Source organism: Heliconius melpomene, chromosome 17, assembly GCF_056956725.1.
Source record: "Heliconius melpomene rosina isolate 202511_hmr_F chromosome 17, ASM5695672v1, whole genome shotgun sequence".
NCBI lineage: Eukaryota > Metazoa > Arthropoda > Insecta > Lepidoptera > Nymphalidae > Heliconius > Heliconius melpomene.
Genome location: NC_140405.1, coordinates 4,946,514 through 5,018,602, shown reverse-complemented (window position 1 = coordinate 5,018,602; position 72,089 = coordinate 4,946,514). Strand labels below are relative to the sequence as shown.

Below are 72,089 nucleotides of genomic sequence, written 5' to 3'. Positions count from 1 at the left end.
TTATCATAAACAAAAAAGAACTCTTTCACACTATTAAAATATTTTTCTGGTAAATTAATTTTAAATAAATAAAATCAGCTCCACGCTGTATCCTGCACACAGCGGGGTAGGCAAGAGAAACCTAGTGTTAAGACACTCCGTTCCCCACTTTCTACCGAATTCTGGACGCATTGCGTGTTGAGTGACAGAACTGAACGATGCGCTTTGCCTCGACATCGGAACGAAGAAATGGAAATATAAACGTAAGTAAATATTTCACTTCCTCGAGTAGGGATCGAACCCACAACCGTCGCGTTACAGTCACACCCTAAGCCTCAAATTAATTTTAAATATCAATAAGTCCTAAAGAAGCGAAGAAGAAGTTTTAATAATTTAATGTACAACAAGAGCTTATCTCGGTTATGTACTTACGGAAGCCATATTACGTTAATATTACATAATGACAAGTAGAAAAAAAACGTTCATGGCCAGAAATCAATTCATGTGATCAGCTGGGAAGAATGTCTCTTTACAAAAAGTAATTCCCCATGCACCGGCACCGCCCAGTAATGACTCCCGTTGGATACACGTGAGATGGAGACTATAATGGACGAGAATCTGCAACGTGGGTGTCCGGCGTGCGCATCCAGGAACGTTTTTTATATGATACGTAAGCTTAAACCCATCGATGCATTATAATTCATGTTTTGTGAATGGACAAAACATCACAAACACGGCCAGTTCTGTAAGCATTTTTTGTTTATTGATTGTATTTATATAATTTTGTATTCTATTTGAATAATACCACAAATAACTCTATAATTAAGTCATGCGAGCAAGTATATTTGACGTGTGCCTAGAAAATCAGAAGGCACAAATTTGTCACAATTGCTAAAAGAAATTTTAATATGAAAGTAAAATTGACTCGGATTGAGTCAGGCAGACAAGGCAAGGCAAAGGAAAACTAGTGTTAAGACACTTCGTTCTCTACTTTTTGCCGAATTAAGGAAGCATTGAATATTGAGTATTGGAACAACACCAGAGCGAAGAAATAAAAATATACATTTAAATAAATAATTTCATTTCATCAAGTGGGGATCGAACCCACAAGCACAACAGTCACTCTTTATGCCCCTACGCCATGACTGGCCTTACTCAACTTAAATTGAAAATTAGGTGTTATTTTAATGATAAATAGTGAATTACCTAACTCACACCAGATTTCAGTCGCAATGATAGTACAAGTAAAGCAGTGTGCCGTGAGACCCGTCACAAAAGTGACACGGAAGTCAAATGTTAATGTACACCTACTTACAATCTACCCGCCTAGTTCTGCGGTGACTTGCGTCACTGCTGCAATGCACTATACGTAGACTATAGGTTAGTGGTATAGGTATATATAAGTTTTATTTATTAGACTACAGTATAAGATGGAAGATTTTTGTTATGTGAATATTTTTTGGTAATATTATCTACTGAAAAAAAGAAATTAGTGACAAATTATGTCAATAATTACATTTAAATGTTAGGTAGGAATATGGGAAACTCGTACACTAAAGATGAATTATTTTCTGAAGGTAACATATATATAAGTATGTCTGTTTAACAACACTGAATCACAAAGAAACAATGTCTGTCTGTATTGTATTTCTGTTTATCTAAGCTAATCTAGGGAATTTAATTCTGGGAAGGGAAAAATTATGGCGCCACCTATAAGCTACTTTTTATCCTGGTATTTGTGCAGGATCGGGATGTGCGCAGGAAATACCGCGATTACCTACATACTTCTATACAGATAGATATGAAATATTTTTTTTTCTAATAATCAATTGTACCTATAACAAATTTATCTATAACAAACAGTGTAGATAACTAAAATAGTCAATAATTTTTCCCCAAATAGGCTAATAATAATTACAAAATGTTAATTTATTATGGCGTTCTAAATATCCTTAATAAACAATATTTGTATATCATTAGAGTGATAAATACGGAAATAACTAGTTGACATCGAAGTTTAGGTCAAGAACAACTGGCTAACATCCTTCACTTAATAACGGAAACCCTTAAAGGTTTCATAAATTACTTAAAAAGCATTTTGTATAAAGTCTTATTCAAATGCGTGATTGTAATAGCATATTTATAGTTCCAGTAAGGTTAACAACTTAACTACCTCATACCTGACATAAGCATTATTCGCTCAAGAGTACAAATCCAATCCAATAGCTTTTTTAGCTACCGGCTGTATCTCGCACATAGCAGGGTAGGCAGAGGGAACCTGGGAATCTAGTGTGAAGTCACTCCGTTCTCATTAAGAAACTTCTGTTTCCTGCTTTTGAGTTGTTGAGTGGCTGAACTCTACGCTGCACTTTGCCTCGTAACTAGAGCGAGAAAATGAAAACATTAAACATTAAATTTGCTCGAATGGGGATCGAACTCACAGCCTGTGGCGTTTACAGTCGCACGCTTGTGCCTCTGCACCAAGACTGGCTTCAAGTAGCTATAATCCCAGAATAGCTTATTGTACCGTTATGTTCTTTAAACAATTTAAATTTTTACTTGTTTTAAGCTAGCACGAAGGGATCATACGTAAGCTGCTTAATCCTATTTTTTCTTAGTAAATTCTTCAATAATTATAATAAGCTAGAAGAGCTATTATAATATTTATTTGTTTTACTGTTATTTACTATAGTAATCGTCGAGTAATATCGGATTTGTAGTTATATAAGTATACGTAACAGTGTATCGAGAGAAAGCATGGCCTTGGCAGTGAAGCATGCGCAACGGCTCGTCACGCCGACCGCGTAGTTGCTGCTACCGAGCTCGGTTTAATATCAACATAAATAATATTAAGACGACGCTAGTCGGCGCAGGGGCACTAGCGCTTGACTGTGGTGGGTTTGATTCTCAGTCGTGGAAATTAAGTATTTTATATTTTTAATTTTAATTTCTTCGCTCTGATGTCAAGGCAAAACGCGGGGTTGAGTTCTGACACTCAATACGCAATGTCTCCAGAATTCGGCGGAAAATGGGGTACACAATGGCTTAAAACTAGGTTCCCATTGTCTACTCTGCTTTTTGCGGGATTTAAAGTGAAGTTAAAAAAATATTTTAATATTTTCACTTATTTTAATTTGTTTTTTATTTAGCCAAATATATTATAATCGTATAAGTACATATTTAAATTTTATATGGTAAAAGTGTTGATATTATCACTGAGATTAATATAACACTTGTCACTTTTTATATAAATGATTTCTTTCTACGTTTACATTTAATAGATAATAAGTAAAATAAAAAAAAACGAGACAGTGGATAAAAATATAAGTGCATTATTTATTCATAATACATATTTATATAAAAATAAATAGAATATTTATAAATAATAGATAATAATAATAATTTAAAATAATTCCACAAAACGATATTGTAATCAATCTCTGTACATTGTTCTTACAACTCGCGAGTTTTCACGCATACAATACTTTCATTGTCATTGAACTTGGAAAGCGGGGATGCTCATTGTCATTAGATAGCTGAGAATGCACTCTCGCTGCGTAACCCGCTGGTGCTATAATCATTATATTTATAATTAACACGCAATCTACATCATCTGAGACAATACTTGCGTGCATCTTGAATTGAAGCAACTTGTGAGGAGGAATGTCTTTTTTAACTTCACCGTCCCGCCATATAGCAAGGTAGACGAAGGGAATCTAGTGTTAGGACACTCTGTTCCCAATTTTACTGTCGTGTTTACAATCACACCCTTACATATACAGACACCTTAAATTAGGATTTACATATTATGTAGATTCATTTTTTTTTCACAAAGAGTTGATTTCTTCAACCTATTCTAGTTATTAGGAACAATGTCATATAGTGATTTAATGAGAAGAAAAATTATAAAAAGTCACTGCATTTAAATTTATCGTTTTTTTAGGGACAGAGTACCCTCTTCCCTTTCTTGTCGCTGTAAAAGTCACTAGGGGTAACATCATTAACCTCAATTTCACAAAAAATACTGCTACTAATAAAAATTATAATACATATACATACATAAGTATGTAATAAAAGCGCCAGATTGAATATATTTTACTGGTAAATTAATATTACATATAAAAAGCGCTGCTAAATACTTAATTGGCGTTGTCTACATCCTAAGGCTTCGGGTGACAGAACGGCGCGCCCTTTCGGTGGGAACGAGTAAACGTTTGGGCGCATTTGACGCTTCAACGGTTACGAAAACTGATGCTTCGGATTAAAAAAATTGGTGGAGTCGTCGTGATTTTAGAAGGATATTACTAAAGAAATCTTAGCGACATCGATTGTATTATTAAATTATGTATGGTACGAAATTCCTTTGTATAGAATGAACTGATATTAGTATTTCTTTACTATAATGTTAATTAATTTACTTTAGAACAAATCTGTCTCATTAAGTCTATTATATGTAGGTATACCTTTTTTCATTTTCCTCAATATCTTGTCTACTCTTAGTCACTTGCTTGGTGCTTCACGGGGTCGTGGGCGGCAATGATCATCATCGGGTGACTCGAACGCTCGTTTGCCTTGTCCTTTTTCCATAAAAAAAAAGTCTTATTAGTTAGTAAATAAAGGGTCTCTTTACTTATGAAATATGGCATATTTCCAATTATCAAAGCGGAGAAATAAAAGTAACTTTGATATGATAGCTATTCCAAGTGAAAATCAAACCCACAAACATTACTCTTAAGTCTTACAGTCAGATGCTGTCTTTCGATGGACTAAAATACATTTAACCATTTTTTTTTCATCATGTTCGTAAAATAATATGAATTCTCCATGGATTTCCGTATTCTGAAATCAGTGCCTACCATAAGAAAGGCTCAGGAACCGCGCTCCATTGGGTGTAGTTACGCCATCCCTTCTACAACCGACCAGAACATTGTCTGAGTGTCATGTATAACAATATACTAAATATTATTTATCTTTTTTAATAACATAGTTATTTAAGTCATAAAATTATTTATTTTACCTTTTTATTAACAATGAAAACAAAATGCTTACTAACATATTTCTATAAACAAATGCATTTAAATAAGTACCTACATACAACAATTTTGACAAAAAGGTGAATCTTAAAAATAAGCACAAAATTTGTTTAAACTTTACAGGCTTCAGCTTCTTTAGATAAGTAAAAAGTTTAGCCTTGGTTATTTGACAGGAGGATTACGTTACAGGTATGTAAATGTACTGGGAGAAGTTAAGGACATTATCATGTTTTAATCTTTTTAAACCAACGGCGTTTGCTTATTATCTTACAAAATATTTTTTTTAATATCTGTTAATACGAATTTTCTAACTTTAAAACATCCGAGAGGTAGTCGAATATTTGCCACAGTAACAGACGTTGTATCTTTAAATATACATACTCATATCAGGAAGAAAAATATATTTTTATTAAATATATGTACACTTTCAGTCTATTTCAAAATACAACAGTGATTTCCGCACAAGGCGAGATTAACGCAGCGCTAAGGTAATTAATCATCAACCTTGACAATCTCTTATCATTCAGGAAAATACTCAGGAAATTACTCAATATCTACTTACTTATAAGAAATTTGAATATACACAACAATGACGTTTCCTTTTCCAGACTATTTTTTTTATAATTCATAATAATTAACAGTACAAAAAAGTAAAATAAAAATTTAAACGACAAAACTTAATCTCAAAAAAGATTTTACTAGTTGGGTCAGCCTACATACAGATATGTGACGTGTAAACAAGACGCCGTTCCTAGAATTGAATACATAGATTACACTACGAATAGCTGTAGGTATAACATTTTATAGGAACACAGACTATCACACTCAGCTAGCGCAGTCAGCGGTAAATTCCATTCCATTTTTCCGCAATAGTTAAATTATTGCTTGTATTTCTTATATATTTTATATATGTAAGACGGTAATCACAATCACTGGCAGTATCAAAGGAAGTGAGCGGACGCGGCCTTGACATTTCCCGCCACGCAATGTAGACGTACGAGGAAGTGGGAGGCACTCAACCTCCTTACCCTCTTTGTGCACAGGGTTGACTGACCACAGAATTTAGGATGTGAGCTGATGTAGAGCACTATTCACGACGTTTAATGTTAATATATTACTGAATACTACCTGTATATTTTACGAAAAAAAAAAAAGTTTCACATAAAATATTATAATCTGTATTTTATTTGAGCTGTCAAGATTATAAGAATAATGACATAATAATCAGTGATCGTCCAAAACAGATATAACAAAATTTAAAATAAAAAAAATATCAAACGTCACTACGTGTAAAGGAAACAGCCAAATCATTGCAGTGAAGTAATCACTACAATACGCTAAGGAAGGGTAATACCATCCGTCCAATAACGTCTCAATAACAAAATAAAAAGTCAACATGCATACGATCAGAGTGCACTGAGCGCACAATGTGCCCGCAGACCGCTGCTACTTGAACGCAGTGGTTAACGACAAAAATCTTTTGAAAGGCTTTTATTTTGGTCCAACCGCACAATCATGTAATAAAAAACAAAGATCCGGCTTCCTAATATTTACCTACCTATGCAAAGTTTTGTTTTGGAAAATTGGTTATTTATAAATTCAATTAATCTATATTAATGGCTTATATATTAATTTAAGTAAAATGTTTAATACGATATCGCGTAACGAATTTATTGTTTCTTTATAATTGATGATAATTATTAGTAGTATAAACTATGTTTAAAGACTTATTCAATCTTATTAAACATGTAAGTAGCTCCATCTTGTGGCGAATAGTGTCATTACCTTTTCGAGCTTTTTAAATATAGAGGACTCTTATCTAAATAAAAAAAACCATTGTAATTTTAGTTGCAGCTTGCAGGAGGTGAAGGACATATAGGTTAATTTGTTTACTATGATTGAACATTAAATATTTTATATTATCATTTTTAGAATTATATTATTTACATAATTTATATACGAACACACAAAGTTAGTTTACCTTTCTTATTTCTACATACATATCTAAACATTAATTTTTTCTTTCTTTTAATTTAAGAAAGAATACTAGCCAGTCCCACCTTGTAATTGGTTAAAGCTGGATATTCGGTATTTCAGCTAAAAAGGTGACCAAAAGCTCAATATTTGATGTTCAGTTAAATCTATTATGTAATCCTATAATTTATAAAATTAATTTATTTTACAAGTCAAGAAAATTCAAATACTAAATTCTTCAAGTAATTTAAATAATATATACTTGACAGAACATATAAGTTAGCAACATACGCTAATTTCTTATTCCAAAAAAAAGGATGTTATAATTTTCTTTAAAATTTTTGTCAAATACTTACGACTATTATCGACAAACAACTAGTAAAATATTCAATATTTGGAGTTTTCCTTGAAATTATGTGACCGGAAGCAATTATAATAGTGTTCCAAGTATTAATTCCCATAAACCGATTTTCTCATACTGCATACGTGCTACACGATAGCGTCACCATATACAGTACGTACTCGTACGTAGCTAAGTAATAAATTAACTTTAGTACTTCTCCTGGTTTGACCGCCAAATACAATCATTTATATTCTATGTACAATGCTGGACGACAATATGGCATGGTAAGTTGCTACTTACATTTACTTTTGTGTCATTTAGACCATTTTATTTTTATTCAAATGTCTCTGATCACAGGTGAACTGTTGAAGTACCTAGTAAGCTTTTATTATTGTTTTCACCTTCACACTACAGAAGGGTAGACAAAGGCATTGCGTGTTCAGTGGCGGAACTCAACGCCGCGCTTTGCATAAAATTAATAGTTTTTTTTTGTAACAATATTTACAGACTAAATAGACTTCCTCAAAAAAAAAACAAAAAAAAAATAAAGGACTATCCAACATTAACACTTTAAACAGGTATTTCCTTAGATTATTTACTCTTTCTTGTTTGGTTAACTTTAACTTCTACTCTTTACTCTTATACAGCTTTATAACATTAATATAGTTAGGTACTACAATCCTGAAATTGTTACGGAAGCCTCTAAGGGCGAGTCCGACTTGAAGAGAACCGTTTAGTTCATGTAGCCAGAACTATTCCGGAAAAGTACCCTAAAGTATTACGTTCCCAGAACATGTTCCGACCGGAAAGAAATATCACTAGTACAGTATTCTACATTGGAACTTAGTTGCTCAATAAAAACATTATTTACAATTACATACTTTTATTTTATTTATATAAAAAAAAATATTGTCTAAATCGAATATTGAAAATGAACTACGCATAATACTGTGCCTAAATAAAAATAGGTAGCAATATTAAGGGAAGACTTCGACTTTGAAATTTTTTCGTTTATTAGTATTGTATATTTACTTGTTAGGTGATAAATATAATTCTTAATTCAATATAACTTCTTATTTACTCTAGATAGGTAATAAACGGTAAATGATTTATTATTCAGCAATTCTTAATATAATTCTACGTAGCCTTATATTATTTTGTATTACTATGAAATTTAGGAAGTGTGGTATAAGCTAAACTAGCATAGCTTTTATAATCTATTGTTTCTCTTTATATAACGCTCAATTTAAGTGTTGACATAGTATAGACTTCATTATCAAATTATATATTTGATAAAACAATCGGATAATTTAAATAAAATTTTAGATCTCTTAACTAAAACTCTACTATACAAAAAGGACTACAAATTCATTTGTAATTTGTGGGAAAAGTTCAGTGAACTTCAATTTAATATATCTAAGCATAAATTAAGTAAGGTTAGTGAATAATAGTTATTGACAGCCTGTATATTAAATAGAGTATAGAAAAAAAAACTTAAATATAAAAGAGCTGGACTCGATCTTAAAAGAGTTAAGTATTTAATATTATTTAATAATTTATTAATAAAAATAAAAGCTCACCAAAGATGAAGTAAAACAAAAATACTTAAATATGGAACAAAGTATTAAATAAACAAAGATCCTATAAGATTCATTCATATATCATTATAAGCTTACAATTTTTTAAATGTCGTTTCAACATTATGATTTGATAAAAACTTCATATTTCAACGGTCATAATTGACATTCCATGGACAAACAAGGATCTGAGTGTACCTGATAGCGCTACGAGGAGGTCGTCCTCTACATAGTTATTATTCACATTTGGCACATAGTCTGGTGTCATCGCCCTCACCTAGGGCTTAAGTAGGTATATTATATAAACGGGAAAACGTAACTTAGTTCAAATGTTAAGCATATTAGATTTGTGCTTGCCTAGAACGTGATTTATACATTATAATAAATATGAGGAAGTTCCAAGAAAAAAACCAATATGTAATGATTGTTTTACAGCCAACGTTAGCGATAAACCAAAGTATATAATTATGATAAAATGTGGATTTATCGAATGTTTTGATTAATAGAATTATTATGTGGAAATTTATATTACTTGTTTCTGATTTAATAAATACACTAAATATGTGTTAAGTATTATGAACATGAGAACAATTTCTAAAGACTCTAATATTGAATTCGAACGGAATAAAGGTGAACGGAGAATTATGCTATACATGAAAAAACGTAAAACTGCATTTATTATACTAGAATTTATACCTATATGCGTCATTTAGGAATGAATGCTAGATATAAGCATAAAGGTAGTATCTACGTATATTTTACAAAATTAATATACCAAACTGTGAACTCAAATCTTATAATAGGTACTACTGATTCTCATAGTCTAGTCTAGAATCTAGTAGTCTAGAATCCTGTAACATATTCTAAGCAATAATCGAACTGGTCATATGAATTTTCCTTGTTTTATTCCGATTTGCGTCCGATAACAGTTGGCAACGTCAAGTCAAATTATACAATTAAATTACCATAACCGTCGGGAACGCGGCCAGCAGGAAGCATGCCTCGACCGCATACAGATTTCGTAACTTTGTAGCTGCAATCGTGGCAGACATCATCTCTTTACTCAGACCCTAATTGCCATGATAGCGACTTAGCCGCGCTTGCATAAATTACACTTCCTGTTCCTCTGGATCTATTACGACTCTTTCAAAGTGTAATATTCAATTACAAGGCAAGAACTGTTACGGTTGTTTTAGATATTGTCTCCAACGGGATATTAAAGTGGAAAGTCGTCCATTTATAAAATAAACTGTATCTAGTACCTACGTACCAATAAATGTGTTGCATATTCTATAGCTATTTAATAATTTTAATAAATCAGCCTCACGTTGTATCCCGCACACAGCAGGGTAGGCAGAGTGAACCTAGTGTTAAGACGCTCCGTTTCTCACTATATCTACTTATTTGAACCTTTTCTAGAAAATCTGAATTTTCCTACTTTTGTGCCACATTTCTATGTTGCTATAATAAAAAAAAGTATTACCGCACCATTTGTGCTGACAAATCCTACAGGCACATTATCTTACTTGAAAGGATCTAAAAATTATAATAACTTCTTGTTGTCAACTCATTATAATGATTATTATACATTCATGACCATAGCTAAGTTTATTCTAATGTATCGGGTACCCCTTATTAATATACCGTATGCACAAAAAATGACAATGGTTAACAGGTACCCGAAGAGTGTTAACGTCAATAGTTTTGTGCCATTCTCGCTAGTTGGGCGTCCACGACCTTACTAGAATACAAAGACGGGCTGGCGGCGGCTCCTTGGTCCTTATGCAAGCCAGCACTCGCGGTCACCGACTCTGACTCCCTCTCCTCCCACTCCCCCCTTCTCACCACGTGCTCTTTATAACCAGTAAAGCATAATATGTACCGCGAAAATGACCATTTCCACGAAATCACCGGAAATCGTAGCGCCCATGAAAATGATATTGAGTAATGTGCGTTGAATCTATTAATTAATTTACTGGCCGATTATTATTATATACTATATATTATTTTGATGTTATTATATACTTGTAAAATATAACATATTATGTATGTATGTTTATATAATATGTTATGGTATTTAATTACGTTTGAAATTTCATATTTAAAAAAATATGGTTATATTATAAAATTGTTAAGAATAATTAAATTAGTAATAGTATCTATTTAAAAAAATATAAAATAAATAAACCAAAATAACGCTGTATCCAGCACACAGCAGGGAGGCAGAGTGAACAAGACTAAGACACTCCGTTCCCTACTTTCTGTCGATTTGTCGAGACAGTGCGAGTTGAGTGGCGGAACTCAACGCCGGACTTGAGCCTTGGTGTTATAGCGAAGACATGATAATAAAATTCTGAAATTATTTTAATTCATTATTTACTATACAGGTATTTACTAAGTAAACAGTAAACGATTTTATAAGCAAAATGTTATATAATAACCAGCAAATGCTAACAATGAGGTCACAAACATTACATTGACGGAAGCCTAAAGCACTTCCACGGCTTCCTGCATCAGAGCAAGGGAACTTAGGATGGCTGGCTTATCTCTATCCGTATTGAGTAACAGAGGGAGTCGTAAGCAACTTGATGTAACCACAAGTGCCGCAACCTTTCCGCTGACGCAATCCCCAGCTGGTCCTACAGACGTATTAAATAGTGTCAGTTGTACCGATGCGGAAATAATTAGACTATTGCGTCATCTCCGAACAAGTTTCGTAAAGCTGGATTGTGTTTATATTGGTGATATGAAGAATATGGTTGTTTAAACAACACTACGCATATTTTTAGATAAGAAGACGCTAGTATAAAAAAATATATATATAGCTGTATATATTTTATATTTCTAGTATGATGTAGATGTTTACTTTATATAAACACCTCGACTGTAAAAATATAATATGCCACATAATAAACTACTTAAAATGCATAAAACACACCGTCGCCCTCTACGATTCTTGATATGCGACATTGGTCATTATTTAAAAACAGAACACACCCGTTGACATAATCGCGCCTCCATATTGGGCAAAAATACATTGTTTAGTGTATGTTCCCGAACAATAGAGTTAACAGTAAGACTGCTTCTTATTCCGCTCGGATACGGACACAGAGGGACCGGTTGAAGTCTGTAAATTCCGTACATTGTAATTCAGATTGGATGTCGAAACGCACGAGTCGGCATGCGGCTATGCGGATGCCTCGGTCCCCACCGAGGGTTTAACGCACTGTCTTGTGTTATGTTGTAAAATGTTAATAGTTTATGAAAACTATCCTTGTGAAATAGACAATTTATAAATACATAAAATAAAAAACCCTATAATGATTGATATTCTAGGAATCCGTATAATTAGATTCTTCCGCATCGTCCGTCCACTTTATTAATCAGTAAATGTCTCGCGGCTAATAAAAACGCGGCATTTATAGACTTGCCATATAATTGTCATAAATCTTGAGTAAAAGAATGGTGGATCCCGTGAACTGAACCCAACATCACAGAAACGGATTTCAAAGCCACGTCGTTTTTCATTGAGTCTTTAAAGTCAGGTGTTTATAACATTATGTCATTTTTAAAACCTTGGTAGAGTCGAGATATTTTATTTGTAGTTAATGATTTCAATAAAATTCTGTAACATTTCTTTGTAGTTAAAAAAAATGTTATTATCTTTTAAATCTTCTTTTGAAATTTGCGTAATTTAATACCTTAGTAAGCTTCTGATTAAAAATTGTGTTAAAAAAAAACCTACGTACCATAATAAAACCTTGGTAGAGTCGAGATATTGTATTGAAAATGTATATAATATGTATTATATACATTTTGTACACTATATTTCTATTAATAATATATTATATTTCAATTGATGATGATTTTAATTTTTTAATATACTTCGATGCTTAATGAAATTAAATTTGTTCCTATTATTGTGTAAGAGAACACTCAATATTAACTTTTCCATTACTTTTACAAAATAACACTGAATTGTGTGACAAGTGCCGCAATATTATGGACAACAAAGATTTTTTGTTATTTTTTGTTCTCTTTAAAATTGTATTTGAAAAAAAAAAACGTCGGTACATATGAACTTTTCTCCAAAAAAAATTATCGCCTTACGATGTCTTTTATCAAAATACAGGTGCGATTTTTAAGCGCGAAAATCACATGAATTTAACACACCTACCATATTGTTTGTCCACATATCATATTAATGTATTGTTCCATGAATCGACAGTTCTACACAAGTACCTACCGTATCTTTAGTTTCATATCAAACTATCAAAATAGAACCTTTTAGTTCCTTTGCAAATGGCTGCCGAACTTTTAACAAAGCTCTCGTCAAAGTGCCGCATGCCGACAAAGATAAAAAAGCGGGGACAATGATTGTTATAAGTTGACACAACATTTATTGTGAGTTGCCGCCTTTTATTCTGCTTCGCATACATTCGTCAGCTTTTTTTCTCGTTATTGAATAAAATGGCATGTTTCTATTTTTGGAAATCATTATATATTATAGTGAATTATAATAAAAAGAATATAATATGATTATTTCATTGCGTACCATTTTTTTAACTTTGTGTGAGTGTAAGTACTTATATGTTTATTTTATACTTCACAATATAGATTTCTGAATATCTAGACGTGACATAAATAGCATAATATTCTATATTTTTTAATCAATAATAAGAATACATTACATAAAGAATGGTGGCTATAGTAACGTAACAATCTCTGTCTACTAGTGGTATAAATAACTATAGTGCTACTTTTTTGATATAATATATTAAATTATAAGTTATTTAAGTTTATTTAGATATAACGAAGGCCACCTAATGTATATTTTTGCAATCTACAAACATTTTTTATGTTCTTCATTGCAGTTGCATTGCAGTGGTATCGATAAAAATAATAGTGAAGTACAAATTACAATAATTGCTGACTATAAAATAGATCCCTAGTTTATATAATCCATCAGAAGCAAATTTTCCGAACATCCAGGGCCCAGCATGGGACACTTTAGGCATGGCTCTGAACAATTTAATAACACCTTTATATATCACGATAAAGATAATTCTAGGAGTTACCAATTTAATGCTATGCCTGATAAAAAAATATCGTGTGTTATTCCAATTGTAAAGTTGAAAATAACTGTGTGGGTGTCAAGGATTACATTTAAATTGTAAGTTTTTTAACTATTTTATAATTATAATAAATACTTAGGTCATTTCTAATCATTGGAGGTATTTGATATTTGTACACGCATCCCCTATTTTTGGTCTACACAAAAATGTTCTATAGTGGAAAAAGTGATATAGTTATATATATTTAAACAATATATTCAGAATGGATTGACATATTTTAAAGAAATATTTAAAATTGAAATAATATATAATAGTAAATTGAACGAAATTTAACTGATTTACATAGTAAATTACCACAATTAATCGAGAATGGTAAGATTGTTGGTTCTCTTTTTGTACTCATCACATGGAATATAATATAATTATTAATTAACAAAAACAATATTTAGTCCAAACTTTTAAAATTTTCAAAAGCCAACGTATAGCTTAAAAAATAATTACAATTAAATATTAAATAATAATGGACTTTTTTATTTAATTATTTATCGAAAATATAACAAGTACCTACAAGTAACTTAAGTATAAAAAGTTATATTTAGTTATATGTACATAATACGAATACGCTAATGAAAACTTATCCAATCTCTGTAACACCTTAGTGCCATCTCTCGGAGCTGCCTAAAAGTATATAATTCCTTTAGATTCTCTGTGATTATGAAGCTGGTCCTTTAGGTTGGTACTGAGAATATTTAGCTATTAATTTATTTATAAACTTATACTTTAAATTTTGTATATTTATTATTTTAAAATATTTATAATTTACCAGATAATTATGAGTGACATATTCAAAACGTTTTCTTTAAAATGTAGTAACTGTCATAAGTTCACAACTGTCATTTTAGTCTGTCAAACAAAACAAATGTAGCGAAGGGCTTTTATTTGCACTAAATGTTTCAAAATTGTATTCTACCTAAGATTAAAATGCAAAGCACCATTAAGGAGCTCCTAGATGCCTTAGGGTAATTTTAAAATAGTTTTGACATCATTGCCTTGGTGTAATTAGATGCGATTATCATGCTCAATTATTTTAATTCCAGATGTAATTTAGAAGCAGATACGGTATTAGACTACATTCAGAACGATCCCAATTATGGCAATAGTAATCTCTCTTCTAAACAAGTAAATGAATACGCACAAAGATTGGCGCTTAGAGCTTCTAATTCAAAAGTATTTTTGAAAAAATATGAAGAACTAAAGAACCGCAAGTAAGTTACTCGGTAAAGCTAAATCTCATAATGAATAATATGAATCTATACTAATATAATAAAGCGGAAGAGTTTGTTTGTTTGTTTGTTTGTTTGTTTGTTTGAACGCTAAGATCTCTGGATCTACTGGTCCGATTTACATTGTTTTTGTTTTGTATGAAAGCTGCATTCTTCAGAAGTGCTATAGGCTATATAACATTACATTATACATATAAACTAATATATTTTAAAGTACTTTCTAATTTGACATGCAATTTATTCTGCCATGTTAATAACAACCGTCGCGTCGCTACGCAACCGTTACCGCGACATTTTGATATTCATCCTTATGAAAATAAATATAATAGTCACTTTTAGCATTTTATTAGATTGAAATTATAGTTTGCTGTATAACATTCTAATAAATAATTAAGGAGATGTCACTGATTCGGAATGACCTAGCCTACGGGCAGCACAGTATGACCGACGCGAAAATATTCTTATAGTTCAAGCAGGCGTAGCCGCGTCCGGGTCCACTAGTACTAATATAATAAAGCGGAAGAGTTTGTTTGTTTGTTTGTTTGTTTGTTTGAACGCTAAGATCTCTGGATCTACTGATCCGATTTAGTTTGTTTTTGTTTTGTATGAAAGCTGCATTCTTCAGAAGTGCTATAGGCTATATAACATTACATTACACATATATACTAATATATTTTAAAATACTTTCTAATTTGACATGCAATTTATTCTGCCATGTTAATAACAACCGTCGCGTCGCTACGCGACCGTTACCGTGACATTTTGATATTCACTGATTCAAAATGACCTAGCCTACAGGCGGTATAGTATGAATATGACCGACGCGAAAATATTCTTATAGTTCAAGCAGGCGTAGCCGCGTCCGGGTCCACTAGTATTATATATTAAGTGAAAATGAAAAAAATAGAATTAATATTATTCTAATTTAATCCAATGTTTTTTATTTCTTTTATAGAACGGACAACCTGTCTGATATTATAGTTTTATTTTATAAATTAGTCTGTGAAGAAAAGAAATCAAGAATTTCTAAACCCAAAGTGGCTCCTAAACCTATTTTAGGTGACAATAAACACCAGATCACCAAAGAAGATTTGCCACAGGTATAATTATAAACATTTTAATTATTAGTAACAATGCAAATGCACATTTTGACCCTGTTTTCTGAAATAAGTAAATATTTTTATTTACTTCTAAATAATAATAAATTGTGTTTACATTTGTGAATATTATGATTAATTACGTTACATCTCATATTTCTCAGATTAAAGATAAGTTATTGAAAGCTGTTGATGAAAGTAAAAAATTTGTTATGAAGTCAATTGAAGAGAAAGAAACTAAGTCACGTCCACAGTGGTACAACAGCTTAGATTTACCTAATTGGCAAAAGGAACATCAGGCAATGTCATGGGATTTTCCTAAGGATCCTCTGCCTATTACAGCATCTCTTTGTAAGTATTCTAATTTACAACAATATATTTACAATATTTTTTTTTGTGAAATTATGCTTCCCCACGTAACACCCAAGTTTAGAGACACTTTAGACGGTTTTGTCTTGTTAATAGAGACATTGATTCCACAACTGTCACTATTAAAGTCAGACACTCACTGCTCAACTGTGCACAACAAGCTCCTTATAAATAATATTGAAGTATCTAGAGGCCGCTATGTTGCAGCGGCACTTGAGTGTGGTTCGATCACTACTCGAGGAAATGAAATATTTATTTACATTTATATTTTCATTTCTTTGCTCTGATGTCGAGGCAAAGAGTGGTGTTGAGTTCTACCACTCAACATGTAAAGCGTCTAGAATTCGGTGGAACATGGGGAAAAACGTTATTGTGTTCAATTCATTTTTTTACATAATAAATATTTTTTTGGCTTTGCAGCTGGTATACCCATTGCTTCACAAGAGAATATAATTATAGACGAATTGCTCTACCTTTTCTCCGGTATACCTGGCAATTTCATTGTTCATCAACCAGTAAAAGACACATATGATCCAAGAACATTCATAATTTCCGACAACTTAGATGATGCATTAAAACAAATAGTTCAACAAATGTTGCCATTGGCCTCAAATTATTCTATTGTGAGAAGATTTATAGAGCAATGTAACATGTGGTCAGGTCAAATTTTACATGCATTGGTGGCCGCTATTGAGATACTGTTAAGAGATTATTATGTGAGTTTACAATTCTTCATTATTTATTGTAAAAAAATTTACAATACAAAAGCAAGTAATTATTTTAACCTAAGAAACTTAGAGTGCTAAAGAGTTCTTAATTGGCTATAACTATAACTAAATATGGTTTAATTGTAGTAGAACTTAATAAGTTAGAGTATACTCTATCTTAATAGTTAAGTTATAAATTTAACAGGCTATACTATGAATTATTGTTAAAGTGAAAATAAAATTTTAGATAACATGATTCAATAAGTAGACTAGTTGTCGCCGCCCTGAAGCTACTTCATTGACTAGCATTTTTCTTCTTTTGGGTACTATCTTCACCAGTCTTCTTTCAGGGTGGCCACGACTTCTCAACCGTACTGTATGTTTATATCTAATTCATACATTCACATACAATATAACTTATTTACATATTTAATTTTTCCAGACTATGATAGCTCAATTGGAAACAGAGCACATGTGCACAAATTTGACGTTGCAAAAGTTATGGTGTTTTGTTTTGCCTACAATGCATACTATGCAAGTTCTTGCCGCCATTGTTACTAGTATTGGAAAGGTAATATATACTTGTGTTTATATAATTATTGCTTTAAGGTTTGCTATTTTACCGAAATTTGTCAACCTATTCGTTATGTAAATTTTTTTCGTCGATTCAACTATGGATTCAGAATTATCGCCATTTATAATCCAGAAGCTTTAATATTAGAATCCCTCGTGGCGCAGCGTCACAGCGTAATCAGACGATTGTGGGTTCTGTCGAATTTTGGAGGCATTGTGTGTTGAGTGGCAGCACTAATATTTAATATTATTATTCTTTATCATTATTTTTAGAGTGATTTAAGAGGCGGTGCAGTATTAACGGTGTTACATGAAAAAACAAACACACTAATGGGGGATGCGCGCGCGCAGGAGATATCTCTATTCCTTACAGAGCGCGCTTGTCGACCGTACCTGAGTATATTGGACCAGTGGATACACAAGGGGACCATTGTTGATCCATTTGAAGTAAAGTATTTTTATTGTATTTAACTTGTTATTGCATACTTATAGAAAAACAATTTCTTTCGTATTGAGCAGCAGACCTTAACGCCCCGGCTTACGGCCCCGAGGAAATGAAAATGATTAAAACCCCCGAGTAGAAATTCATCAGATTCATCATCGTTGTGCTTACTTAGTCAGATTGACTAAGTAAGCACAACTTGATTGATCCTTTTCATTTCCTTCATATATTATGTTAACTTTGACTTCTAATTTTCTAGGAATTCATGATAGAAGACAATGAGCTAATAAATAAAGAAGAACTGCCTGGCGATTATTCAGCAGATTACTGGGAAAAACGTTATTGTGTCCAAAGGGATAGGGTACCCAAGTTTTTGGACAAATTCACGGATATTATACTCAGAACTGGCAAATATTTGAATGTCATTAGTCAATGCGGTATGCTTTGTTTACATTTTTTTTAAATATGTGCAGTATGGTCAACGAATCGTGACTGCTCTGAAGTTAGATGTGATTTAATTTTCGCATTTTTCTTACATTTGATTATTTTCGTCCCAACTAAAGTATGCGCAAAAGTTCAAAAGCTACACATAACTTTTAATGACATAGATATGATATAAATATTTCAGGCAAGGCTATAACCAAATCCAACTATGAAGAGATTAAATATTCACTCAGAGAACAAAACTATGGTGCCATAATACAAAAGGCGTACTCATTTGCAAGTAAATCGTTGCTTGAGTTATTATTAAAGGAATATGATTTAATGGGTCGATTGAAATCTGTTAAAAATTATTTCTTAATGAGCCAAGGCGATTTTATAGTGCAATTCATGGATGCGACTGAACAAGAACTGTCAAAGAAAATTGATGATATAATACCGTCCAAACTTGAATCGTTGTTGGGGCTTTGTTTAAGGTATTTTTTTTAACTCCTTTCCCCAATTTTCGCTCCAGTTTGGAGATGTTGTGTGTTAAGTGGCTAGACTCAATTTGTCTTGTTATTAGAGAGATAAATGGAAATCTGCCTTTTAAATTATGTTTACAAAAAAGTTAACTTACAAGAGTTGCGACTTGGAAATGTGTGTAAGTTAATGGATAATGAAATATTCATAACATTTTTTAAATGGTCTAATATATTCTGAACTTCGTAACAACAGTGTAACATTTTTATAGTACAGTTTTAATATATAAGTAAATAGAACTTTGTATTCTACTACACCAGATATTGCATCCTCATAATTTTCTCTCCACCAGCTCAGCTTGGACCTCGCGGACTGCACTTATTTTTATTATTATTTTATTTTTTCCAGATTATCGGCAGCAAGTCATGATCCATACAATGAAGACATGAGAGTGGAGTTACTTCCATACGATTTACAATTCCAAATGTTCAAAATATTGTCTATTGAGACTGAAGATGAGAAAGGTTTCTATGTTTATTTAGTTTCCAATATTTGTTTTATTTTTATATTTTAACAGTCAGTCAATTTAGATATTATTCACCTCTGCTGCTCCCCTAAAAAGAGCTCAGACACTTCCACCATAGATAAGAAAAAAAAACGACGTGGTAACCAAATTTCATGTAAGAAATTACTATTAATTTATATTTTTTAACATTGCAGACTATAAGCAAAACAAAGATTGTCTACCGTTAACCGGTATAGAGACATTTTCATTTGGCATGGAAGTAAAATGGCCGGTGTCACTAATAATTAACCATAAAGCTATTGCGTGCTATCAAATGATATTCAGACACCTATTTTACTGTAAACATGTTGAGAGACTATTGTGCAGGTTTGTGTACTTAAATTATTCTAAATATTCTCTTTTTTGGGTTCCGTACCTCACATGAAAAAAGGAACCTTTATAGGAACATTGTTTTTAGTCCGACTGTCTGTATGTTTGTCCCTCTGTCAAGGTCGTTTATTTCAAGATCGCTTGGAGGGTAGACAGAGGGAACTTAGTGTTAAGATACTCTGTTCCTTACTCCGAATTTTCGAAATAATGCGTGTTAAATGGCGAAACTCAACGTCGCACTTTATCTCGTTACCACAGCGAAGAAATTAAAACATAAAATATTTCGTTACGCTGAGTTTGAATCGACCCACAATCGCGTTTACAGTCACACGCTGAGTCACTGTGCAACAATGGCCTCAATTTTTTTAGGGTTTCTTGTTTGTATTTATAAATATTTTTTCCAGAGTATGGCTGTATAATAAAGTAGTGAAGCGTTTCTCCGAGGGGCGCCTGTACGCGGACGCGTTTGCCTTGCGCCAGCGCATGCTCAGCTGCGTGCAACACTTGCAGTACTATATGTGCGTAGAGGTCATCGAACCTTCCTGGTGTCAACTTATACAGAGTTTGGATAAGGTGCGTTTTTTTAGCTTCACGCTATATCCTGCATACAGCAGATTAGGTAGAGGGAATCGAGTGTTGTTAATACACTATATTCTCCGCTTCCCGTATACTTTTTGAGACTTGCTCTTTCAGTGGCGTAACACGCTGCCGAGTATTGTCTAGCTATCAGAACAAATAATTCATTCGGAATGAAAATGCATTAATTCTCCTAACTGGGAATCCAACACAACGGGAACGTTTAAAGGGCGGCCTCAATTATAACTTATATTTTGTATACATATATTTTCATATAAATCCATCGTGGTGCAGTGGGGTGGGTGTGAACATGACAATAAAAATATTTCCGCTACTCAAAACGTAATGTCTCGAATTGGGGCGGAAAGTAGAGAAATTTTTTTTGACGCTAGGTTTTCTCTACCAACTAATTTGAATAATTCACACTGTCATAGCATTTTGTTTCTTTTTTGTTTTTTTTATTATTATTTTAGTAGACAAAGCGAACCTGAGAGTCTAGTGTTAAGACACTCCGAACTCCACTTTCCTCCGAATTATTGAGGCATAGCGTGATGAGTGGCGAAACTTATATTACGATATTTTAAAATTGTTGCAGGTGAACAACGTAGACGAAGTGCTAGAACGCCACAACGATTTCCTTGAGGCCTGTCTCGGCGACTGCATGCTGACGTCACCACAACTTTTGAAAGCGGTTACAACACTTTGCTTAGTTTGTGTGCAATTCTGCACTTTTATACAGGTATGATTTTTAGGAAGAATCATTTCAATTATTTAAAAATGTCTATATGTTTAGTTATATTTAATTATTTTTATTAGCTTCTTTGATCTCTTGCATATTATTAGACATATATTTGTCTGTATATTACGTTTACTTTATTTGAAATGCATGTTTTGTATTCATTATATCTGACAATTTTACAAGGCATATGTCGAATTCGGTAATAAGTGATAGATTGCTTTGTACATACACACGTCTCTACATGTCCAGAAAGTAGGGACAAATATTAAAATTATATTCCCTATTCGAACCAAGGACCATTGATGGTTTCGATTATGCGTTTACGCTGATTGGCAGGACCCTTTAAATTTCTTTCTTCGATTTATATATTGCTTTGGATTTGTTCATGTACACTATTGACTTCACAAATCCCCTCAAAAAAGCCACAAGGTGTTATATTAATCTCGCAAGCTAGTTCACGTAAAGAGATATTTTTATGAGGAAACTTTTCGTTCTTTCGTTATAACGAATGTCATATATGACATGTGGCAGTATCTTGTTGAAACTAATAGCGTTTTAAAACACAACTCGGATAAAACAATCAAAAATCTTGCTTCTGTAACTGTCACCCTTTAAGATAATTCTTATACCTTCTGTATATATCGCTCAGTTGTCTAAGACTTATGGAAAGGTTATCGGATGAGAAATATAAAAAAAACAGGGCTGCCAACCGTCACCAAATTCAAATTACTCCCTACTTCTTGGACACGCTCGATTAATAAAAAAATATAATTATTAGCATCCTTAGAAAATTATATTAATGTTATCTGTCCCGCTTTTGCAAAGATTATATATGATTTTGTAATTAATTTAATTTGTCTTATTTAACGCAACCATTACACGATAAATTGGCAAGGAGATGCACAAGTACTTCGTGGACGCAGAACTAAACAGTATGCTCGGATCAACGTATGACAATAATGATTATATAGAGGTATAAAATATTAATTGCGCACTAAGTAATTAATCATTAATTGTTATTATCACTACATCATTGTTTTGTGAACATGCGCCTGTTGATTATTATAATTTTATATGTTTATTTGTAGGCATATTTTTAGCATTATTCGATGTAGAGTTCGAATTAGCGTTGAATCATTTCAATTAAATGCTATAATTATTCTATATTAGGACAACAAGAACTGTTATTATAAATATGACATTTGAACCCGCAACCATTCTGTTTAGTTAGAAATATCTAAGTAACATGGAGCAATCATCATTGTATTGAGTAAAACAAATTATATTATACATTTTACTTACAAATTAATTTCATTTTAGCATTTTCAGTCATAATAAATAATTCACTTCAGCAACTTACATTATGTAAATAAAAAATGCACGTAGAAAAATCAAGCATAATATTATATTCTAGTATTTAATTACTTTAAATGACTATTATTAAACAAGGCCATGTTCAAAATTATACCGATTGTATTATTATGTATTTTGTGAATCGTGTGACAAATCAAAATTATGACGAACGTAACTGTTGCTTTTTTCATGACTTTTCTGTTTTAGACATTTACGGTAAGTTTGTTATTTTTAATCTGTGTGGCTTTATTAGTTCTTATTATATATTGAATAAGATAAATAGTACTAGGTAAATGAGATATAACAGAGAAAAGAGTGGTATATAACATTGTACAGCCCGCGAGGTCTAAGCTGTTCTTTGCATTTGTGTGAATGTTCATATTATGTAGTAAATCGGTATAATAAGGTTTTTTGATAACCGACCTTTACATCTCTTGTACTGATAGCAGTGTCAATTATTTAATTCTCAATATATTATTTTTATCTTCGATTCCTTCAATTTGAAAAATTAAGTTGGCACTATCATTACACTAGTATGGAAAATGTACGTGACCAACGAATAAAAAGAAATTTGGAATGTCTGTGACACTAGACTATCTGTCTATCCAGGTGGGTGAAGAAAAACGTGTCATCATTTTAAACATGTTTTTTATTAGCCTTACCTGCATTTATTAATCAATTCTTTTATCTGATTGTATAACTGAATTATTTTTATTTTGCTCGCTCTAATAACACGACTTCTGAGTTTCGCCAATCATCACGCAATGTCTCGAAAATTGGAGGAAAAGTAGGGAACGGAGTGTCTTGCCTACCCCGCCACGCATGAAATAGTGTGAAGCTAAAAAGATAATCGAATGATTGTGCCAGAAGGATTTTAAGCGTATATTTTTTAATTTTTTAGGTTCTTATGATAATTTTAACTAAATATGATTGTTTTTCAATAATCAGGGCGCAAATTGTGGTACAACGACAAGCGGTTCAGCGGATTCGTTCTCACGTTCAGTGTCGCGCTACGGCCTGCGTTTCACGGCAGCTCTGCTTTCCGTATTGGCTATTATAGAAAGAATGGCGAGAGATAATAACACTAATAAACTTCTTAATATATCTGCCAGGTTAGTATTCGTATTACATTATATTAATTTATTATTACTTATAGAATTTTATATACTGAACTTGAAATCTGCATGTTTCATCTCATTGTTTAGTAACTTGCCCATTTTATAATTAATAAAATAATCATAAACAATCTGTATTCCAGAATAATTTTTATTCTTTAATTTTTTAACGATTTTTCAGGATCATTATAATAATATCGTTATGTTGAAATTATATTTGTTATTCCGACCAATAAAACAATTTATATCTTCTTACAGATTAAACTTCAACACTTATTACATGAAGCAATTAGAAAAGTTCTGCACCGAGGATAAACTAATGGAAGAAAACAAGAAATCCTAGCGTCCATTACCGCGAACCACCGCGGTCTAAATAAAATTAACAACTACACACGTTTTATAACAATTCTAATCATATCTATTCATGCCTAAAGATCTGAATGACTTCATATAGGATCTTTTTGTACAATAATGTAGTTTTAGGTAACAGCGTAAATATTTGTAACAAATTTTAAGGAAACGGTAGAAATGAGTTGAAAAATTATTGTATGTGTTAATATAGGTGTAGGAATTTGGCCCGTGCCCACCCTAGTATAGTCTGGGGCCCCAAAATTTTTACCAACAAATAATAATTAAACCTGAAAAAATAAAACTTTTCACTTAAAAAATGAATTGAAAACTAAAGTCAAGTCCGTTTAGCAAAAATCTCTAGAGATGAAAAAAATGTCGCAACTATTATTACTGCTCTTGTCTCTCATGTGCACCGTAACGATAACTGTTTATATAGGTATGCAAAGAAAGTTTTTCATAAAATTTATAGGCGTTCGAACAAATATTGTATTAATTTTTAATGTAATTGAATATTTTTTTTTATGTATGTCAGAATTTTTAACAAAACAAATTGAAACCTAGGTAGTGACAATATTCTAGAGTTGTTTAAAACATTAGGCTTGTTGCTAAAATTTTCAGTTTTTAAATTAATATCTATAATTTAGTAAGTAATTAAAACAAACAACACATTAATAGCTAAATAAATTAATTAAAATATCATAAAAGTTCTAGTATAAAATTTTACATATAGAAGTAGTGGAAGTCCATAAAAAGTACAAACAAAGCTTTCTATTTTTTCTACTCAAAATAAAAAAAAATTCAACATAATAATTTTGAAGGTGTTATGATCACACTAAGTATAGATATTTTAGAAAATATATAAAAATTAAAAATGTTCTAAAATATCACTGAATTACTTCAATCCATATCTCGATTTTAATACTTTATTTTTTTGCATTATTTTAAAGTATTTCATACTTATATCTTAATAAAACTTCAGTTTAAAAAAATAATTTAATTTATTATCTAACATAAAGTAGTATTATTACCAAATTATAATAACATATTAACATTATATTCCATTCCTTCTATCGGAAATTACATAAATTTTACAAATTTCAGTAGTTTTCACGATTAGGCGAAACAGTGGAGCACGTTTTCGTGTATTGCGCTATCTATATTTCTTTATATTATAATACATAAGACATTTAACTTGCATAAAAAGCTGTTTCCGTATATTATAATTGAGAAACAGTAAAAAATCAAATATAATAAGGCTGTTAAGAAATGCACATCTCATTAACGTAAGAATAGTGGATATTATTATATATATATATAATTATTTTATAAGGCCTACGAAATCTCCATTTATATAAATCTGAAAGTTTTAAATAAAATAAATAAATATCATATTTTTTAAACAGTAATTTTAATAATCTAGTAAAAAATATTTTGTAATACGTAATATAACTACAGTGTTTTCATAATAAATACTAATCAAAACCTTTTAAAGATTTTTAACATTATAGCAATTTAAAATTACTTTTGTCTTGATTTCGTTGTTATCGCATAGAGAAGTAAAAATAAATGTTGTAATTAGCAACTATTCGATTATTTATTATCGACAATACAGATTGAAGACTTTCAAACAAAAAGACATCGTTGTAATACAATAATCTTTATTGTATTTTAACAATTTCAGATTTGTGGACTTTAAGACGAAATATAGAAAATTCTGTAGATATTTCGAGAAATCCCATCTTAATACTGCAACACTTTATACTATACCTACATCGCAAATTACAGATTTATATAGATAAGTTGAGTAGTTTTGTCTGTCGATATATTTATAATACTCATATTTTAACAAATTAAATATTTTTAAAGAATCATGTAAACCGAAAATGTTAATATGTAAATGTAACATGTGAGTGTGACAACATAAAGAAGCCTTGCCATAAAACGCCATGACAGTAGTTAAGTATTTGTTGTGATTGTGATGTGTTGTGAAATAATTCTTCCATTAAATTTACTATGTTTGAGGCTGTCGTGCCGCATCGGCACAGCGTCTGCCTTTAAACGCAGTCGCGAGGTCGATTTCCATTCGGGGGGAATTGTTTTTTTTTAAATTTCTCGCCCTGTAAGATGACAAGACGCAGCGTTGAGTTCCGCCACACGAAATGTCTCGAAAATAGCGGAAGAGGCCGTAATGTCTTAACTCTAGATTCCCCCTGCCTGTTCAACGCGGGAAACGGCGTGAAGCTAAAAACATACTAATTATAATTGGCTGTGCAACTAACAATTTACAGTTCATTTAACTAGATTAGTTGTTTTATCACATTTTTTTATATTATATATTTGAAACATTCAGAAAGCGTAGATGAATGACTCAATTCGTTTTCATTTTATGTTTTGTATAAATGTTAGCATAATATGATTATAGCACTTACGTCTCGATTATTTTTTTAAGTTGCTTTTGTTCAAGTTTAAAATCGGAAAATTCTGCATTATCATACATATTTTAGCAAATAAAAAAATACTAATAACAGATTGGTTTATTAATTCTAATTAATACCAATCTATTTTACCCTCTGCACGTATTCGTATTTTATATCGTCGCTGCTTAGCTGAAGTTAAAATTTTCATGTAAGTTACTGTACGTTCCTCCTAGGGGGGAACGAAGTGTCGTAACACCCTCTGCCTACACTATTAATGGGTGATACAGCGTAAAATAGCACACGTATAGCGTGAAAGAAAGAAAAATCTAACAGTACGGACGGCGAGTCGTGCCTAAAGTTAGGTGTGGATTGCACAGATATGATTTTAGGATTTTTCTTACTTTTCATTATTTTCTTCCCGAGTTAGGCTTAGTTTATAGCCTAACTTCGGAACGGCCACGAGTGTCGACCGTCCTGCATGTCTTGTATCGTATAAACAATAAATACAAATTTTGCTTAAACATAAAAAGAAAATTGTCTTAATAGAATCAAAAGAAAAACCAAAACTGATTTTATTATTATATATTTCTAGCAATATAACCAATTGTATTCTGGAATAGAATTAAAATTACTATATTACGTTTCACTTAATTTCATAAATTTAAAATGTTCTTAAAATTAAATTTTAATATGTTTACAAATAAAACAAATTCAAAAAAAATAACTTCATAATTTTTACACATCTATCACATTTAAATTCAAGGGCAGAAAAAACATTACGGTGTAAATGAGTATTTTACTTTTCGCCCCAACAACATGTCTAATGGCGTAGCGTAGACACCTCGTTTATTAGACTGGCCAAATATAAAATATTTTAAATAGATATATTTTTGTTTAGAATAAATTACCAACTTTTTTTTCTTTTCAACAACACTGTAAATAGAAAAATACAAATACACTTATTCTATTATTTTACTCAACAGTGGTCTTATTTACATGTAGGAATATTATCATGATTTTATATAATAATCAATTAATTATATTATCAACTAATCAATTTTATAATATATAAAATTATATATTTTTTTTAATTTTTATTTATCTGACTCTAAAATGCATTCGTAGAAACATACTAAAAGTAAAAGAATCTATAATATGATGTACCTAACTTATTGTTTTGTGTTACGTCGATATAAATATAAATTGTATATAAGTATTTTAAGTTATCAATTAATTTTTATAATAAAATATTTCAATATATATAAAAACAATTATCCATGATCACTTAAACTTTTGTAGAATTTCTTTTAACGTGTTTTCAATACTCGCAAGTTTTGTTTCGTATTGTGAAAGCTTGTCGTTAATTTCATTAAATTCTGATACGTAATTCCTTTTACTAATTATGATTTTAGCATTCTTTACGATTTTCCTCTCCAGCCTGTACGCTTGACAGCGTTCAAAACAACATTTACCACTCTCTATATCCTCGTAATCATCTCCAAATTTTCCGAGAGGTTCCGCATGTGGAATTTCGATTTTATTATCTTGATTAGGCTTAACAATTATTCGATACTTGGGCAAAAAGAAAGGGAACAAGCTAATTCTTCTAGCGAATGGTTTTATGCATATCATTTGGGGTTTAATCATATTTAAGTTTTGAAGGTACTGTGGCAACCACGACCAGCATTTAAGCGGCTTGGTATATACTTTTCCAATAAGCACGCTCTCAAAATATGATATAAGCTTAACGCGAGATATGTGTCCTACTAGCTCTGCATCCGCTCTGATCTCTTGGGTATCACTAACAGCTAAGCCATTCAATAAATTAAACAATACTATTGGAATCATAAATACAAATACAATAAATATAATATGACTCGTAACTGGGAATGTACTGAACTTAATAGATCCGGCGTCAAATTCACCCGTCAACATAACGATTGTTTTAAAAAGTGATCTTCCTGGGTCCAAGAAGAAATCTTCTTCCTCCTCTTCCTCTTGACCAGTATTGGGGTTTGGTGGTTTTTGGTCCTCGTCTTCAGTATCTTTCCTAAATAATGTATAGAAACTTAAGGCAAAGGCTATTATTAAAATACAATACCAAAGCAAGAATTTGAAGAAATTCCATGAAACAGTTTTCAACATAACGATGTTTGTTGATAGTGTTGGAAATTGACCAATAAGTAAGACTAGTTCTGCGGACGATAAAAGGATAGCTACTGCAGATAGCTGTTGTTTTGTTGGCTCTTCTGCGTCACCGTAACTCAAAATAGTAGCTGTTACAAATATTAATGCTATCTCCATCCAGTTTTCAATGCTTTGCAAGTATCGTGTCGGTGACACCAGCAGTTGAAACAGTTCTCTTATTATCAAAAGGACTAATCCAATTATTGCTCCTATACGTGTTATAACATTCAGAGCGTTTATTGAGTCTGATAGGTGTTTTTCAACTCCGTATCCCAATATTATGTATAAAATCAGGCACAACCACAGAAGTGAATAAAAGGTTATATTTGCGTAAAAAAGGCTACTTATTCTTTGCCATTTAAGATAAAGGAAACTCGTGATCACAGGATGCTTAAGAAGTGGTCGTAATTCTTCATTTCTTGTCATATAAAGTAACGCTTCCGTTTCTGGAGCTAATATGGTGTCGAATTCATTCAATGTACTGTTGTTGTTATTACAATTTTCCATTAATGGGACTTTGCATAATTCATTTTCTAGAGAATTATTAGGATATACCAGAAAACTGTACTTAATGTGAATTTCGTAATCGTCGTCACTGGGTCGTTCGCTGTTTGACGTAATACATTCATCAAGGAATGTTTCAAGTGTTTTAGCGTTTATGTCTGCTAAGGGCGGTTCATTGAATTTATTATATAATCCAATACAAGCTCCCTTTCTAAGCAATTCTAAGACTGTCTCACTGTCTCCATTTCTAGCAGCATAATGTAAAGCAGTATTGTCTTTAATATCTTGATGATTGATATTAATGTTCATTTTAGGGTGCTTCAACAATAAATCTAAACAACCTTTGAAGTCGACTTTCGGACCCTGTAAAGCCGAACGCATACCTTTTACTGTGATTTGTATTAGAGACTCGTTGTTAACTGCGTCAAATAGTGTAGATTCGTTGTCAATAAACATTTTGAGTATTTTACAATATCCATTACGGCATGCTATAGCTATAGGAGAAATTTTGTTACCGGAGCATGTTGCATTCGGATCAGCTCCAGACTTTAATAACAAAAACACAACTTTTTCAAACCCTTTATCAACTGAAAGTTGTAACATAGTATTCATACCATTGTTAGCTGCTAATACTGATCTAACTTCAGTTTTTTTTATAAGTTTTGAAAAATCTCTTATAAAGCTGTCTTCTTCATGCCTACTTAAATACATAAAAAGCTTATCAACGTCAATGATTTCTTCTATTTCTGATTGGGAATCAAATTTTGCCAGCAAATGTGGAAAAGCTTCTTTTAGGTAATATCTAGCAGTTCTACCACGAATATCTTTATAAGTGTCTAAGTCTACGGGATCAGCTGAATAATCTAGAATATATGTCACAACTCGTTCAAGACCTTGTTTTGCTGCAGAATAAACAGGAGTAACACCTCTGGAGTCGGGGGAATTAGCATTACAACCAGCTTTTAAAAGTTTTTCAATCATTTCTTCAAATACACCTAATTCATGTTCACGGTCATCATCTAAATCTTGAATCTTTTTTATTGCCATTAACAAAGCTGTATTTCCTTTGCTTTTAAGACTCACATCTATTCTGTCATCTTCTAATAAAATATTTAAAGCCTCAATATTACCATTTTCAACAGCAAAATGTATAGGTGCTGCTCCATGAGTCTCGTTGATATCATTAACTTCTACTTCATGTTGTAAAAGTAACTTTACAAATTCAACCTTTTGAGGATCCGAAACAGCTAGATCAAGGCACGTTTTATAGTCTGGATATTGGTATACATGTTTGAGATCTACTGCACCATAGCTCACGAGTTTCTTGAATGTTGCAAAGTCGTTATTACGAAGTGCTGTTCTCAGTTGTACTTGTGGATCGGTACCGAAGAGGGATCCACCCCGAGACAACCGGTTAGTGTTCATCTCGTAACTGTCCCGTGTCATGTCTCATGACACACTGGCATCTGTAAAGAAACAGTGTTGTTGCTTTATTTAGGTCATTCAATTATCTTATTAAAGTTACAATTATTTGATTAACGCTATTGATCATTACGTGCAATTTATTATACTGCGAGTACGAGTAATTACTGCAATCAAACAATTCAATTCAATTATTCTAACAAGTATGTGTCGAAAATATTGTAAACGAATAGTTTGTAAGAGAAATGTGTAAAGGGATTTTAGATGGGCTCTAATCCTACTGTACTGCGGCGTCAGTAAATGCCCATAACTGCGCTAAACAGTAAAGTAAACACGTGTGAGAATCTCGTATCGTTAGCAAAAGATAGTTATTATCTCGTCGTTAATCTTTAGAACTACCAGATGCAATGCCTTTATAAATCCATGTTACACACTGGATAACATAATTATAACGATGTTTATCCTTTTAGCTACTGCAATATAAATATTTGGTAAATTAATAACATCTAAACTTATTATTTAATATAAAATTTATCATTTCTGGAAAAAATTTAGAAGTAGGCTTCAGAATAAGAGAAGAAAAGAAACAAAGCCTCGTACAATTTTTTCTTTATTTATAAACAACGGTTAATAGATCAAATTGATAAATAAAAACAGTTTGGTCATCTCGTATAATGAAATACAATATGAGTGTGAAGTACAATGAACTTGTAATTATTCTGAATTTCTCTTAGCGCCGTATAATTAATACGATTTCCGGAGAGCACGCTGCCACTAGCACCAAGTAATTGCTCCCATTTGAGTTCTCATTATGTTACTATTTAATTGAGAAACTGAGGCTTTTATTCTACTCGCTCGTAGGTACAAAATGAACCTTATATTTAAAGAATAACCGTCGATTCTGTAACTCAAATGCGATTTTATTACAGTATAATTTAATAAGTGAAGTATTAATGAAGTTTGAAAACAACGTCGTTGTACGGTGTATCGCAGCTTTGATGTAGCTACCTATAAACTAATGAATCATGATAGTTGTTATAACAATATCACTTTAAACGCTACATCTACTTACATTGAAGGCTAAAGTTTCAACCAATTCAATAAAACAATTATTTATAATGTATCAATTTTCGAACAATATATTTTATCGCGGCGTTGAGTTTCGCCACTCAACACGTAAAAATTAAATAACGATTGTTTTGGCTTCTAACACAATTTTCTTTCTTTTATGTATGTAAATAAATGAGTGCAGATTAAACTCAGAAATTTCTGACAGTCTGGCATCTTTTTCTGTCTTTGGTAAACAAAAATATTTTTCACATAATTACTTAGTTACATATGTAAAAAATATTTGTTTACCGAAAACATCTATCCCACAAAACGTACATAAATGATTGAAATATGAAATTACTAACAAAAACCAATTAAATTGCCTTCAGAAATAATATCGTGTGAGCGCAATTTATGTTCGGTTCTTCCATTTGCCACGGTTTTCGGATTATAAAGAAAAATATTTGTCTTTAGCTCACTAGTGTATACCATGACTAAGCTTCGCCTTGAGATTGGGTCATTAGTATGACATAATTGTATGAGATCTTTTAAATGAATAATTATTTAAAGTTGTTATTATAGGGTAAAACCCGGATAGTTGCCCCACTTTTTGAAAAAGCTCTTTTGTTAGAAATGTATACCACTACATTACCTATTCAATGTGTGTTCTTAAACATAGTATATTAATCTTCTAACTTAGCCAATTTTTTCAAATATAAATATTATTAATTTTGAGTACAGCCTGTTTTACGTGGCCTCTAAAAAAGGGGATAGTTGCCTACTATGGCGGATACTAGCCTAACGTTAAAAATGGTTCGGGGGATACTTGCCTGTCTATTTTTTTTTCAAATAAAAACGAACTTATATTAATTTAAGTAATCATTTTTTGTTATTGAACACAATCTTTCATTAAGTATTAATCAAAGTCAATATAATTATAAAATTACGACAAAATAGACTCTTCTAAACAACACTTAAAAGTACTAAGGTTTTAAAATTTTAAATTTGAACATGTAATTTTTTAATTTAAAAAAATAATTAAATATTAGTATTTATCTTAAATATTAAAAATAATTATGGGAATAACTTTGGCATTAGTATTGATTATTACCAGAAGCCAAGGTTTTCAATTTGCCACATCTCATGCAATGGTTTTTGAATGTTGTACAAGTTTCATGCAACCACATTCGACACATCTCACATTGTATCCAATCTGATTTTGATTTAGTTAAATTATAATTTTCAAAACATTCTACACAATAATTATCAACTTTAACTTCTTTGTTGGAATTTCATTTTTTTGAAATTCCAACAAATTTGCTAATTGATATTGCTATTTTGAATTTCTTAAGGTTCGAGAGGATATGCCATAAATCCGGGATATTTCGTTGATACTTTTTTGTTTTTTATTTAGATCTTCGAACGCAAGTGCTAAGCTATCTTCTGTCCAGCTGATGTGGCACGGCACCACGTCTGGCTTTCGTTTATACTTGCGAGGCATTTTGCTGTTGAGAATTTATTTTATTTAAGATAAACTATAGTAAAGCCCAATAAAAATATAACTAAGAAAAAAATCTGTTTGCTCGTTAAAATGTGTAGTTACGGATAGTTGCCCCAGGGCAACAATCCGCAAAAGACAGTAAGGCAACTATCCTTTTTGATACGGATACTTGCCCTTTTTATTTACAAAACAAATAAAACATATTTAACAAGAAAACGTTTATTACAGTGCAATTTAAACTCTAATGCAATCAAAGAAATAATTATTTTACTGAAACCGCAATTAGTTATAATTATATTTAACGGAGATTACTTGCCAATATAATTCTGACGCTCGTCAAAGTATCATCGCGGAAGATTTTTACTCACACGGACAAAACTCGTGCACCTACTTCGACAGCTGATGCGGCACCGAGGCCTACGCGGGGGACGCTTCTTATTATGATAAAAAAGAAACACTGTAAACACGTCTAACATAGAGCATTTGAAACTGAGGCAAGTATCCGTCCGAGGCAACTATCCGGGTTTTACCCTATAGAACGGAGTAGTTAGGTACTAGGTACGTGACGACGTGACAAGTAGAAGTTTTATTAAAAATATTCTAAATTTTGGCAGGTCTCAAGAAAAATATATCAATCGACAGAAAAAAAGGAATCATTTATTATTATGATATTTGTTTTATGCTAAGTCCCTTTACTTTATTCTTTCACTGTTATGTGATTGCTCGTAGATACGAGGTTATAATTTTATATTTTCTATCTAAACTTCTTCTTCTTCTTCTTCTTCCTGGCATTAATCCCGGCTATTACCAGGGTCTGCCTTCCTACTCAACCTACTCCACTTTACACGATCTTTTGCGTCCTCGGTGGTTAGACCATTATTTTCTATCTAAGCTATTGTGTAATAAATATTGCAGAAATATGATTATCGAACGGATAGTAAATATGAATACATCGTGTTTAATGAATACATCGTTGTAAAAATTGGAGGTCTCGAGCTTTTTCCGAAATTCAAGCTTAACTTAGCCAGAGTCCTTTCATCTAATACCTCACTTAAACGGGTAGGCTTTAATACCAAACTCTCCGTTTTCCACTTACCACCAAATTTTGGAGGCAATGCGTGTTGAGTGGTGGAATTCAAAGCCGCGCTTTTTTTCTATACACCAGAGGGAAGAAATGAAAATATTTAACTTCCTTGATTGGGAATCGAACCCACGACCTATTGCGTTTACAGTCACAAGCTTGTCTCCTTACGTCATGAGTAGCCTCATACCTGGCGTCTATTCTAGAAGAGAGATCAAAATGGAATGTTTAAAGAAGCGATTTATTTACAGTATTCACTGCCGGTCGTCGGAGCACTAAAGCAATGAGACGCTACACATGTTGAAAACAACAATAAAGCTGCGTTCTCTTTTGTTAGATCGTCCATTGTCCAATACTACCTCTAAATCATTGAAATTTACTTTAAACATATTGAAATTTACATTAAAAATAACTTGTGTTTTTTAAGATGTTAATATGTTAATATAATATTTATTTACGGATATAACTGTGCACGTACATTGAGGTCAGTCTTGGCGCACGGGCACAATCGTGTGTCGATAGATTGTAGGCTCGATTCCCACTCGAGGCAATGAAATATTTAATATTTTAATTTCTTCACTCTGATATCGAGTCAAAGCGCGGTGGAAAGTAGGGAATGAATGTCTTAACTCTCTGCCCACCCTGCTACATGTGGCATATGTGATAGTGTGAAGATGAAAAAAAAAAAGAAAAATCTACTTATGCGTTTATATATACAAATTTAACGTTAGTTTAGTTTTGGTACAATTATTTAATAAATTGACTTTAGTTTTTTTCAAATCTTAGGCGGGTGTGTCAAAAAATCTGCTCTTACAATAGGTACATTGTGTTTAGAGGCGTGACTTGTATCTGATGATCGGCCACTTATAGCTATTTCTAAGACATTCATTAGAGCACGAACGCGGCAACAAGTGTATTACGAAAATACAGTATTAGTTTTTACATCCTGTATTTCCTTTGATTTTATATTTAAAATGTGTACGGAAATGTAATTAAATAAAACACTCAGCTTCATGCTGTATCCCGCACACAGCAGGGCAGGCAGATACAACTAGTGTTAAGACACTCCGTTACCCACTTTCCGCCGAATTCTGGAGGCGTTGCTTGTCTTAATATTTCACTTCCTCGAATGGGGATCGACCCCGCAACCGTCGCGTTACAGTCACACCCTTTTGCCGCTGCGTCACGACGGCCTTAACTACAATCTACTCCTCTTAAATTGTCACTTACAAAAAAGCCTATATTTGGTGGCGAAACTAAACGCCACGATATATCTAGTCGAATTTGAACATTACAACAAATACAAGAGATTTGAACTCCATTTCAACTCATGCAACTTTGCCTCGAAGCAATACCTCGAAGCAATACCACGCTTCTTTTGAATTGACGCATACACAAAAATATTCTCAACTTTCCTATAAAACTTACAAGTAGCACTTTAATCATAACCCATTTATCTTTTAGCAAACTCAAATACTTGGTGTGTTTATTTAAGGCGTCATGGTGTTTGATTTATTAATTAAACATAGACCACTCTAACATTACTGATGAGCGTTCTCGTTAATATTATAATAACACTGACATATCAAAGATAAAACCCAAGAATCTTTAAGAATTTAAATATTATTTTTTTATGACATAATATTATATGCTGCGTGTAGGCAGAGGGAACCTGGGAACCTTAAGACACTCCGTTCCTATTAAGACACTTAAGTTTCCCATTTTCTGCTGAATTCTGGAGGCATTGTGTGTTGAGTGGCGTGCCTGAATGCCGCGTACCAGACAAGGAAATGGAATAATTACATTTTTTTTTTCCTCGAGTGAGAATCGAACCCATAACCTGTCGCGTTTATAGTCGCCCCTACATCACGACTGGTTTAGATAATAATATGTTTCAAATTATCTATCGATATCGATTAACAATGCCGCATTGAGTCCTTATGTGTAGAAATATACCTATTACCTATTTATGTCAATTAAAGTACCTACTTGATAGTGACGATAAAGAATCAATCAAGAATTTATATTTGCAGATACAGATATGTATGTAATTATTGCAATAATATTTATATATATTTCTTTTATCTATTTAGAACAAAATGTGTGCCCATTAGTCTACATTGGTTCAAGACCACTAAACTAAACAATCTATGACCACGCCTCTTAGCTGTTTAAAATAGTCAATAGAATATACTTTTATTAAATAAGCGAATCAATTTTACATTTTTAAATATAAATTATTATAAAAAAGATACATTTAAAAATATAAAAAACCACACTTCCGAGGGCGGGACAAGGGTCCAAGCCATCGGTGGCTAGGGCTCCAGAGAGAGGAACCTCCGCACAATACGTGCCGTCTCAAGTATTACTGCCTTCTGTATCCGGTTCTTGATCCAACAGCTAAGCGATAGCCTCTTAAGGTGTTGGTCGAGGCTTTTCGCTATTAAACCGTTAACCGAAACCACTATCGGCACAATGATAGTCGCATTGACATCCCACATGGCGGTAATCTCATGGGCTAGGTCCAAATATTTAGATTGTTTTTCTTTTTCGGCCTTCACGAGATTTTCATCATGTGGGATAGTAACGTCAACAATCACTGCGCGGCGCGCCGCTCGGTCTACTAGTACTATATCAGGTCTATTGGCAACAATATACCTGTCAGTAATAATAGACCGATCCCAGTAGAGCAAAGCACAGCTATTTTCAAGAACAGACATGGGATTGTACCTGTAGTAAGGCACCTCCAATTCTACAAGGCCATATTGAAGAGCAAGTTGCTGGTGTATTATCTTGGCTACTTGATTGTGTCTATGCAAATACTCGCCATTAGCAAGATGAGAACAACCAGAGACAATATGTCTGAGGGACTCCCCAGGTCGATGACACGCCCGGCAGATGTCGATAGTGCCATCTTTCATAATATGTCTCTGGTAGTTCCGTGTCTTGATAACTTCGTCCATAATTGCACAGACAAAACCTTCAGTTTCTCCGAAAAGATCCCCGAACTGTAACCAAGATAATGATGAAACAGTATCCACGTCCTGGCCCACTAGGGCTCTATGGAATCTACCATGCAGCTCCTTGCTCTTCCATACAGCCATGCGATCAGATGTAGTAAGTATTACAGGCCGACGCCAGTTCTCTTTGCCCAAGGAAAGAGGAGTAAGGCCTTTGTCAACTGTTACCACATCCTTGTGCATATCCACGTCAATCTTGAGAAAATATTCTCTAAGACTGCATACCTCGTGGTTATGGAGGTTCTTGACATTCAAAAAGCCACGACCTCCACACTTACGCGGGATATACAGTCTCATTACAGACGAACGCGGATGGTGCATTCGGTATGTCGTCAACAATTTACGTATTTGGCGATCTACGGAGTCTAACTCAGTCTGTGTCCATCTTACAATGCCAAAAGTATAGGCTAAAAGCGGCATAACCCAACCGTTGAAAGCACGCACCTTGTTGCCACCAGATAAAAGGCTGCCAAGCACTTTTAAAATATATTATTATTATTATTATTTTCTTAAATATTGCTCGGGTTCAAAAGAACCCAGTCCTTTGGAAGGCGTTCATTATCCATCCATCCATCCATGTCTGAGTAACCATCACTATTATTATTTATTTATTTTCGAACATTTTTCGTTAACAGAGTGTTTAATGTATGTGCGTAATACAAATGCATTTTTAATGACCACAAATGAGAAAGCTCAATAGAAAAATAGAATCGTGTCACTTCCGTTAACGACTACTGCAATTGAAAATTTTATATTAGATCTCTAATAAGCTACCTATTACTCATTTAGATAACATAAATATTCATTGTACCTTTTGACATTGTAAATGAAATTCATATCTTATGTGTAGGTTACCTGCAACCAACCTATAGTTTCCAAGTTAACATGGCATTAGTGTGTTGAGACAAAACACGGCGTTGAGTTCTGCCACTCAACACGCAATCCAGAATTCGGCAGAAAGTGGGGTGTCTTAACACAAGGTTCCCTCTGCCTACCCTGCTGTGTGCGGGATACAGCGTGAAGCTAATTATTTATTACTAGCGGACGCGCGCAGCTTCGCTTGCGTTTTTAGGGGTGAATTCTAATAACCCATGAAACATGTGTTCGATGAAATATTTTTAAGAGTCTAAATTTCAAATTTTATAAAAATCGGTGGCGATTTAAGAATTTTTCCATACAAACTTTCGACCCCTTATTTGCACCCTTAGAGGGAGAATTCTAGAAAACGATGAAACACGTGTTCAATTAAATACTTTTAAGAATCTAAATTTAAAATTTTATAAAAATCGGTGCCGATTTAAATTTTTTTCCATACAAACTTTCAACCCCTATTTTACCCCTTTAGAGTTGAAAATTTTCAAAGTCCCTTCGTAATCTGGACATCCACTATGTCCAGATTACGAATGTAAACATGTGTCCAAATTTCACGTTTCTACCATCAGCGGTTAAGGCTGTGCGTGCGTCTTACCTCAGTCAGTGAGGACAAGTCCTTTTATATATATAGATTATAAGTCTTGTGAAATTATTAAGGAGTGGAGTTAAATCATTAATTTCACAGAACGCATATTGAAATTTCGATCGCACGGTCGGATCATTATTCAATGTTTACATAACATTATTGTAGAGTCGTTATTTTAAGAAATGAAGTAAAGTAAGTAACCTAGCAACGTGGGTCACTAGTATGGAAAAAAATAAAAAATAAACTTTTAGTAAACTATGGAGAGTCAGTTCGTTCGTTCTTAGATATTGTTTACTTGAAAATAATTAATTCCTTATGTTACGTTAAAAAGCAATATTATTATTGCTGCTGATGAAATTTATAAATTATTATACAAACTTCATATTCGTGTTATTGTGTGGGAGAACAGGTTGCACAAGAAGAAATAAAGTGTTTTACTCAGCAAATATAAATGAATCACTATTAAATAAATTGTTTACATTATATTATGTTTTATATTTGGAAGACAATTTAAGGCTATCCTATGGTTGTAGGTATGTAGGTAAGTATATGGTAATAACCTATAATAAAAAATATTATAGTACACATAATTTAATATTAGTTAGTTCGTTACGGTTGCCTAATTCTTCGGTTTATAGTCTAAAGAATAATTTTCGTTGAATAATTTATGCATAATAAACAAAAATATGAATATATATGTAATTAAAAAATGTTTTAATGAATACTTTAAATAAGACGGCGCAGTTCGAGCGTATCTGAACACTATTGTTGTAGGTTTCGACTTCAACACAAGGTAAGTATGTATAAAAAAACGTCTAAAAATAGAAGCTATTTTAAATTTGCAAAGGGGGATTTAAAATAATTTTGATTAGGTACATTATTAAGAACTCAGCCAAATTTCCTTAATTTATAAAATTCTGATTTTTGTCTGTAATTATAATTATTATAGAGCTTAAGGTGACTTAAATGATATATTTGAAGTACAAAAGAAAGAGCAAAGAGAGTAAGAGTATATGAAATGAAGCTATTGTCTGCATAATCGAGACAGCACTTCGTGACTAACTTTTACAAATAAAGATTTAAAACTCAATTGTTTTGAGATCCGATACGCTTCGGAATCAAGAATTCGTACATGCCTATACTAGTAGATATATCTTTTTGATAAATGTATGGTAAAAATCCAGTGGGAATTAGTTATGGTGGCCACATATCCGGCACTTGACCAACTAAACAGTAAAAGCCTTCCGTTACGCACACGATATTTCAATTTAGACTCGCGTTCCACAGAGTAGTTCGAGGTTTTTTGTCAACATTGCCTCTAATTTTCTTTGCTAGGTAGGTACAATGTGATTACGTTTTAAAACACTTTCGAAAGAAAGCATTGTATCAACATTCTACTAATGCATGAAATGGTCTTAATAGATATTTTTTGGGATACGTTACAAAACCTTACTTGATTACTTTTTTGTAAGTACTTATTCCTATTTAAGACCACTGCGCGAAATCTGCTAGCAAGGCTAAGCTAGTATATTCACATTGGGAAGTTCGAGAAGAAGCTATAGGTTTTGTGAACAAACTAAGAACGCATTATTGCAATAAAAAAATAACATCTATGAAAGACCTGATATTCACAATTTGACTATTGAGCCTAATTTAATTATTACTTTCAAATAATATTAATGCACGTTAATAGTTTCATAATTTAAAACTTTTACCTTCATGTTGTATCTCGTACATAGCAGGGTAGGCAGAGCTAAGCTAGTGTTAAGATTTTCCGCCAAATTCGAGAGGCATTGCTTGTTGAGTGTAATTTTGCCTCTTTACCAGAGTGAGAATCGAACCCACATCCTTTGAAAAATTAAATAAGTAACTGCTACCGTGTACAGTGTATATTACCGTCTATACAGGTTTAGATATATTTATATGTATAATATTATTTTTATAAGTGATACATGTAACTGCAATGCCATAAGCGATTCTCTGAACCCCCATATCAAAATGATTTATAGTCCATAAAAAATCATATTAAATAACATACATACTGATTACGATACGCCGGAGTGCGGGTGAACGCCGTTCAAAGTTTCTATTTTGAATCGTTAGAGCATCACGAGTCAAGTCTTTTCGTCAGTTTTTAGATTAACATTTTTTTTTATAAATAATAGTTTTCTCTACATTTTTACCAAGCAACTTTGCTAAACACTTTCCATCTGTCGTCACGCACGACGGAGATCCAACGAATTTGGTAGCTTCGTGTGTTTTCATTTTGTATTGTTTTTAAATCTGTTCACCCGACTTGTTTTTTGTACTGAATTTAAAGTGAGGAAGCGAAAAATATATTTATAATGTTGTTTTTAGTAAATTTTAGTTCACACTTCCAAATATGAAAACACTTATTATCGAGGGCAGTCGTGGCGCAGTGGCAACACAAACGCGACTGATTGTGGGTTCGATCCCCATTTGAGGAAATGAAATATTGATTTAAAAATTATATTTTCATTTCGTCGCTTTGATATCGAGGCAAAGCGAGGCGTTGAGTTTCGCCACCCAACACGCAATGCCTTCAGAATTCGGCGTAAAGTGGAGAACGGAGTATCGTAACACTAGGATCCCACCCTTCCCTAATATGTGCGGGATACAGCGTGAAGCTAATTTAATATTTTTTTAGTTTTAGTAAATTTTAGATCACACTACCAAATATGGCAAGACTTATTATGGACCAACCTAAATTGTTGTTATTGTATGAAGTGATAATAGTCTAAGTACCAAATTTAGTTAGACACTGGTAACTGTTGATTGATTTCTGTGACGGAAGTTGATAATGTATGCATGTGGCAAACGAGAGCGTATTATGTTTTGTTCTCCAATCCCTATTTGGTACAGTATAGTGGACAATGTGGGCGAAATGTAGTCATCGTCGACAATTGCATCTATATTATTAGGTTTCTATGTTATGTGGCTTGCGGTCGTGAAATTAATATAGGTAAGTAACGTCTAATAACAAAAACAACGGTATATTGAGAAAATTGTACTAACTTAGTTCATAACGTTCATTTTTGTAGGTAATAAGTATCTTTTATTTTGCTGTAAAAATTTATTAAAATAACTATCAGCCGTGAAGGCCACTCAACACGCAATGCCTCCAGAATTCGGCGGAAATTCTTGGGGGAAAATGGGGAACCTAGTGTAGGTTGCCTCTGCATACTGTGAAACCAATTTAAGTCTTTGATCAGATAATTAAATAATAACTTCATTCAATTAGATACGTCGCTTATTAAAACTACTTTACTATCTATTACTTTAAGAAGTCGTAATTCCCTTCATTGGAATGCATTATAACATCTCTTTCATCCAGCACACTGAATAAGCAATCGACGTACTCGTATGAACATAATTTACGAATTTGTGTCCGCAAACAAGTACGCAACTTAAATACTTCCATAAGTTGTGTGGGAAAATAGTAACCTATGCAATCTATTTAAATTGATTATTGGTGAATGTTCTTGAAAAAGTTTACAGGGCACCTATCGATATATCTTTAAGTTTAAAGTTCATTGCCGCGTCGGTTGATCGTTAATCTTTTTCATAAGCAAATTGAAGTTGGGACGTATGTAGGTATTATACGTTTTAGGTACCTATATTATAATTTTAAATTATTTTAATAAATAGTAGTATTATAGTAATATTCTAGAACTTATTTAGTATAAATTATAAATGAGACGAAATCGAACTTGACTATATTTTAATTTATTCTAATTTTCGATAAAGCGTCTCTACACTAAGAGGTACCCGCATATTTTGTAAAATCGATGATAATGTTTTGTATGTCTAGGGTTTCAATGTCAAATAAAGTATTTTAATTCAAATAATTGACTATTTGAACAATTAAATTCCAACAAATATAACATGACTTCCTTTTCATAACTTTACAATTATAGAATGGAAGTCAAGTCCGAAGACCGAAGGGTCATTAAAAATTATTTTCGTTGTACAAAAAACAAATGTCCCTAAAAGAACTGCAGTGTGTTCTTTAAATTAGCAACCCGTTATATGACCAAAATAACTCAACAAATTAATTATTAAGCATCCAACAGTTGTTAGAGCTCACTTAGATGGTATTGAAATGACGTAAATATTCCATTAAAAATTCCATAAAATCCATCAAAATACCTATCCAATATTAATATTTTAGCGGATGCTAATATTGAGAAATATTTAAACGCCATTACATGACTTTTAACTGCTTGAGTTTTAACCACAGTTAGTACATAAACAATATCAATCATTGAGCTAAAGCTACAATGCCTAGAGTCTAGACTAACCAGTTTTACAACCGTAAAGTGTCTCTCGTATTGGTACAGGTAGATAGATACCTCTATAAATATAAAAAAAATATTTAACTGCACTAGAAGTGCCGTTGCTCGCTTTAAATATAATATTGCACTTGTTCTCTACCAAGTCCACTTTTTCAATTACTTCCAGCGCCGAGATCCATTTGTCGACCCGTATGTGAGGCATCATCATAAATATAATGACGTCACCCCCGTGCCTCGTCGACCTTGCTTCAGGGCTCCAGTCAACGTATGTTAAGTCCCACTTCAATGTTTACACCCACATATGTTTATTATATTGCCCAATTCCATAGCGTTTATGTTAAATGATGAGTAAAGACAAATGTAAGCGATTTTTGCAAACTAATTATATTAACATCAAGATCTGAACTATTACAGTATCTAAAGGGTGTAGATTATATATTATAGAATAAAAATTTTCTCTAAAAGTAGTAAGTATAAGTAATTTCTTGAAATTATAATTAGATAGATTTACACACAAAAAAATGCATCCAATGTTTGAAATATCAAAACGACTTAAAAAATTGCGTGGACATTGTAAACGTATAAACATTGATACAAAAATGTTTACAATAAAATGAAAAATGTAAATAATTAAACTCTCGTTTATTACTACTGTTGGTTTAGTGTTGCAGAGATAATAATGTCTGCATTGCATTTCCGATTAATTAGTTATAGATATATTATATCAATCTAAATTCTTGAATTTAAAACTAAAAAGAAATAGTGTTTTTATAATTAAGTTTAATGACGTACCAGAATATAGGAAGACGAATAAAGCAACACAGAATTCCACAATCACAACACTTGTTCACTGGCTTTGTCTGGTGTTCCGCACTGGTGCGGCCGTGCTTCTCGCGCTCGCGTTCGAAGTGAGGCGGCGCGCGCGCACGGACGGGAGGCGAAATTCGCTGATCCTGCCAAACTCAATTACCGCTCATAGCCTCATATTACTCTACTTCTACGGTGCGATACACTTGACTCACCAAGCCTTATTGACCATGCTTTGTAGACACTTTTAATGTTGAATTTATTAAGTTTTTTTGTACAATGTCAGCTTCTGTAAATTTGCCTTTTCTAGTTTTTTGGGTTTTGAATTTATTTTAAATTTTATTGTGACATTTCTTTGTAATTGTAATGGTTTGAAGTGAGATATTGTTTTTGTTGTTAAAATATATTTTTTATACTAAGTTTTTGCGGTGGGCGGAGCAGTTTGTAGACGTAGGCGTTCCTTTCCACACTAACACGTCACAAGGTTATATTAGTCACAGCCTCACAGCCCAATACAATGCGAGCTATTGTTATCAAAGATTTAAATTTTTAAGGGTTTAAAAACAGATATACCCTTTAAAAGTTACTATCGTTTCCTTTGTGTAAGCATTCCAGTAAGATTAATCACGTTGTAAATACGTAGCATAATCATTTGTACCTATTTATTTTTGTTGAAATACAATCTTTGATAAAATTTAAAATTGTTACATTAAAATTATACAAACGACGCTATGAAGTCTTAACTTTTTGAATATGTAAGTATATTAAAATCAGTTTCGCACTATATTCCACACACAGCAGGGTAGGCAGAGGGAACTTATTGTAAAGGCACTCCGTTCCTCATTTTCCGCCGAATTCTGGAGGCATTGCTAAGTGGCGGAATTCAACGTTTTTTTCTGGCCGCGTGTTTTCCTCTACACCAGAGCGAAGAAATGAATATATAAAAATAAATAAATACGTCATTTCACCGAGTGGGGATCGAACTCACAATCATTCTTGTTTACAGTTACACACTTGTGCTCACGACTGCCCACAAGTAAGTATACTGTATCTCATATATATTGTTCAATAGGTTTACTTCTTTACAATAAATATAAAAACAAATATCATAAACATAATCTACGTAGGTATCTATTTGAATACTTATTATAGGATTGTTCGATGCTCTGTTTTAGAGTTTTAATATGTGTATTTTTTGCATTTAACTAATTTTCTTATATTTTTTGTATTTTCTTTAAATAAGTATAATGTATTAATAAAATATTAAAATTAAGGATTTTTGACAAAAACACGTTATAGTTTTTAGAGCGCCTACAGAGTAATAGTAGCAAGACATATTATGCCAATTAGGAATATCAACTGAAATGAGATAGTCGTGGCGCAGTGGCGCAAATGTGTGACTGTAAACACGATGTTTGTGGGTTCGATTCCCACTCGGCGAAATTAATTATTATTTATTATAGAAGGAAGTATTGTGGCTCCTACAGGTATCGTGGTCCCCTTCGAAAAATTATCGACAGCAGTGTTTTGTTTTAAATGGAACATTAATATGATAATATTAAAATTATATAAAGAAATCTGAGAGAAAGCAACGCATTCTCGTGTCCCGAAGGAGTTAAAACTTAGACTCGTCAAAACTTTTTAATGTGCTGCAATATTATTTTAATAATTTTGTAATTTTTTTATGTATGGAAGAAATCTTACAGTTATGTTAAGAAAAATCGTCACTTTTCGACGCCATCTTGAAAAACATCGTCACATTTTTTGTCACTTTGGAGTTTAGAATGACCCAGCGCCATGCGTGTAAACTTTTAGTGTAAGTATTGGTGGTATATATAAATTTATTTATTGAAATTAACCATTATTTTTATTTTTTCGCTCTGGTGTCGAGGCAAAGTGCGGCGTTGAATTCCGCCACTCAATACGCAAGCCTCAAGAATTCAGCGTAAAATGGAGAATGGTGTCTTAATATAAGGAGAGTAGGCCTATCCTGCTGTGTGTGTAGCTGATTGTTTTTTTTTAAAGATCATTTAATAATATCACTGGCACTTTAGCATGACATATAAAGTTTCACTTAATACACGTTATATTAATACACACACATACACACTTTTTATCTGAATATTGAAGCCTACACAGAAGAATTTGCAAATATGTACCACCATTTTATATTATATTTATAGCTAGCACAATAGGGTTAAGGGCAAGAAAAACAAACTGTACATCACAATATTCTATAATTTTTAACAGACTTAAACACATCTTGTTTAAACATTCAATTGGTTTCGTTCGGTACATGAGCACATCACACTTCGGACTATAACAATAAATACATTCTCTAACATTGGAATACACTAGACTAAATTGGCGACGATAAAATTTATTTCTAATAAATACGTACAGACGATGACACTATATGACTTGAATGCATGCGAAATCAATAACAATAATGCAGGAACTCTGTGCAAAGAAAGCGAAGTTCATAAAAAAATATATAATTCTAAGATGTTAAAACTACCATTAGCCCTGTTATAATAAACAAATGAAAACACAAAATTCATTCATTTTCATCACAATCAAATAATAAATGAATAAAATATAACAAATACATAATCCTAACTCGAAGATATTGCAGGAGTTACAAAATAATATCACTGCCGTTAAATCTACAAGAGTACGTTCCGTTACACGGTCGTAGACGTTACAATTTTCATTATTAAATAAATAACGCTTTTTAGTATATTCAATACATAATTTAATTATGAGTATATGTTCATAGTAAATCAGTCCTTTTTCTGTTATTAACAAATGCTAATAAAGAAACAGATAACGATAAGATAAGAATATTAAATACATTATTACGATACGATACACAAAAGGAACGCACTCGTACACTTATGTGAAACTACGCTAGGAAAATTGTTAATACCTGGTTAAAATAGTTTACATATAAAATGGTAACTGAAACAAGCCGAATAATTTTGTGCAATTCGAATATTTTGCTCGTTTCTTTTCTTTATTTCATTTAATCTTTCGCCTCATATTTGGTTAGCAATTTGCTTTAAACATCATTAACGAAATATACAATAAAATAATAAAAATCGTTTTTCTAAGCGTGAAGCTCTAAGTGCAAAATATTAACTTTCAAATCTGCTTTACCTCGTAATTTTGTGGTTTTCTATATAAATTCAATGTTGAATACCATTGTCATGGACTAGTTTGGGGATGTTATCGAAAAAATGGTCTAACTTATTTGTTATAGATAGAAAAATATTTTTAGAAGACCTATGAAAAATTAAACGTGGCGGGACTCGCGTCTTTGCGAACTGTCCTCGAGAGACACACATTTTTTATGTTTACTAAAAATAATCTTCTATTAGTATCAGTATTTTATAGGTAAGACAAAAATATTTAAAAATAACCTATATCGATATAACAATCACACGAAAACAGCTTTTATTTCATTTATTATATTAATACTAAACGAAAAGTAAGAACAGATTTATCGCTGACGTCCAAATGAGACTTACAGTACGGTCGACGAGTCAAGGCCGTTAGTTAGTTAGTTATCATAAATCGAATCTGCGCATCCATCTACAGCTAACTTAAGGGCTGCCACGACACGTCGGCCGTACTATACACAGACTTGAAAGCACAAACATTTTAAAAATAAGTAAAAATGCCTACATAATTCGTCTAAATAAGTATTATTTACAGAGCTCAGAGCTCGTTTTCACTATTCCACAGACTAGAGTCTCCAGACGACCATCACCACATGTGTGTCTCACGTATCTCGCTTATGATCTGACCGGCGCGTTGTAACGCCTGTAAAGTGAATAAATATTATGTATTAAAAATTACACTTTAAAATATTGTTCAACATGAATTATTTTTAATCAGCATCACACTGTATCCCGTACGCAACAGGGTAGGCAGAGGAAACACAATGTTAAGACAATCTGTGCCCCATTTCCTGACACCAAAAGGAAAAGATAAAAATATAAATATTAAATAAATATTTAATTGTTCAAATTACCTTCAGCATATCAGCTGCCTCCTTCCTCCTCTGAGCAATATGTTCGGACTCATTCAACAAACTCTCCGCTTGGTCCGACTTGTACAAGTGTGTCACAAGCTCAGATTGCAGATTATCTTTCACATAGTTCACTAAGAAATGCATTACTGCCTTCGGAACTGAATCTTTTATGGATTTTCGTACTATGTAGAAGTACGATTTGATCAAACGTTCTGAAAAAAAACATATTTTAAGTAAAATAAGCTATTTTTGTGTCTTAATTCTGTAATAGTGGTGAAAAGTGCCGAAGCTAATAATAATATTGTGAGAAATAATTGTAGTTCAGTTTATTTACACCACTAGATAGAACTATATGATTTATGCATAAATTAAATATACTTAAAAAGGAAATATTCAATGTAATCAATTGTGTCTAGTTGCTTATGAGAAAGTAATCTATTGTTTAAAATGAGTTTTATATAAATTTATGTATGGAAGGAAAAAAGATCACCCATATTTATCGAAATAGACATACTTATATATGCAAGACTTGGATGTATTAATAATCATTATGAGTTAAAAAATAAATAAATGTTTTACTACACGTAAAAATTTAGCTTATAATATATGTAAATTTGATGTCTGTCCAATTTTGTATTCCTTTCCTTCCTTGTGTTATTTATTAACATATATTTGTTTATATTAGATTTTATAGTATGGGTTGATAGACAGTGCATTTCATATCATTTATTATCATTCATATGATTGTTTTTACTATTCAAAATTTATAATTAATTCATAATTATAAGCCTCAAGGGTACTATATATTTAATTATTTAATTAATTAGATACCATATTACTTTATCGAAATACACAAGTTATTAATGTTATGTGGGCTTACAAAGATAACAACGCTTCACCAAATTATGTAAATATGAAAAATTAAAATCTCATTCCCAAACGTCTCCCTACAAAAATGTAATAAATAGGAGTGATCAGATAACATTTAAAGCGGCAAGCATCAAGCAAGTTAGCAACGACGATGAAAGGTGGTCGGAAACCCTAATACATACATAGTGAAGGAATGAAAATTCGATATAAGCATTATTTGCGCATTGCCTATGGGGCCGTTCAAGTATTACGTAAGGCGAAGTTTCAAGATTTTTCACCCTCTCCTATATACTACCCCCCCACACCATTTTGGCTAAGCAAACTGTCCAATTAATGAACAATTTACTAAGCCACAATTATGGTACTAGATAACACCACGGTAAAAACCCATTCCGTAGAGCGGCGAAAACTCAGCGCCGAACTTTGTCTTTTTATGATAACGAGGAGATGAACATTGAACGTTACATTTATAGTCACATGATGCGCTAATGCCTCACGACGGCCTTTTATTAAAATAAAAAACAAAACGTTAACACTTTCTTCCGTTCCAGGTAAAGTAATATTTTACAAGATAAAAGTCGAAATCCTTTCACTTCTACCCCATAATGCTTTACGTAATAATTAAAGGCCCTTTATATTATGGTTTTCTATTATTCCTCACCAACTAAATCACCCATTTGATTCAATTGCATCATATTGATGCCCGGCAGAGATTTTGTATAACAATTTTGATTCATGTCGCTCCGTCCACCTACCATCATAACAATGTAATTTTTAAATGTCACATGTACGTATTAGATAAACAATATATACTTTTATAGTACTTATTATTAATAATAATATTACTCCTTTATTTTAATAAGACCAATATAAGGTACAGTAGAACCTCGATGATAGAGCCCTCTGATTTACGCATTCGCGATTATCCGAACTATCTTATCTGGACCAACCTATGTTGAAAACATGCACAAAACATTTTTTATAGATTCGATTATTCGGACTTTCCATTCGATTCAATTATTTGGACGATTGTCCATTCTAATTAATAACGATAACAATTAGTCCAGTTAATCGAGTTTCTACTGTATAAAGATAAATTTTATACTGTATGTAATGCTTAAAATGTATTGTAAATATAATACACAAAAATTAAAGTATGAAAGAAATAAGTACTATAAAATTTGTATCTTTTTGAACAGTAATGGTAATATAAATCCACATTCAAACCAATGAATATAACAATGGTATTATATATGAGTAAGATATTGAATTGTTATAGTTCATTGTTCACTATTCTTAGTATGGATAAGAATTAAAATAAATGTTTCATGATTTGTTATTTTATAGAAAAACGTCACTGCTATTCTACGTTTAGCATCGCCAAAAGCAATATACCCTAATATTTGTAAAGTATAGTTTTAATTTAAACCTGGCAGTAACAGATTTGAACTTGCACACAAAGACAAGAAGTATTTTGATACATAGCAACACATATTAAAGTAATTTTATTTTCAGAAAAAGTATAAAGATCATAATGCAACGAAACTGACTGTGCTTCTTGGGTAATTCTTATACACTTATTACATGTTTATGTTGTTAATGTATTTCGAAGACGTTCTAGTCGCACTGGGTACCAATGTAAGTTGTATTATAAAATATATATTAATATATTCATACCGATAACATCGCAGTCGTGTTGTTCTCTATCAGAGAGCTTTCTAGAAGTCTGGCTGGGAACTTCTGGTAGCAAATTGACTGGTTTTTGTGGTGTCATTGCTTTGTTTTCTGGACTGCCATTCATCTGTTATAGATTTATTTGATTTAAAAAAAAAGATATATATTTTACTATATTACGAGAGACGTGTTGACGCAGAGGCATAGCGTGTGGTAAACGTGAAAGATTGTAGGTTCTTTTCCCATTTGGTGTAAAGAATTATTTAATTTGTGCGATTTGGTAGCAATATAAACCACGTTAGTTAGTTCTACCACTCAACACGCAATGTTTCGAAACTTGTGAGGTACGTGGGGAACAGAGTGTCTGTACAAATCGTTTGGTTTGTCTACTCGGCTATATACGAAATACAATACTAATATAATACAATAAATTGCCTATTTTTGAACTTCACACATTTCTTTAGTAATTAGACAGATACAGTTTTTAGTTTATCAAATTATTCTCAATATTTTGATAATTTTCATAGTTACTGCGTGTTGAGTGGAGAGAACATTATAAATACTATAATTACTTTACATTTTAATAAGAAATGAGATAATATCTTACCTGATCTTAAAAAAACAAAACAAACTTATTTTTTATATTTTTTAAATACCTGAGGCGAAATAGGAGATTCATTATGCGGCTGCGGCGGGGAGTGGTCATGGCGGTCGCGACGATCGTGACCGTCTGTAATAGCGGGCACATGCTGCAAACATACATATAATTAATTACGAAATTGTTTATACATAATTAGGAAAAAACATTGCTTCAAAACTAATAATAATACTTGTATATAAAATTAAAAAATATATTAGATTATATAATTTTTTAACTAACAGATAGTTGTTAAAAAATTATATGTACTTCTGACTATCAGGAAAAAGTATAAACTGGCCTTTCTGAGCATCATGGTTAGCATCAAATTGAAAATTTAACCCATAAACAATGAGATCATCGCCGTCGTAGGCGCATAGGAACAGGCGCTCTTGAAGGAATTTGTAATTTTCATTTCAAAAAATATATCTTTCAGATTTTTTTGTTAAAAATTGTAATAGCTATTGTTAAGAAATATGATATATTCGTTGCACAATGCAAATACTTCCATAATGACATGTTATGGATTTTAACAATGCACGGAATATGCAATGTACTTGTTTCATACATATTATTTAAATGTATGTATTTTATATGTATATATTTATTACATTTCATAAGCATTTAATTGGAATAGTTAATATAGTATTCAATATCAAATTGGATGAAAGAGAGTCCATTTTATGTAAAGCCATGAAATTTACTATGAATATGTATATGAAAGAACTCAAAACACTAAGCGTGTGTGATTCAATCATTTACCTGATAAGAATCCAGTACTTTAGCCAAAAGCACAAACATGGACCCTCTTTCACCCATTTCACGAAGTATTTGCTACAAAAAATCAGTAGTATTACTGAAATTTATATATTAAATTTAAGACACAAATACAATAGTTGTAAAAGTTAATATAAAATTGTGTAAAAATAACATTTAATATGTTAACGGAACTTACCTTTAATTAGCAGTAAACCATGAGACATTAGTGGCGGAACTATCAACACAAAACGCAATGTCTCGAAAATAATATGAATAATTGGGTTTTGGTTACTAATAAAAAAATATTATTTTTACATGCACAGACAGTGATATTTTCGAGACATTGCACGCTGAGTGGCAAAACTCAACAACTCTCTTTGGATCGATGACTTTCGTATTACTGATACCATATAAGTTGTATTAGTATAACCATATTAGTTGACTACTCTTACCGTATTATTCATATTAATTAGTCTTCCCATATTAGTTGTATTAGTGACGCCAACATACATAGATATAGATATATAAATACTTTAATAACAGCTGATACCGGTGTGGAAGTAGGTCGTGGTGCCTTTTGCCGGTACATGGGGCTGTGCTCTTCAACCAAACCGTCTGTACTCTTGAGTAAACCGGACACGAGGGCAGCTTCACGATGGAAATCTGGGTGTTTGGTGTTTATGTAGGCTAGCTCTATTGCTACTAGATTTTCAACCTGAAATTAAATAATAATACATTTTAGTATTATTTTTTAGTCTCATGCTATTTGCCATTGAAATTTTAACATCTCAAAAAATACAAAACATTTAACAATACTTACCATAGAGTTAGTAGCGGGTAACCGTGTCCGCAACAACTGCGTAACGACGTCTACTATGCGCTGGTGAAGACGAGGAAAGCGCTGCATCTCCTGCTGCACTTCTGTACCACAGTGCTGCACTATACGCTGCATTTCTTCGTGCACCTGATAAAAAAAATATTTTCCTGTAAGACATCTCCATCTATCTAACATATTAACTCTAACTTAGTTATAATTTGTGAGAGAGTTTTGGACCCTTTTAAAGTGTTATTCTACACTTAGGGAAAACAAAACAAATGAAATTTTTAACGTAGCGATATGTGAACCCGCGCCTCTTCGAAAACGTCCAAACGCTCCTGCCATATGCATTATAGCATAATTAATAAGGAAAATTAATTTAATATATATATTTATGATGTTTTAAACATAACAGACATGAAAGTCATTTTCTATGAGGTATTGAAGACTAACATTAAAAAATAAATAACATACCAATTCAACACATCGTTGCGACGGATCCTCCAATCTCCTTATCTGCCTTTTAACAAGCAACTCAAATGACACTTCGGGCACGAAGAGCGCGGGACGAGGACCCGTTGCGTTCCTTATGGCCGTCAATATGTCCATTCGTGTTAAACCTGGTGATTAATACAAAAACTTATTTACAAAAACAATGTATTTCAATGCTATCTATAATGCTGTCAATAAATGGGGAGAAAAATGAGAAAAATTGTTATTGGGGGCACTTATTAATGAAACAGAACTCAATACATTGATTGTTAAAATTTTTGTCTGTTTGTCTGTGAGTTTGATCACATTAATCTCGGAAACAACTTCACCGCTTTAAATGCACTGTTGTATTTTGTATTTTTGCAAATTTCCCTTAACATTTAACATTTGTTTCATTCCAATCGTTTTACAATTAAAAAAAAATATATCAATATAAACAATTGAATAATGGATATTGTCTTTAAAATGATAATATTATTAGATCACGAAAGTAATTCTGATGAGAAAATAAATGACTGAATATTACAAGCGAGGGAAGCCGCGAGAGAGTCGCTAGAAAATATACTTTAGTGCAGAAAAATAAATTTAAACTTAAATATGGCATATATATACTGTCGACTACTATTCATAAAACATAATCTCATTCTCTAATAAATCATGAAATACGATATCATGTACTGAATTGTATGTAGTCATTTGATCACAGTGTAACGGTCTGATGGAATCGGGATATAATCGAGTTACAAGTAGTGAAAATTTCTGTTTAAATGTAATATTAAATATCATGTTTTTATTTGTAGTTAAGAGAAATAAGAATATTATAAACATTAGTCACAATATTGGCTTCATAGCTATCATTGAATTTTATATGTTAAAAGTTAAATAAAAATAGGTTATGTAAATTTACAACCATCAGATATAGTAAACTATTGGATGTAAAAATTCAAAATGTAAAACCTGAAAAATTGGGCGGTGCGTGGAGAACGAAGTGTCGTTCCCTATTTTGAAGGGATACAGCATGAACGTAGACCAAAAAAAAGCACACAACTCACCCACTAAAGGATGTATAGAATCCAAAGTGCGTCCGAAAGTTTCATGGAATATATAACATATTCTAGCACCACCGCACAGTTCTGTCGTCTCAATGTTCCTTGCCGTACCTTCTATAGTAGAACAATAGGCGCTCGCAAACTTTGTTATTATTTGTAAGAGAGTTTGCGATTTGTCCGATACGTCTTCTCCGTAAGAGTTAAGTAAGGATTGGAATTGTGATATCATTACGTTTACACGCACCTAAAATTATATTTTTAATAAAAAACTGTGAGTATATACATATTTATTGATTGGTATTCTCTGCAATGTGAAATAAAATTAACATAGATATTGTATTGTTTATATTTTCGAATTATAATAAAAAAGTACGAATAGGATAAAAATGATTTAGCAGGTTTACACTCTAAATCGACGATATATTTCATGTATTGTATACTTAGAAAGAAGGTTACTTGTTTACTGGGCCATGAACATACATATACCTGATCTTAACAATGATTTAACGTTCAATTTATTACTTTATTGTTGTTATATTTTTTTGCTTCACGCTATATCGCGCTTTGTCTTATTACCAGAGCGAGAAAACGTAATTATATTACCCTTTTGCCCATTATAGTGTTGCACATTATTATACATTTAAAATAATAAAAAGTAAAACCAGGGCGGGTAGAGGAAACCTGGGAACCTAGCACTACCCTGCTGTGTGCGGAAAAGCTATGAAAAGTAAGTAAAATTAAAATAAGTAACACCCTCGGGTGAGTATCAAACATACAACCATCGCGTTTACAGTCATACGCTGCGTCAAGAAAGTCAAAAGTATTTCATTCAGTATGTTATAATTGTTTTATATATATTTTTAAAACCTATTTCCAAGAAATATACAAAATAAAACTAATATAATATCTAAAAACTAATTGAGTTATTTACCTTAAGTTCCGGTAAACAATCCCGTATATGGTGCATTAGAAGTCTATTTAGAGTCTTAGCCAAATACGGAGTTCCGTTGCGAGTCGCTATCGTTGGATATTTCCTTTGCAAGTACGTGGCTTCGTCTTTTAATGCATCCTAGAAATATATATTGAAAAATAATTTAATAGGAAAAAAATAAAGACCAGAAATATAGTGATCCTCACATACTCACGGCTTTAACTGTTATAAATGTAAAAAAAATAACAAAATTTTACAAAAGCTTTAAATATATTGAATATTGTCTATATGTTATTCTAATATAAATTTCATTTTAAAACGTTCAATAGCTTTTGCGTGAAAGTGGAACAGCCATACATCCATTCTCACAACTTTTCACATTTACAATATTAGCAGGATTGTACATAAGATTCTTCTTTAAAACATGCAATATATTTACTTGTCATGAAATAAAAAGAAAAAAATATTTTCGAAGCAAAGTAAAAAATTAAAATAGATTTACAAACAATATTTACTGTCCACATAATTACATATATAAGTGTTATATAAAATATAATTACCGTAATAGTTTTTTTATCGATAATATCTTGCTGCGATCTGTTAACGACACCAATGATTCCCAATTTCACCGGAATTACTCGCCCACACAAAATGTCGATAGCATCCGTCCCTAAAAAGGATCATGTATTTACATAAAAATTGTTTTGGCATGATATTGAATTACCTTTATTTTTATTTGAAAAACTGATAACTCCTTTAGGCATCATTTATTAGGACAAATATTTAAAGTTTTAAAAGGTTCTAAAACAAAATAATAATAATATGGAGAAAAAGGGTATGAACCGAATGTGTGTATTGTTATTAGTTTTTATTTCACAAGATCAATGACACGACAAGATATGTCAATGTCAAGATATGAAATCTCTTAGCACTTTTTTCTAGCTTCATGCTTTATCCCGCACACAGCAGGGTTCTCCATTTTTCGCCGAATTCTGGAGATATTGCGTGCTGAGTGGTGGAACTCAACGCCGCGCTTCGCCTCGACCCCGGAGTGAAAAAGAGATGATATGAAATATTGCAATTCTCAACTCAAGAGTAGGAATTGAACCCACAATCAGTCACGTTTACAGTCACACACTTACCCCCTGCAATTATAATTGAAATTATTCCCCAACGGAGATCAAACCCACAACCATCAATGCATACAGTCAAACAATATAACAATGGGCCAGTTACCACAAGTTGCACTGACCATATTGCCCTTCAAACTTATATTAAACTTGACATTGTAAATTCCGTGTCACAAGCAAACAAAGTCAACCAAGGAAAATAAATGCATTTCATTTGAATAATTATTTAGTATTAAAGTAATTTTAACTTTTTTTTTTTCATTTTCAATAATTATTATTCTTACCTGCTATTTGTTTAACATATTTCATATGATTTATCAATTTTTTAATAAAATAAACTTGACATAATAATAATTCATAATAGGCAAATTAAAAATTTACCCTTGCCTGAGTGAAGTTTCATTTCAGAACCACAGGCTTTATAGCTAGTGTACTGCAATATGATCATTTTAATTTATGTACAGTAATATACTTGAGGTCATCGTGGAGCACGGGCACACGTGTTCGGCAGTAAGCGCGAGCGTTGTGGGAATGAATTTTTTTATATTTTCATCTCCTGGCTCTGGTGACGAGGCAAAAAACGGCGTTGAGTTCCTTCACACAACACGTCTCAAGAATTTGGCACAAAAATGGAACCCTGCATACCCTGCTACATGCGGGATACAGCGCAAAGCAAAAACAAAAAAATACACTTTATATTTCAGTAAGAGGTAGTTGCAGACCGCAGTTAACTTTCAAAAATACATTGTCAGTGATACTGTTGATAATGACATTTACATAAAAAGTAAGAAGAGGACCCCTCTAGAGAGCATAAATGAAGATGTTGATGACAGTGAATGAAAAGGTAAACAGAGACTATGGTCTCTGCTTACCTTGCGTGTTTTACACTCAATTCTCTCCGGCTAAACTGCTATATATAAAGCCTGAAGAATGAAATAAAAAAAAACACAAAATATTTACCAGCATCCATTAGATCAAGCTTAGTGACAACAGCTAAAGTTCGTCTACCATCTGGATCGACATCTTTCGCCATTTTAATAGCTTCACTAGTCGCCATGTCAGTATTGGCAGCTGTTACAGCCAAAATTATGGAATTCGGATTGGCAATATATTTGATAATAAGATTTCTAATTTGATTTTCTATGTCCTCAGGTTGATCACCTATTGGTACCTAAAATGTTTAAATTTTTAAGTTAAAAAAAGAGGCCATTGTGGCACAAGGGTGCACAGAATAGTTATGAATTCCCACTTGGCAGTATTTCTTTGACATTGCTACGGTAACAAGGCAAAGTATGGTATTAAGTTCCGCCACTCTACATTGCCTCCTCCTACCACCTTGAAAGTTTGGTGGGGAATGGAGTGTCTTAACACTAGGTTCTCTCTGCCTACTCAGGCACATTTGGGATGCAGAGTGAAGCTAACTAAAAACAAAACAATAAAATAATTCACATAATTAAAAGAGCTACTAATTTGAAATAAATTTTCTTGAAATATAAATATTAATTTACTTTTACCTCATGTACAAATATGGCAAATAACCTATTATCACATTTTTATGGTCAAAACTTATATTTTGTACATTATATTTCAATACAATGTTTTAGTAATTATTTTTATATAGCCAGAATATTACCATGCCTACAACATACCTCGCACCAATATGTCTATATATCTTTGTGAAAACTCATACCATAATAAAAATATCTTTTAATTTTAGTTTAAATTTTGTATTTTTTAAAAGATATATAGTCTGGCAAATATGTTATTGATAATGGGAAGCCCGCGCGGCAAATTGCGCAGAAAGCGTATTTTGATGTCTGCACATAGACATCCCCTCACGCCGGACCGATTCCCCGTAAGGGCTCGCGGGGAATCGTTGCGGGGTGTGACCGGGCTACGGTACAGTCGAGTGCAACGCTATCAGTTCATTACTATGAAATATGAATATAATATCATATGATAGCATCATATATACGGAATGGCGTAGTAGAGCATATTTTTCTAGTAATATTATAAAAATTAGTAAAAAACACCAAAGCAACATGCAAAATGAACATATGGTAAATTGAAAAATTAAATAAAAAACTGAATTAAATTACTATAATGAGGCCACGGCCACATACAAATCTTCTCAATCCAAATTCAATAAAAAAAGTAAAATTTAAAAAGTAAATTTAATATATAAAACAAGCAAACAAATACAAGATTTTGGCGTTAGGCAATATGCAAAATCAACTTATGGGTAAGTAAAAAATTTTTTTAATAATGGAAATAGAGGTCTTAACAAATAAATTATGTTAATAAATTATATCTCCAAATTAAATCAAAATTTTATTACCGTTTTATTTAAAACGTTAATTAATGCATGCAAGAAAGTAAAAAATAAAAATTGACAAATAATAAAGCAAATAATCAAAACGGTAAAAGGCATTTTTGTTTACAATTAATTATATTCTTGTTTGAACAATATAGTGTGAGCTCGATAGTACCTTTAAAGATGTGTGGGTGCGAATTTCCCGTAAGGACGTAGCGCTCACATTGACGCAAATGGCAAACTATGGCAAAGGGATACCGCACTCTCATTTTTTGTACCTCAAAATTTATTGAAATAATTTACCCAATATTATTTTCTTTTATATAATCTTTAAGAAGTTTAAATATAAGCAGAAGCTTAGAATTGATTAATTATTTATTGACTCAAAAATGTTATTATACTTTTCGGGCTTGTCTTGATTTTATTCTCGACAACAATGTATAAAACAGCTGATTATTTTGCAATATTTAGATATCCTCATTAAATTTTCGTTTTGTATAATTTATTTCAACATAAACATGATTAGATATTTTAATTATCGTATAGGTAAATGTGATTTGCTAAGCGTGAGGTAAAACAACATAACAGGTAACACTGATTGAACGTTCTCTGCGCATACATATACTGCGCATTTTACCGCGCGTGCTTCCCATTATCAATAACATATTTGCCAGACTATACTTGTTTATAAAAACTTACCTTTGTAATACCCGGCAGATCAACAAGGGTCAAATTGACCACTCTGGTAGAATAAATTTTCAAATTGATTGCCTCCGGGCAAATCCCCTTGTTGTTGCCAGCTTTGCGATCCGTTTCTTTTTCTATTTCTTGTCGAATTTCTTCGAAATCCGAAAAGATTTTGTCTTTTGTATGCAAAAATTTTCCCCATTCTTCTAAGCTGACCGTTCCTAATGAAAACAAATGTTTCTTTTAACTTTACACTGTATCCCAAATATGGCAAAACCGGAGAGAGCATAATGTTGGAATACTCCACTGTCCACCAATTTTTCTAGAAATTAGTGGGTTTTGAGAGCCAGAACTCAATGTTTACAGTCAGGTTTAAAAAAAAATTGTCATGACAAAATGAATTAGTAAGTTTCTTGCAGATTACTTTTAAATATGTGATCCTAACATCTAAACATTACTGATATTAAACAATCAAAATAATGAACCTATAAGATTATGGAGAGTATATTTTCTAGGTTTTCATTTAAATACAAACCTTTGGAAAATATTGATTGGGATAGTTGAACTACTGGATTCCATGACTCATTTCCAGCAAACTGGCTTCTATATTCTGAATTAATTATATAAATATACTTATATAAAATATATGTATATTAATAAAATTTAACAACAACAATAAATCAAATATATAAATAAGAAAAATAGATAGCTAAACATAATTATGCACAACTAATATAATTTGATATTTATGGTATTGTTATTATTGTTCCTATAAAATATTTATCATATCAGTTGCAGTGAGGACAATGACCTATAGTGTTAAATCCTATTAACTAATTTATGTATATATATTTTTTCATTATAAACATTTATATATTAAAAAATATACTTAATATCATTTATGTATGTCAATAATTTTCATAGTATAGTGTGAAAAACATCAAATTATGTAATGGAATAGAACTAGAAACCTCAATTAATGATGGGAACATGACATTGATTATGGTATGAATGCAGTCATTACAAAGACTTATGCATTAAAAGAGAAAAAAAAGGTAAACATTGATAAGCATTGTGTGAATCATCTATTGTGTTAAACATGTAAAGGCAATAGTTTAATAGCTTTTGTCCTGTAATTAATTTAGTTGCTCTAGCATGATATAAATTTAAATATTCTATAAGCATTAAATTAAAACCAATTACATAAGAATATGCACATTTATAATGTTTTTAATATTTGAATTTTTTTTAACGTATTTGGTTATAAATTTAAAGATAATTTTTATTATTGTAACTTTTTCTATCTCTAAAAATATGATAAAATGGAATAAAGATTGAATAGATATTAGATAGTGTATTATGATTTCATCCAGATAGATAAGGTATTCTTTTATGAACGAATACTAAATATAATGATATGAGTACCTTCTTCTGCTGAGCGATGTTCTTTGCTGTCTTTGGGACTGTACACAAGTTGGAGGATGAGTGGTCGACGTGTAACAATACCAGGCCCACGAGGTAGAAAAGAACGTCCAACAAGGCTCTCTATAACGGAACTCTTGCCAGAACTCTGCCATAGTTAAAATAGTAAAAATTAGAAATGGTAATTATTTTTTATGAAACAAATCAGATTTAATATAAAACTATTTACCTGAGCACTTGAATTAAAACATACATGTAAGTAATATAATGCATCTAATTAGAAAATAAAGGAATGGTCACTGACAGCAAATTACAACGAAATGGGGACAAAGCATTTCAGTGACATCTTTACATAATCGTTGTTCGTTATTATAAAAAAAAACATCTAAATTGTAAAGTTTTGTGCCTTTATTTTATAAAGTTACTAATGTATATGGAAAAAAATATATAACCTGAGTTCCAAGTACAATTATTTGAGGTAATTGGATGGCATCAGCTCCGACGGTATTAAAAACGTCTTGTAGCTTATTAATAACTGGTATAAGTGCTTCCATAATTATTAATACACCTAATTATGATATAAAATTATTTCAGAGTATGAGCACAACAATATAATAAATGTGACTATTTAATTCAAATTACTAATTATCAAAACACAAGAGCTGACCGGTAAAAGTCAGCCATATTGATTCGCTGAAAGTAGATATAGTGAAGTAGGTAATATCGATAGCAACACTATTTAGCACGTAGGATTAGGGTTAGGGGTACCGGTAGCACGGTGTAAATAGAAATAACGGGACTAATAATCACAAAACCAGGTAAGTTTTTATACGAATATAGTTGGGGAAAGTAATTGTATAATAAAGAATTTTAAAAATATTAATCTCAAAATATAATATATGTATGTGATTTTGTATTTCCTATAGTTAAGATATAATTATTTTTTGTTTAAATTAATATGTAAACGTATAGCCGAGTCCATTAATGAAAAGTATCGATCTTTGACTAATCGATTTTAATTTATTTTTAGACTTGGACTTCGGTTATCTGTGTGTTCAATATATTTTGTTGTGTATCTATATATCATAACCGATTATACATTATACGTCAAATTGCAATTGTTTAGTTCTTGTTTATCTGAAATCTTAACTATTTTTACGTTTGTAATATTAGTTGAAGCCTAATTTATCTATTTCAATATTTCCTAACGTGGAAACACAATGCTTGGAGCTGAGGTAATAAAAGCTACTAATAATACTATGATAACTGATAACCGACTTCGTCCTATTGTAAATACGATACTTTTATTGAAATGTCATATAAAATATTATCATTAAAATTATAAATATATGTAGGAGTTTTAGTTAAATATAATATTAATATTGAGATTTACGAACCTAAATTAAGCCTAAAACTTTTGTATGTTACTTTAATAAATGATAATTATAAGTTATAGCCAAAAATTATGAGATATTTGTGGTAAAAGTATATGAATATAAACTGGTATGTATACATAAAACTGCTATATTTTGTTTAGGAAAACCACATTGATTCTGGACGTTACACAACAAATTCGCAGTTTATACAGTTTGGCCCCTGGCACATTTCTTATGATGTGAGTTGTATATTGCCAAGTGTGTGTTCTACTAAAGTGGTATGTGAAAGAGATGATAACCAATTCTGCCAGTTTTGCATGTAAGTTAATTTCTTATATAATAAATATTTCGATTATAAGAAATAAGAAGTAAGGCCACTTGTGGCATAGGGGCACTATGTGTGGGTTCAATCCCCACTCGAGGATATAAAATATTTATTTAAATGTATATTTCCATTTCTTCACTCTGGTGTCAAGGCAAAGTGCAGAATACCCTGCTTTGTGTGGGATAGAGTGTGAAGCTGAATAAAAGCAGTATACACTCTATATAGTGAAACTTAAACAAGCTTAAAGCAGTGCCTGGAACTAGTGCCACATAAGTAGGCAACTCAACTATTTATTGACACCATATGTTATTATTTTCAGTACATATGATAAGCACAACTGTTCCTTCTATTTAAAAATAACATATTGACATTGATACTTGTTGTGATGAAGCTGCAGGGATTTCAATGCAATATGGTATATGTTGTAAAATTCAAAGTAGACTATACGCATTGAGCAACAGTTTTTATTCACTACATATTAATCAATCAATAATAATAATCAATTTATTATAATTTCAGATATTGCAAAGAATTAGAAATACCACACTTCCCAGACATGGTGTTTCCTAAAAATACATTAACTTTAACACATAATAGTGGTGCTAAAATATTATTCAGTCCATTAGATGCTCTGCGTAAAGTGTCATGTAATATGGACGCTATTAAAGTAGCTTGTGCAGAAGCCTGGCAAGAGTCACGGTGAGCTTATCTACATGTATTTAAAAAAAGACTATGAGTATATTATATTATGAGAAGATTTTTACAATTCTGAAAATAGATTTTTATTCTCTACTATACCAAATAAAATAAAAGTCAATTTTGTAATTTTTTTACACTTTTAAATGTTATAAAAATGTACTTAACATTCAACCAAAAATTGGATGTAGCAAGTTATATAACATCTATATTTGGAAAATTAAATTTGAAATTATCTCTTTATGAATAATTGAGGCTGTCTTGCCACAGTAGGTCAATGTAATAACACTAGTTTCCCTTTGCCTACCGTGATATGTACAGGATACAGTGTGAAGTTAAAAAAAATTGTATCAATTATTTTTTTATAGTAATGTAGTAACAATTTAACAATTTCTTATTGTTAAGACCAGATGCAGAAACACCTAAGAGAACATTTGACTGGACTTTTTCAACAGATTATAGAGGAACTCTAATGAATAACATTATAGTGGCACGAACAGATGAAACTATAAATCTTGATATACTTAAACGCAAAGAGCAAATACTTTTCTATCACGACCTAACATTATTTGAAGATGAACTGCATGATCATGGTATATCTAAATTATCTGTTAAAATAGTAAGTATTTAATTTTAAACCTATAAAAACTAATGCAAAATTTTGTTGACTTTAAAGTATGTATTTTAATTCCCAGAGAGTAATGCCCTCATACTGGTATGTGTTGCTTCGACATTTTCTTAGAATTGACGATGTTTTAGTGAGGGCTTATGAGACCAGAATGTTCCATTTACTTAATACAGATTATGTTCTGAGAGAATTTAGCATTAAGGAAGCTAAATCAAGTGATTTAAAGGTAAGTTATAATAGAAGGAAATTACAGTATAGTAGCTATAGATGGCTGTGCCACAATGCTTTCATCCTGAAAGGGCCCCTGTGCTCTTACGCATTATTTACTTGGATTTTTTTTATCAGAAGTAAAAAAAAAATCGTAAAATCATATCTGCACAACCATCTATGTATAGCTAAAATAATTACTAAAACTAATTTATATTTCAAATGTTTAATATTTATATGAAAAGAAGAATGCAATCAATTGTTTAATTAATATTGATATGTTAATAATATATGTTGCAGATACCCACATCATTGATGAAAGAAGCAGATGATGTGCTACCAATTCTTCCTGTGAAAGAAAAAATACTTGAAAAGTTAATTATAAACATAGTAAATAATGAATAATCTGTTGTGATCTCGACTAATAATAAGTAAGATTTTCTAATAATATAGGTTTATAATTAATCTTCAATATTGAATGTTTTATTGCTTCCTAGTCCAGTTGATTTCTTTGTTGTTTCTCCCATGTAACACTAAATAATTTGTATATAAAAGACCTGATTCCTCATTTTACGTCATAATCTTAAGACAGCGCTTTGTTTTACAAAGCATGGAAATCAAAATTCGTTGCGCTGACTGGAAATCCAATTCACAACCATCGCTTATACAGTCGGACTCTGCGCCGGGACGGCTTTTCACCATATTAAGATAATATATAATTATATATTTTATATACAATTATATATTTTATGATTTAAATGTGTGAGATGACATGAATGTGTAATGGAACGTGTAATCTCATGTACCTACAGATATCCATCTGCGCAGGTAAATACGATCACACTGTGACAATAGTATAAATGTGTAAAAACAAATTACGTATCTAAGTACGTACGTAGATATCTCATCATAGAGGGGCTAGATTTATCTCATCATAGAGGGGCTATGATGAGATAAATTATGTTGTCTACAGTCTGCACTGCCGCATCGTCCAGGAGCCCAGGTTGCTCTGCACAGTGACTGACGGTGAAAACTACCACAAACTTATAATTGTAGTTCATTTCATCAAAAATGAGTGCGCACGCACTCATTTGTATAAAATAAAAGGGGATTTGCCCGTAAACTTCTTTGTAGTTTATCAACTTTTGTAAGTTGTACCTACTTCTAGTAGACTTGTTATTCTGAAATTGGTACGGATCGATGAGTCCGACTCGCACTTAACCGGCTTTAACCTTAATACTGAAAGATGAATAATAACAATTAATAAGATTTAACTTCTTTTTTTGCATAAGTACGAACTCAGAAGTGATAAATTCGGAATTTTAATTCCGAAATTAGGTGTTAATTATAATTGAACGATAATTGTAATCTGGTGATCTTTTTATTTCATATATTTCTTTGTTTTTTAAGCATGTTCTCTCTGATCTGTTTGACATTGAGTGTTCATAATAATGTAATCGATATAATGTAGGAAATTATCAATTGAAAATATATAAATACCTGCCATCACTCGTTTAAAGTGGATTTTGAATCAATTATAATGACTTTAAAATGATAAATATACTTAATTTGCAAAGATTTTATCGGCGGATTATTATTAACTAATATATTTAATTTGGTTTTACGCTTATTTGGAACATAAATAAATTATAAAAGAAATATATAATTAAGAGAATTGTATATTTTTGTATATTGTTAAACGTAACTTAACTTAATTTAATGTTTATAACATTCACACGTACGCAAAAATATATATATTTACAAGTGGAAAAAGTTAAGTGTTCTTATGAACACCCTGACGAATATTACAACAATTAATAATAACTGCAATTTTTTTAATCTTAAATAATTGTATTATAGCAACTTACGATTCTTCTGTGTATTTTTAATAAAAGTCTCTAAAAGCATATTTAAGCTTTGATTGCATATCTGACTGTAAATATAAAAAAAACACAAACAAATAAACACACACAATTTTATTTATGTGTCTTATATCTCAATGATTACGAGTACATTGGCTTCGTCTTCGCCCTTCACTAAAAAGTTTTTGTTTAGTGTTTGCAGCAATAATCTAGTTATGAGACGTACATAAAAATGGATTTAATTCTTATAATATATTTATTTGTCTTTAGTGAGTGTTTTGTAAATAATATAAATGTTAACTATATAGTCAGCTATTGGTGTAAATGATACGCATTCGATAATAATGCGTGTAATTTATACGTATAATTTATTATTTGCGTCTGACAGGTTTTCAATACGTGAAATGCCAGATTGTTTTTGATTTGAATTTTGAAAATGCGCTCATCGCTCAACAAGGTCTCGGGTGGCCAGTAAGTATTCACGTGGCCAAGGGAAATGAAGCTCTCATGAAGTTGAGTTTGTCATTAGATGACTATGATTCTTGCACAGTGGTCCCACCGTCAGGCGTTAAATTTGATGTACGTTCTCCCCCAAGTAGCAGGTAACCGAGTGTGTAGATATAATCTATTTACTTTTAAATTTTGAATTAAAATTTCACCAATAAAGCTAACGTTTTTTTTGTTTTCATTCTAAATGAAAAGGGGATTTTTTTTTTACATTTATTCATAGCTATTATTTTACATTAACTTTTGTAACTTTAATTGTAGATACTCATTATGGGGTGACTTTTGTGGGGTGAGAGTGCGAAATGTAACATTTCAAGATGAGGGTAGATGGAGACTTACATCAACTAAAGGCAGTGAGTCTCGTACAGGATGGGTAGAAGTACACGTACTAAGTATATATATTCGTTAAAATTATTATATTGAATGAAATGTATTCTAATAAACAATATCTTTATTTATGTACTAATATTTCACGTAATAAATACGATACTTATTATAATTGATACAATACTTATTAATATGATTTTTAGAGGATAAGCCAACTTTTACGGCACCACCAATATCTCTACAAGATGGTCAAACGCATACTACTTTAAATCTATCGTCCGTCGAAAATGCATATTGCGTTGTGGCGAAGCCATTTTCCGAAAGTTCTTTGGTTCCTGGGAATTGTACTGTAACTCTTGACAGGACAACGAGGGCTGTTCAGGGAAACTGGCAAATATATTTGGGCTTGCCCGGACGTGTCGCTGAGGTTCAAACTAAACGACAAGTTACCGTTCAGAGTAAGTTTAACTCGTATCATCTCTTTTTGGTATAAGCATCCACTTTTTGGAAGTACAAGGAGAATATTAGTTCGGATAATTTCGCTCAGATTAGATTTATAAGAAATTATTTCTGTTAAAGAATCTGCTATTGACATTCATTTAAAAACTGCACATATCCAAAATTCGATTTGTTCAGGTCGGTTTCGGTATATCCGACATAGCATTTTTCAGATATCCAATAACTTCGGTTGTGGTTACGGAGATATCTCTGATAAAATTTATAAGTATTAGATAAGTATTATAAATGTCTGTTTAAGTATCAGTGTTAGTGACCTCCTAAATGGTTGCAAGTGAATATATGTTAAGATTACCTGATTACATATCAAACATGAAATAATTTGATAATTTAATATTTAATTTCTATTGAATTATGTTATAATACTACGAGTTCGATAATGGTTGCGATGGGATACATTAAGAAGCACGTGAAGATAATGAGCCAACGAATGAACAAAAATATATTTTTAATAACAATAAGTGAAAAAATAGTTATTTAAATGATATATTTTTTCGTTTTATAAATTATACAAATTTATATAGTGTAAAATTAATAACGTGACGATGTCTAACATTAATTAATCGCGCTATTTGAACTCATGCAAGTCAAAATTGGGGCATAAGTATGTACCTGCCTCTCACCTGATATCTCAAACTGTACCCTACAAAGTAAAACAGATAATAATAACTTGAAGTATAATACATTGTTACTAAGTATTCTATTCATCGATATTATATTTTATCTAATATTATATATGTAGGTATAATAAAAGATAATATGTCTATTGCAGCGGAGCGTCTCAATGTTGGATATGTCACTGATGCGGACCATAAATTGCATTTGTACTGCAATATATTGCATACCACAAAAAATATCACCTTTTGCCGTTTTCAAAGGACGTCTAATTCCTATGGTTATAATGTCATTGATGGATTGAGCGATGGTACCCATAGGTAAGATTTTTATGTAAATATGTGAATTATTTGTTCATGTTTTTAAACATACCTCTTTTGCTAAATTTTTATTTAGAATGTCAATATTTTATTATTTTCTGATTTATTTACATAGTTGCATAATAACTATTGTTATTTGCTTTTTATGGTACGGTAATCCTTACAGCTATTATGGGGAAGGTTTTGCTCTAAAGCAATGTGGAATGACAATAGAAAGTCCAAATCCAGCAGATTATGGAACATGGCGCTGTTCGGTTGGAGTACAAATGTTCGTTGGCAATGCTATAGTGCAACAACCGACGTTGCAAGCTTTGATTAGTGTCCCGAATACTATGTGTAAGAGAAAATTTAGTATTAATTTCAAAGATTTATTTTTATGTATATATTAATATTATAAAGCTAAAGAATTTGAGCCTTCAGCCAGTAAGTAAGTAAGAAATTTGCGCTCAAATTTCAGTAACTAATGGTTTGTATAACGAATAGGCTATCACTCATCACGTATTACGGGCACTTAAAATGTGCTTAATAATAATTTCATAGATTTATATCTCAAATAATATTTTTTTATTTTAGCATCATTTTCGTATCGACATCAAGACATTGGTGATTCTTCGGAGCCCATATTCATTCAAGAAGAATCCCAATTTACATTGAGATGTAAAGCTGAAGTTTCTTTGACGTATTGTTGGTTCCAACATCCTAATGGAATTCAGTTCACGCCTGTAGGCCAAGCTGATGACGATCAACTTTTCTGGTAATATATCTTCATTTGCTTATCTATATTTTGAATTGGTATATATACGTAAATACGACATTTCTTTAAAATTCAGGTACACTGGCGAGGGTCTCGATGTAGGCGATTGTGGCATTACTTTCAAAAACGCATCACAATCCGACGACGGAAATTGGTCTTGTCATATGGGGCCCAGTAACAGCTTAGGTGTTGAATTAACTGATAAGCTACAAGTTAGAGTGACTGGATCTCTAGCTGCAAATGTTAAAGAAATTGGTCTGAATATTGGAGATAATGCAACATTGTACTGTCACACAGCTAATGGGAGACGGCCGTTAAAGTATTGTAGATTCTTATCACCGACATTTGTAGGCATGAATATGGATTCTTCGATAACTGAACAGAAGTAAGCCATTTTATATGACGTGATAAGAAATGCTAATGGATTACATTTTTTATAAGATTGAAATAATGGGATAAAACGTGAAATACTTTTTATTGCAGTGCAATATTCAATCGTTTTTATTTTACGCCTGAAAGAGAAATTAATTTTGGAGACTGTTCCTTAAATATTGTATCAGTAAAAATGGAAGACATTGGGGAGTGGACATGTGGTGCGGTAGTTGATAATGATGTTTTGGAATCCAGAGACTTTATTAGACTGTATATAACAGGTCAGTTTTGTATTATCTCATAGATACTTAAAATAATATATTTATATACGTATGATGGAATAAACTTCAAAACCTACAGTGTATATACAACTTAATATACTTTTTTATAAACGTTACATTTTTTATATTTGACAGCTTTTACACAAAATATGTCTTAAGCTAAACGAAGTTTTTGAAAGAATCAAAAGTTTTTAGTAGAATAAAATTACATTTAATTATATTTCTTAAGATTAAACAATTCAAGATTATTAAAAAATCGTTGCTACAAAGTTTTGTTAAAAATAATTTAATAATTTATTTTCAGAAAATAAACCAATCCTAACCCAAGCTGGCATTGTTGGTATGTCTGTCGGTCTTAGTATTCTCGTGGTAATACTAGTCGGATACTTATCTTATAAGAAAGGTTGGATACGGAGGATACAAAATTTACGACAAGTTTCTAACAACACAACAGTGTCTGATAGCTTTTCATTGCAGAACCGTTTTAGCCAGATTAGTGGAAGTAGTGGAAGTAGTGCTGAAAATCCGGTGCCATCTGCGTAATTTATTAAAATTATTACTTAGGCTTAAAGCGTGCATAAGGCTTTTTTAATAGAAAAAGTTAATAGAACAAAAGATCATGATTAATAAATAATTTATAATTGTTACTATTTGATAATTTATTATATCACGTCATTAATTATCTGAAACTATTAATTATCTACCTAGATATAAGTACTTTTACATTGTAAAAGTTTTGCCATTGGAATAATTTAAAATATCTATAATTTTTTTCTGTAGAATATAAAAACGTTATATATTTTGTTTGAATTTTCGTTTTAATTTATTAATTGTTATTGTAAATGCTAAATGATGTAACATTTTACGTGAGTTATTTTTTTTTTCAAAACAATTGAAAATTATTTTAGGAATTATAATAATGTAACCCATAGGTAGGTATTAATAATTTATACATTTAAAAAATCTTAAATGCGCGGCTAGCACATATTATATAAGAAAAAAAAACCACAAAGTAATTTAGCGTATTAATTAACTAATTCAGTAGTTTAAACGGGCGAAGCCTCGAGCGGGTCGCTAGTATTGTATAATTCCCTATTGTATTATTTGCTTATCGACCAAAATTAAGTATAATCAATAATCATCATATAGATATATCGATCAAATCAAATAATGCACCACGATTATTTCGTTAAAATTTTCCTTAATACTCACACAATAAAACAATGCTACGATTTTTTGTCAAATTAAAATACCCATTACGTGTAATACTTATAATTATTGTAATAAAATTATAGCACACACACATAATATAGCACATACTTAAAAAAATAAAATAAATCTACGGCGTATAATCCCTAATTCTGGAAGCGTGTTGAGTGGCGTTGAGTTCCAACGTCGCGCTTTGTCTCGTCACCAGATCGAAGAAATGAAAATATAAATTTAAAAAAATATTTTCTCTTTCCAGTGGGGATCGTTAAGCGAGAGCGTTAAGTTCCGTAACTCAATTCGCAATAAATCCAAAATTAAGGGGATGGTGGGAATGGAAGTGTTTCAATGAAAACTGAATATTTAAAGATATATAATGATAAATTTGCATATTATACGAGTACCTGTTGTGATTAATTACCATGTTATTATCTGTCGAGTCGCGGCTTTATTTTAACGGTTATATTGCTATTCTTTTGGTGTAGATAAATTATTTTGAATATTATATTAAAAGATTTCATTTTTCTAATTGAACGTCAAGTATTGTCGCTCTATTATAATTCTGTTTAAACAAGTCACTGCGCAACTTTGTGTGTTATATAATAATACAGTATAAAAATATATTCTATATTTTAGAATTTTATAAAGTTGTTACCTCACTCAAAGACGTCTGGAAAAAATAAAAAAAAAACAGTGTATAACATTTACATATACTTATTTTATGCAAGACAGAGGGACGTAAGGATTGATTGATTCACCTTAAATAAAATAAACATTTTCTTCAGATATCTTTATACCAAGCTATAAAAAAGTTGAATAAACATAATAATATTAAGAATATTTATATAAATTATATGGTTTAATATTGGGTAACTTACCTTACTTACTACTTATAAAGGTATGTCAAATTTTAAAGGTTAAAATTTACTTAAAACTATAACACAGACAAAAATATTATTTAATTTGGTAAAGTTAATTAAAATATGTATATATATATTTTATAATACAAATAAAAAAAAACTTTATTCATTAATTGTGGAGAGATTGTTTCTTATCAATAATCATTAAGTAATTATTCGACAATCGTATGGGTTTAGATCACTTCATATACACATTTAAGTGAGTTGTTCT

The 72,089-nt window shown here is 31.6% G+C and overlaps 6 protein-coding genes across 15 annotated transcripts in view; 3 read left to right on the top strand and 3 right to left on the bottom strand.

Moving 5' to 3' along the window:
• Window positions 1-14,863: 14,863 nt before the first annotated feature.
• On the top strand, window positions 14,864-26,909 carry LOC146529952 (gamma-tubulin complex component 2-like). 2 transcript variants are annotated; one of them, XM_085200102.1, is made up of 16 exons: window positions 14,864-15,000; window positions 15,079-15,246; window positions 16,220-16,364; window positions 16,526-16,712; window positions 17,151-17,446; window positions 17,880-18,008; window positions 18,284-18,457; window positions 18,712-18,889; window positions 19,081-19,369; window positions 19,764-19,879; window positions 20,076-20,247; window positions 20,655-20,823; window positions 21,422-21,565; window positions 22,461-22,538; window positions 23,867-24,030; window positions 24,292-26,909. In XM_085200102.1, the coding sequence occupies exons 1-16, from the start codon at window positions 14,930-14,932 to the stop codon at window positions 24,374-24,376; spliced, it is 2,565 nt and encodes an 854-aa protein (XP_085056228.1). In that variant the 5' UTR covers window positions 14,864-14,929; the 3' UTR covers window positions 24,377-26,909. The 2 variants fall into 2 exon arrangements, with proteins under 2 accessions (XP_085056228.1, XP_085056229.1); XM_085200103.1 differs by lacking the exon at window positions 22,461-22,538.
• Window positions 26,910-27,368: 459 nt separating this feature from the next.
• Window positions 27,369-44,275, bottom strand: LOC146529951 (transient receptor potential cation channel protein painless-like). The gene is made up of 2 exons (XM_085200101.1): window positions 44,134-44,275; window positions 27,369-30,958 (listed from the first exon to the last, which is right to left on the bottom strand). The coding sequence occupies exon 2, from the start codon at window positions 30,936-30,938 to the stop codon at window positions 28,083-28,085; it is 2,856 nt and encodes a 951-aa protein (XP_085056227.1). The 5' UTR covers window positions 30,939-30,958; window positions 44,134-44,275; the 3' UTR covers window positions 27,369-28,082.
• A 2,093-nt stretch (window positions 44,276-46,368) lies between these two features.
• On the bottom strand, window positions 46,369-61,677 carry Drp1 (dynamin related protein 1). Of its 7 annotated transcripts, XM_085200215.1 has the most exons (17): window positions 61,419-61,677; window positions 60,970-61,114; window positions 60,080-60,154; window positions 59,557-59,765; window positions 57,504-57,714; window positions 55,974-56,083; window positions 55,414-55,551; window positions 54,486-54,726; window positions 53,416-53,561; window positions 52,945-53,088; window positions 52,657-52,839; window positions 52,128-52,199; window positions 51,385-51,477; window positions 50,732-50,855; window positions 49,716-49,805; window positions 48,185-48,396; window positions 46,369-47,973 (listed from the first exon to the last, which is right to left on the bottom strand). In XM_085200215.1, the coding sequence occupies exons 1-17, from the start codon at window positions 61,518-61,520 to the stop codon at window positions 47,917-47,919; spliced, it is 2,352 nt and encodes a 783-aa protein (XP_085056341.1). In that variant the 5' UTR covers window positions 61,521-61,677; the 3' UTR covers window positions 46,369-47,916. The 7 variants fall into 7 exon arrangements, with proteins under 7 accessions (XP_085056341.1, XP_085056336.1, XP_085056337.1 ...); XM_085200210.1 differs by lacking the exon at window positions 52,128-52,199 and having other exon boundaries at window positions 61,419-61,676; XM_085200211.1 differs by lacking the exon at window positions 52,128-52,199 and having other exon boundaries at window positions 52,675-52,839; window positions 61,419-61,676.
• A 365-nt stretch (window positions 61,678-62,042) lies between these two features.
• On the top strand, window positions 62,043-64,670 carry LOC146529949 (TIP41-like protein). Its single transcript, XM_085200360.1, has 6 exons — window positions 62,043-62,201; window positions 62,504-62,661; window positions 63,187-63,366; window positions 63,769-63,982; window positions 64,059-64,217; window positions 64,499-64,670. The coding sequence occupies exons 1-6, from the start codon at window positions 62,187-62,189 to the stop codon at window positions 64,601-64,603; spliced, it is 831 nt and encodes a 276-aa protein (XP_085056486.1). The 5' UTR covers window positions 62,043-62,186; the 3' UTR covers window positions 64,604-64,670.
• Window positions 64,671-66,187: 1,517 nt separating this feature from the next.
• Window positions 66,188-70,402, top strand: LOC146529948 (uncharacterized). 2 transcript variants are annotated; one of them, XM_085200358.1, is made up of 10 exons: window positions 66,188-66,329; window positions 66,449-66,662; window positions 66,829-66,959; window positions 67,098-67,352; window positions 68,183-68,345; window positions 68,512-68,681; window positions 68,919-69,099; window positions 69,176-69,484; window positions 69,583-69,752; window positions 70,057-70,402. In XM_085200358.1, the coding sequence occupies exons 1-10, from the start codon at window positions 66,293-66,295 to the stop codon at window positions 70,293-70,295; spliced, it is 1,869 nt and encodes a 622-aa protein (XP_085056484.1). In that variant the 5' UTR covers window positions 66,188-66,292; the 3' UTR covers window positions 70,296-70,402. The 2 variants fall into 2 exon arrangements, with proteins under 2 accessions (XP_085056484.1, XP_085056485.1); XM_085200359.1 differs by lacking the exon at window positions 66,188-66,329 and having other exon boundaries at window positions 66,514-66,639.
• A 1,331-nt stretch (window positions 70,403-71,733) lies between these two features.
• The window catches only part of LOC146529947 (circadian clock-controlled protein daywake-like), a 6,874-nt gene continuing 6,518 nt past the window's right edge, over window positions 71,734-72,089 (bottom strand). For both annotated transcript variants that reach the window (XM_085200361.1, XM_085200362.1), the window contains exon 5: window positions 71,734-72,089. This exon is cut by the window's right edge and continues 201 nt beyond it. The gene's annotated coding sequence lies outside the window, so the exon portion shown is untranslated.

What these genes read in the sequence shown, in the direction of transcription:
- LOC146529952 (XM_085200102.1), top strand. Translation starts at nt 14,930, where the DNA reads ATGTTTCAAAATTGTATTCTACCTAAGATTAAAATGCAAAGCACCATT. An exon ending in CCAAAGAAGATTTGCCACAG is followed by an intron (nt 16,365 to 16,525) that starts GTATAATTATAA and finishes CATATTTCTCAG; the next exon opens with ATTAAAGATAAGTTATTGAA. An exon ending in GTTGAGAGACTATTGTGCAG is followed by an intron (nt 20,248 to 20,654) that starts GTTTGTGTACTT and finishes TATTTTTTCCAG; the next exon opens with AGTATGGCTGTATAATAAAG.
- LOC146529951 (XM_085200101.1), bottom strand. Translation starts at nt 30,938, where the DNA reads ATGACACGGGACAGTTACGAGATGAACACTAACCGGTTGTCTCGGGGT.
- Drp1 (XM_085200215.1), bottom strand. Translation starts at nt 61,520, where the DNA reads ATGGAAGCACTTATACCAGTTATTAATAAGCTACAAGACGTTTTTAAT. An exon ending in ACATCGCTCAGCAGAAGAAG is followed by an intron (nt 60,155 to 60,969) that starts GTACTCATATCA and finishes TAATTAATTCAG; the next exon opens with AATATAGAAGCCAGTTTGCT. An exon ending in TCGATAAAAAAACTATTACG is followed by an intron (nt 55,552 to 55,973) that starts GTAATTATATTT and finishes ATATATTTCTAG; the next exon opens with GATGCATTAAAAGACGAAGC.
- LOC146529949 (XM_085200360.1), top strand. An exon ending in CAATTCTGCCAGTTTTGCAT is followed by an intron (nt 62,662 to 63,186) that starts GTAAGTTAATTT and finishes TTATAATTTCAG; the next exon opens with ATATTGCAAAGAATTAGAAA. An exon ending in CTAAATTATCTGTTAAAATA is followed by an intron (nt 63,983 to 64,058) that starts GTAAGTATTTAA and finishes TTTAATTCCCAG; the next exon opens with AGAGTAATGCCCTCATACTG.
- LOC146529948 (XM_085200358.1), top strand. Translation starts at nt 66,293, where the DNA reads ATGGATTTAATTCTTATAATATATTTATTTGTCTTTA. An exon ending in TTGAGCGATGGTACCCATAG is followed by an intron (nt 68,346 to 68,511) that starts GTAAGATTTTTA and finishes TAATCCTTACAG; the next exon opens with CTATTATGGGGAAGGTTTTG. An exon ending in TATTAGACTGTATATAACAG is followed by an intron (nt 69,753 to 70,056) that starts GTCAGTTTTGTA and finishes ATTTATTTTCAG; the next exon opens with AAAATAAACCAATCCTAACC.